The sequence below is a fragment of the Nelumbo lutea genome, chromosome 8 (genome assembly GCF_056320005.1).
Source record: "Nelumbo lutea isolate HS-2025 chromosome 8, American lotus-T2T, whole genome shotgun sequence".
Classification (NCBI taxonomy): Eukaryota; Viridiplantae; Streptophyta; class Magnoliopsida; order Proteales; family Nelumbonaceae; genus Nelumbo; species Nelumbo lutea.
The window spans coordinates 41,087,781-41,148,728 of record NC_142691.1 but is presented as its reverse complement, the minus strand read 5'-3'; the positions used below and the strand labels follow the sequence as shown (position 1 = coordinate 41,148,728).

General features: G+C 38.9%; 1 protein-coding gene across 2 annotated transcripts; it reads right to left on the bottom strand.

Moving 5' to 3' along the window:
• Window positions 1-1,852: 1,852 nt before the first annotated feature.
• LOC148843899 (putative protein phosphatase 2C 59) lies at window positions 1,853-27,960 on the bottom strand. Of its 2 annotated transcripts, XM_088957162.1 has the most exons (9): window positions 27,783-27,960; window positions 18,608-18,875; window positions 6,321-6,448; window positions 5,953-6,051; window positions 5,692-5,850; window positions 3,770-3,856; window positions 3,588-3,679; window positions 2,592-2,666; window positions 1,853-2,170 (listed from the first exon to the last, which is right to left on the bottom strand). In XM_088957162.1, exons 2-9 carry the CDS (start codon window positions 18,682-18,684, stop codon window positions 2,012-2,014), a joined length of 876 nt encoding a protein of 291 aa, XP_088813288.1. In that variant the 5' UTR covers window positions 18,685-18,875; window positions 27,783-27,960; the 3' UTR covers window positions 1,853-2,011. The 2 variants fall into 2 exon arrangements, with proteins under 2 accessions (XP_088813288.1, XP_088813287.1); XM_088957161.1 differs by having other exon boundaries at window positions 5,692-6,051; window positions 27,783-27,959.
• Window positions 27,961-60,948: the final 32,988 nt, after the last annotated feature.

Genomic DNA, 60,948 nt, shown 5'->3' with positions numbered 1-60,948 from the left:
ATGTCCCAACTGAGTACTGCAGCCACAAATTAGAAAATATGTTCATGAATGAGAAGGGAGATGTTCCCAATGTACAGCTGCAATGGCCAGTTGGGATACTGTTGGGAGCATTTTTGATAGCAGATCCCTGCCCAGTTTAGCCTGATCCAATTGCATTTTTTCGGAAGCTATATGATGCAATAGCTGAGATGGTCGCTTGGCATCCCAAAAATATGGCGAGAAAACTTTAGCTGTTAAGAGCCAACAGCTTAGCTGTTAGGATTTGGGAAGTTCTTGGGCACGAAGGTTTAAAGTATCGAAATGCACAATGTGCACGAACAGGTGTATCAGGTATTTTAGTACTTGATAACTTTCAAATTTTTAGATTTTTTTTTTCCAAAAATGTTTCAAGGATCGGTTTTAGGCTTGCCTACCCTTAAAACAACCCAAATTTCAAAATATCCCTTATTTGGGGTTCCAGGAAACTACCAATATGATGAGATTACATCTCCGCCCCACAAGGAGTTGCCCCACAATGCCCCACTGCACATCCCTGCCGTGTGTTGGAAACATCTCCCGATGATGAAATCACCAGGACTGGTACTATCATCGGGAGATGTTCTCCAATGCATGATGGGAATGTGCTGTGGGGCAGCTCCTTGTCGGGTGAGATGTGAACTCCAATACGATACCGTAACGAAATTTTGAACCTTAACCATGACACGTTAACTATTCAGTCCCTTGTTTGTCTTTTTCTTGTCCAAAAGAAAATAGACTGCAATTACTCTCTTACCCCGCACCGATGGTAACGTGTCACGCCCAAGAACGTTCCCAGGTTTTTCAACATAGAGGCACGGGATCAAACCCCAATAACACTTGACACACGTTTGAAACAATAAGATATTGTGTTCCAATGTTTTTCGCCTAAACAGAAAAGAACTCCCTGTTGTTCCTATATAGGCAAATAGCTTAAAACAGTACCATTCAGGCTGAAACTCCTGAGCTTCAAACACCATCCTAGGAGCTTCTGTGGGCTGACACCCCAATCCCACTTCCGCTCCGGTCTGTCCCCATTCCACACTCTGATTACTTGGCTAAGGACAATATGAGAAATAAGGTCCGATCACCCATGTAGCCCACCTAAGAGAGTGCCTCATTACATATAACAAATGTACATGATAACCATGTATCATACTGTATGAATTTGAAGCTGAAAAAGTGCTCCTTTAGGCTGTGTCTGGTTTGAAAGAAAGGATAGGGAAAGGAACCGATCACCCGTGCAGCCAACCTAAGAGAATGCCTCATTACATATTACAAATGTACATGATAACCATGTATCCTACTGTATGAATTTGAAGCAGAAAAATGTTCCTTCAGGCTGTCTGGTTTGAAAGAGAAGGTAGGGATATCTCTTTGGTAGTCCCTTAACATGGCACAACAGTACTGCTTCATGGGTTTGTAGCCCCTGTAGATCAGATAGCTAATAGGCCATTACTCAATTTTGGTCCCAGTATCTGAGATGTTGGGAGGGGTTTTTGACTGGAGACCAACCTAACCTCTGGGCTCTGGCATTTTTCTTTTTCACAAAGTAGCCACTCTCAAACCACCTGCTCACACTTGTCAGCCCAAGATTTTATCATTATACCAAGTGATGGCCCCTATACAACTGACTGCTCCCTTTCCCAGAAATTAGTCTCAGTTAATAGCAACAAACTATCGTCAAGTACAAGGTGGAAAATGGAAACTGTGTTTAGTCATTAAGGATTTATACAATACCATGCTAGCTACATCCCACAACCTGGTAAAGAAGGGTTAGCCTAAATTCATACAGCTCAATACCAGTGGCTGAAAATATGAATGCAACTGCACAGCCTGAAACAAGGTTCCTTTCTGTTTTATTTCTAGCAATTGGACTCCAATTCTACAACGGTGTTCCTTTTACATAATTTTAAGAGGAATTTTATTCCAATCCATATACATAAGGTACACAAATCACACTGCAACACCAAATTGCTAAGCTAATAAGAACTGCTTACCCAGAGCTGCTGTGAGCAGGGCCCCCTTGATTGGCCAAGAAACGAACAACCACACAAGTAATATTATCTGCACTCCCTCTTTGGTATGCTTCCTGCATCAACCTCTTAGCTGCCTGCTCTGAATCCTCTATTGATTTAATCATGGAAACAGCCTCCTGAAAGTGTTCAGAAATTAAGAAAATTAAGTTGTTTTTCAATGTGACATGGGCCACAGAAAGCTGTGTCCCTGATGCTATCTTATATTTGTGGCACATCATGGCCTCAGAAAGCTGGGTCATTCAATGGTGCACCACCTCTTGGATGGACCATAGCAGAAATCATATCAATCAACCACGGTAACCAAGCACAGGAAAATAAGCAAAAACTTGAATAGCTACAGGAAAAGAAAAGTTGGAGAAATTTGAGGAATAATAGTATCGAAGCTTTTAGCTAATTTTCCATCCAAAAGGTGAGACATCCATTTCAGTCCAATCCAAACAGCCCATGGATGAAGTGCGTGTAGCATGAAGGAACAACTAGTGTCTTCAATTGGAAATTGAACATAAAGAAATTTAGAGATGAAAAATATTAAGAAACCTCATTTGAGACAACATCCCACAACCCATCACTAGCAAGAATAAGAAATTCCAATGAACTGTCAATCACTTCTTCCTGCAATTTAAACAGCAAAGCAATCAGCACACACAGAAGCAGACAAGAGAGGGAAGGCAGGTAGACCTGTAGACCTTTTAGCCTCTTACAATGACCACCATAACAACAATGGCTAACAAATTACAAAATATAAATAATGAGCATATTAGTATGCAATAACCATAGCTTAATAATGGTTGATGCCCTAATACTATTTCCCTCTATATTTATTTTTGTCACATTGAAGGAACCTGACTGTCCATCAAGCAGGGACTACCAGATTGGCCATGTATTCCAGTCTGTATCACCACCATACCAAATTTGCCTGGTGAATAACAGACATAAATACTTCTAATTTTTTCTTAAATATAAAAATCCATAAAAGAGGGTTTTTTGAACCCTTGGCAATATCTTATGGGATGCAATTTTTACCAATGAGTAAAGGATGTGCAAGGAATATGGGGATTCCTTCGAGTTCAAAATTAAGTTTCAATGCAGAAGATTTTGATGACCCGACTAGCAAACCAATTTTGATCTATACGTTCTGTTCATTCAGATAGTGTGGCATGCCAGGTTTGATGGGACTCAAATTACAAAATGTCACATCTCACATGTCAATCACAACTTGAGAAGATGGCTAATAACCATCAGTTTTATGGCTATGGGCATGTTATGGATCATTATACAGTTATCATCTAATAGATAACCTATCTTTATAATTATCCAAAAGAATATAGTAGATAGATCAGATGGCATATATCCATAATACTTTTTGACATCGATTATCGAAAAAAATGCCACTTTCTGATACAAGAAATCTCAGGTTGGACCAATATCCCTTGCATTGAAGATTTGAACTGTGAAATCCTAGCAATGAATTTATCATCTGCCAAATTTTAGAGATAGGAAGAGGTAGACCATATAATATCCATGCATTCAGACCTGAATTTCAGGATCTGCAACAACAAACTGCTTTAAAAGCCTGTCACCAAATGCACGAGAAACAGCAAGAACACCACCAACCCTCCAAGTGCCTACAGCAACATTTTCTGGTCAACTTATGGTTTAACATGGTACATAGATAATTAAAACCCTGCAAAATCTAAATTAGATGATTTCCTCACCAGCCCACATCACAAAACCTCCAGCATCTTCAATCCGTTGTCGCTCATCAGTTTGGTCTGGCTTGTGATCTCGTGAAACTGCTATAGCTGCAAAAGTTGCTTTCTTAGGTGATGGCTAAATGAAGCAAATGGACAACATAACAAGAACATTTAATGAATATAAGTGTCCTTACATCTGTCTTACAACATCTCCTTCACTCTGGTTTGCATGCATTAATTTGCATTCTAAGGGAAAACCTTCTCTTTTGTCTATCCAACTACAATTCTATAACTAACATCATCCTCAATCTCTCTTTTTGTCAATTATCAAAACTAGACTATATAAATGGAAATTCTGGGTATACCATTTGGTCATTACTCTTAATTGATGCCTTTGACAAGTTGTTGCAAGACTGACCAACTGATGGTGGCTCAGTTGGTAAGTTCTCTTGCTAGTTGGAGTGGAGATGTTGGGGTCAAACCCCATTGCCACCAGGGGGGTGGGGGGTTATGGGTATGGGGGACGGGTTACCACCCATTGTATACCTCCATAAAGGTAAAAAAAGGAAAAGAAAAAAAGAAAAAGTTGATGCAAGGCTGAAATCTGAGAAAATTGTTGTCATAGATGATTATCACCTGTAGGCCTGTTATATGTTTTGTTTCTTTCTTCTTATTACTGTTAGTAGTTATTGGGATTTCGTCCTTGGTCCCAATAATGTTCTTAAGTCATTACTCAACTAGTGTTACTAATCAGGGGCATTATTGTACATTTATGTATTTTTAATGAAAGTCTTAATGAAAACAATTAGGGTTGGCCAGAGAGTGATTCTGCCACCCATTCTTTTCAATTTTCTCTTTTCTTCTCCAAAAACTTTTCAAGTCTGAGAACATGGTATCAGAGTGGTGAAGATTAGGGCTGTCAATGGACTGGATATTGGTCCAACCCGACCTATTCCAATATGAGTCCATTACAGATGGACCAGGTCCAATCCAATCAATGAATACTTTGGACCATTCTGCACTGGTCCAATTCAATTTCTGGACCATCCAATCTGTTCAAATTGGTTTTAATTTAGATAGGGCTTGAAATGGATCGGGTTGGATTCAGTAAAGGGTATATCAGATAAGAAATCTGACTGATCCAAATCTGATAAAAATCCAGTGGATTTTCAAGAGTATGGTTCGAATTTGAATATCTTATCGGATATCCGATTTGATTAGAATTGTAATAAAAGATTATGATATAATATAAATAATATATAGAATATACATATATAATATATAATATATAATATAGGTGACACATTTAATGATTGGATTTCTCCATAAATGATAAAGGTAAAATTCAAATTTGATGGGTGGTTACCTATCAGGATCATTTGGAATTTGAAGATGCATTCAGGACATGAGGGAGTCATACTGCTGAGTCTTTCAGAACCAATAAAACAAGGGATTTCATTAAAAGCAGAATTGCTTGCATTTCTCCAAGGGCTAATTTTGCTTATTCCTCTACATGGAATAATTGATGTCTAGTTGCAATAAAATGATGACTTCAGCTGACACGGCCCCATGGCATTTTGGGCTCATTTTGAGAGAGGTAGAGTCTATAGTTTCTCTTCTTAACAGTTTGTTTTTTTTTTCAGGCAAATTCTAGAACTGGAAATGTTTTGACAAACTTTATGGCAAGGGAAAGTGTAAGTAAACCAAACCTTTAGTGGGGAATTCCAGGTACAGGGGCACATTATCAAAAGTAAGCTTGTTTAATTGGCTAAAGGGATGCCTTCGTAGCTGTTTTTTCAGTTATGTAACAGTTCCAATGATGGTGGCTAGTTTTGTGTGTGATCAAGCTATCTTCTTTGGATAGAAAGGTTTTTCTTTTATGAAATCTCCTATTGAGTTACTGATGGAAAAATATCAGAGCAGTTTAGCATGCCATTACTTACCATTCCCACCCCTGCAAATAACAGCCCTGGAATCCCCAACATTTGCAACTAGCAAGCGATCACCAACAAGTATAGCAGTGGAAGCTGTTGAGCCAGCATCTCTGTTCTGGGTATTTTCTGATTTGAGAAATTCAGAATCTGTATGGCTGTATGCATCAGCTGCAAAACAGGTATAATTGGGGCAAACCCAGAAAAGCAATTGTAAGATTACATAAAATAGAGATGAAGCTTTTATATTGATATCAGTACAAGGACATGCACCTATAGCTGATTTGGTATCAGATATGAACTTCGGATGCCTGATCAAATTACTAAACAGATTTTGTTTCACATATTCTGCAGCTCGAGCACCCCCATGACCTGAAACAATCACAAGACTTGTAAATATGCAACAGTTTATCTATTAAATTTTCAAAACATCTTGAAGTTACATATTTCATATTTTACAATTAGTAGGATTCCAAATCTGTCAGTAGTTTTTGAGCAAAGATAGAGTTACAGGAGAATGAACAGCACCCAGTATTTTGTGGGTAAGAAATATTTCACCTGTAATATTGCCATGCATTATGATCATGCAGATTTCGAATTATTGTGAAATTAACAATATAGCATTATATATACAGACTTACCATCAAAGACTCCGAAAAGACCAACGATCTCCCCATCAACACCATCAATTCTAGTCTCATAGAAATCTTCCATTGAAGACCTTTTCCCTGGAGAGCTTGCATATCCATAGCTAAATTTCCCATTTTGACTGTTGAGGGAAAAACATGTCAGGTTAGTATTACAAGCATCCTATTAGATAGTATACAACTTTCAGACACATTTCTCGATAGTCCCATAATAATCATACAGGAACATAAGTAACTAACTTGATGTTATTTGTTATTTTATTAAACAAATTTCTTAATATTCAAATAAAAACGTGGGCCCCATATACTCTGTTTAAAAATTTTTTAGACATAAAACCGAGATTCCTGATTCAAACAAAAAAGGCTTAAACAACCAAAGAATTTTCTCAAACCTAAATTGGATCTCTTGGGATCAAGAGCTGCTTAATGTTTCCACATGAAGTCTTGTGGGTCCAGTTAGAAGTTAAACCTCCTCAAAAACTATGTTTCTCCCAGATAGCCCTAGCTTAGGCTTTTCATTGATAACAAGAGAACTTTGACCAAACAATAAAAAACAGGTTTTCCCCTAATATTCGGTGAGAAACATTATTTTAGGTGCTGATATTTTTTTCCTGGAATTTTGGATCTTTTATCTGGGTATTTTGATCAGCCTTCTGACGGTTTTTAGAAATTAAGTTTTTTTTTTTTTTTTTTGTTTCAACCATTGATTTGAATGGTACTTCAAAGTTATTTTCTTTTGACAAATCAAGTAGATTTTTTTTTTTTTTTTTTGTATCAGACTGTACAAAGTAGGACAGTATTTGGAATATCTTCCACCTTATCACTGTACATCATATGTATTTTAACACAATTCTTTTAACCTTTGTATGTGCAATAAGGGTACTGCTGTAATTTCTCAGCCATTTGATACAAAGTATATTCTTTTCTCTTGGGTTAGTCAAATGGGACAGACTGCCCCCTCTATTGTGTCTCTTCTTTTTTCTCTGTTGTATTTGTACCATATAGCTGCAGGGGTATTTTTTTTCTTTTATATACTGTTTGGTTACCCTAATAAATTAATAATAAAGGGTGCTGCCAGCCTTGAATTTTGGACCTGTGAAGAGTTTTTTCTTATTTATGGTTGAAGAAATATTGAGTTGATAGGGCTGTTTCTGATTTGTGGGTTTTCATTGTGGTTGGACTGCTTATTGGACCTGCTGGGTAGTTAATGCACCTTATGATTCTGATCTGTTATAATTTCTTCTAGTCACCATTAGGTATCTCAAGGCGTATTCTGATGTATATGTATCTATTTGTGCATCCCCACTGGAGTTTCACTTGCAGCTTGTACAGTGTTTTAAAAGTGCAAGGCATGAAAAAAGCGCAAGGGCCATTTTGTGCTGAAGGTGCAAGGCGCAAGGCGAGGCATGTGCCTTTTTGAAGCAAGACGCAAAAATGATAAAAAATTCAAAGAAAAAGCAAAAACATGCAAAATATTAAACAATATTAATTAAACATATAAACTTAAGTTATAAAATAAATGTTTTAAAAAAAATCTATTATCTCAAATTAAAATACATAAACATAACATGTAAAACATATTTAAAATGAAAATTTAAAAATAAAATCAAAGCATAACATATAAAACATATTCAAGCATGCAAACTCTTGATCTCTTAATTTTCTTTTGCCAATTGTATTACTTCAAATAGCTAATGTGATGTTAAACATTATGCATTCCTGATTCTACAAGCTGCCTTTGTACCAAGCCCCTCGAGGTAAGCCCAAACAAGTCCATATCAGGGTCTTAAACTTTCAATCTCTGCACAAGAAAAAAGGTTTTGTAACTTGAAGTGTCTTTTAAAAATATCTTTTATTAGGATGAATGAATGAGAAACATTGGCAAATATGTACATTTTCAAAAAATGCACATTTTCAAGCATAAAAAACAAAAAAAATAAATAAAAAATAAACATTTTCAAAAGGTGCGCACCTAGGCTGAAGTGCAAGGCACATCAGGTGCACCTTCTAAATCACTGAGCCTGTGTGTTTTTGTTGTTGATAAGGGCAGTGGAGGGGTTACCTGAAGTGTTCTACACACTGCTTTATATGCCAACCAAGGATTCAGGAGATTCTGGAGTTACCTCATCTCAACCTATGCTTAATAACAGCATGAATAGCATTAACTTTCTCATTGACATCACTCCCTTTGATGGCTGGAAATACTTGGAGTGGTCAAAGAATGTAAGATTGTTCATAGCTGGAAAGGGGAGGCCAGGTATATTAAAATAACCAAGAATAGGGCAGCGTCAGTTGAAAAAGAATTTTATGTGGGCTGATACTGCATATGAAATTTGGGAGTAGGTCAAAGCCACCTATGCTAAATAGAGACACTATTTCAGTGTATCAATTATTAACAGAATCTTCAGCATGCCAGCAAGGCAACAGAAGCCTTTCCACAGTGGAAAGAATTGGATCACTATCAGTCCATTGATTGGAAAGATGAGAGTGATGCTAAGGCTCACTAGAAACTTGTGTCAAAACAGAGGGATTTTGCTTTCTTGGTGGGTTTTAACCCAATATATCCCTTAAGAGTGCAGATTTTAGGAAGCAAGGAGTACCTTCAGTTCGAGAAGTATATGCTCTTGTGCAGTCAAAAGAAAGTAGGAGAAATGCCATAGATCCTCTTGAAGGAGAGTAGATTGCTTTAGTAGCAAAGGGTAGCACTGCCAGCATCCTAGGCACACTAATGAAAAAAGGTAACACAAGTAAGAAGCCAAAGGGTGATGAGGACAAATTGTGGTGTATTCACTGCTAACATCCTAGGCACACTAATGAGACATGTTGGAATTTGGTTGTAAGGCCAAAGAATCCCACAAAGAAGCAGGTATCAAGAAGTTTAACTTAGCTAATGTTGCATCTCAAGATTCTCAAAGTGGTGCTACTACTATCAGTTCATCTCAGAAGCACTGTATTAGTTCTGCTACTAAGGAGGATCTTTTTAGTGCCATGAGGGATCAAGTTGAGCAGTAAGCTAGAGCCTTGCACCATTTGGAGAGAGCACCTTGTACTCTGTCCACCTCATTCGCATCTACAAAAGGTAACTGCTTTCCATATGTCCTCTCTTACTTCCAAGTCTCAAATTATTGACCAAGGATTAAAGTATCGGTGTCAGGTATTGTATTGGACAACTTATACAAATATGGATAGGGGTATGCTTTGGAAAAGGTAATCATGGTACTGCCTTCCATATGTCCCCTCTTCCTTCCAAGTCTCAGATTATTGACCAAGGATTAAAGTATTGGTATCAGGAATTGTACCGGACAACTTGGATATCCAAATACGGATAGGGGTATGCTTTGGAAACACATGGACACGCATGGATACACTAGGGAAATATATACAAATTTCAAAAATACATTAACAATACTAAATTGAAGACTAAAATAGTCACAAATAGTATATAAATACATAAAAATGTATCTTTTAATGGTATATATGAAGAAATATATTACAATTAATATACTAAGATGCATAGATATCGTATATTTTTATTTATAATGCATCAACCAAGAGTCCAAGACGCTAAATATATGCACCTATAATATTTTAATTATTATATCAATTATTTTTGTTTTTATTTTTTAATTTTTTTTAGTTTTTTAATTTTTTAATATTAACAAAAAATCAAATAAATATTAAATTCTCAAATGTAAATTAAAATATCAAATTTGTTAAAATTTCTAAGATACATATGATATACAAATTTATAATTTTTAATTACTAAAATAATAATTCCATTATTAATATTTTTAGTTCTATAAATTATATGAAATAAAAAAATCATTTTTTGAAATAAATGTAGATTAGTGGATTTGATAGATTCAATTTAATATTATATTTTTCAATTTTGTAAACAATACTTTTATTTTTTGTGAATAATAAATATGCTATTATTACTTATTAATGTAAATTAACATATTAGTTAATAATTTTTAAAATGCATGAAAATTTTAAGATGCATATCATGTGCAAATTTATAAATTTTAAGTATTAAAATAATTATTCTATTATTAATATTTTATTTGTATGAATTTCTTGATATTAAAAATCATCCTTTTATATAAATATGGATTTCATAGATTATTTGCTCTATTAGTTTATAAAATACTATTTTGCATGTGTTTTTTTGTTAAATATAAACATGTGACAATAAAATTTATTTTATTTCATTTACTACCACAAAATGAATTGTGGTTCGATGGTTCAAAAACGCGCCAAATGGTTAACATGTTTAAGGTGACTTGGGTTCGAGTCACCATATGACATTTTTTGTTGAGAAAGATATGCGGTGTATCGCACAGATCGACCCGTATTAGTGCACATTGGCTGATACAATGCTATACCGGACGATACATATCTGTATCAGTTCGATAAGCATGATTTATAGGATACACTTCTATTCGTAGTGTATCCCATAATGTTACAAACCAATACCGATACGGTATGCCCTGTATCGGATATATCATATCGATATTTAAATCCTTGTTATTGACTTAAGGGCCTCTAACTACATTATTGGTAAGTCCAACCTCTTTACCTCATACAATCTTCTTTCCAGAAGAGATAAAATGAACTTATCAAATTGTTCCCCCTCAACCATTGCTGGTCAATGATCTGCATCTCTTCCTCATGGCATTCTCTTTTTTTTTTGTGTTTTACATGTTCCCAAGTTATCTATTAATCTTTTGTCCATTAAAAGACTATCGAACCATTGAATTATCGTGCAACTTCCTTTCCAAATTCCTGTGTATTTTAGAATTTGACTTCAGGGAAGATAATTTGTAGAGAATATCATGGTTGATGGTCTCTACATGCTAGCAAATAAAGTTGATTTGGAGGCAGCCCAGTTTATTAGTCCCATTAATCGGTGTAATAAGAGCAAAGGTTACTTGTGGCACAGTTGCCCTAATTATTTATCTTTTGATCGATGAGAATTGTTGTTCTTGAAGTTGTTTAAGTCTGTTTCTACTTCTTCCTTACAGTGCTAAACATGGAAGTTAAATAAACATTATAGAACCTCCAAGTCCATTCTTCATTCTGATGTTTGGGGCCCTACATTTGTGACTTCAGAAGGTGGTTATAAATGTTTTATCAATTTTATTGATCTTAAGGTAGAGATACAAAATTTTCAATTTGACAACACTGAGGAGTACCTCAAAAGTGGTTTGAATGAGTTATTTGTTGTATGTAGTTCTATTCATTGAAGTTCCTATCCAAGACACCCCAACAGAATGGTGTTGCAGAGAGAAAAAAAAATCATCATTAACTTGAGTTGGCTCGTGATTTGATGCTACATATGAATGTCTAAATGATTTTGGATTGATGTTGTTCTCACTGCTGCCCACTTGATTAATAGGATGTGCTCTTGTATGTTGTAATACAAGGTCCCACATCAGCTTTTGTTTCCCTAGTCTCCATTATTTTCTGTTGCAAAACATAGAGGGAGAAAAGAAGAAGATTTTCTTTATTGTTGATAAAAACATATTGAGCATACACCTTAAATAAGAAAAGATAGGAAAGACAAAACCCCTAGAATTTCTCTCAATCAGGGATTGATTAAATCTTTCCCTTAAGCTAAGCATGGATGTCAATCATGTTTAGCTTGCCAAGTAAGTCCACGAATTTCACTGTAGCTAGCCCTTTAGTCAGAACATCTGCAAAGTTCTCCTGAGACAATTCTTTCTCTAACAAAGTGACGGCCTATCTTAATATGTTTTGTTCTATCATGTTGCACTGGGTTATTTGCAATGTTGATGGCTGCCTTGTTGTCACAGTACAACCTGAGAGGGCACTCAATCTTTATTCCAAGTTCACCAAGTAGGATCTTCAGCCATAAGAGTTCAGCAACACCATGAGCCATAGCTCGGTACTCAGCCTCTACACTAGATCTAGCAACCACATTCTGTTTTTTACTCCTCCATGTAACTAAATTTCCTCCAATAAAGGTACAATACCTAGAAGTAGACTTCCTGTCCCCAACAGAGCCAGCCCAATCTGCATCAGTATATCCTTCAACTTCAATTTTACTGTTTTTCCTGAACAAAATCCCTTTCCCTGGGCAAGACTTCAAATATTTGAGGATCCTTTCCACAACTTTCATGTGAGGGATTTTAGGAGTGTGCATGAACTGACTGACAACATGTACAGCATAAGCAATGTCAGGGCGAGTAAGGGACAGGTAAATCAACTTCCCCACCAACTTTTGGTATCTTTCCTTATCAAGGTAGTCCTCTCCTACTGACACCTGTAGACCATGATTCTGTTCTATTGGAGTATCGGCTAGCCTACACCCCATCATGCCTATCTCTTGAAGAAGATCAAGGATGTATTTCCGCTGACATATATAGATGCCCTCTTTGGATCTTGCAACTTCAATCCCAAGAAAGTATCTCAGTTGGCCCAGATCTTTGATATCAAATTTAGCAACCAAAAACTCCTTTAGTCTTTTAATCTCTTCCTGATCATCCCCTGTAATTACCATATCATCCACATAGACAATAAGTGTCGTAAGTTTGCCATTTCTCTTCCTTATGAATAGGGTATGATCTGCTCCACTTCGAGTGTAACCCGCTTTCTTCATGACTCCACATAGCTTCTCAAACCAAGCTCGAGGGGACTGCTTAAGGCCGTATAGGGCCTTTCTCAGTCTACATACCTTATTGCCAAAAACATAACCTGGTGGAGGATCCATGAACACCTCTTCATGTAGGTCGCCATTCAAGAAAGCATTCTTCACCTGAGGAGTCATGGAGGCCAACAACCAAGACATGACTGTGGCATTCTCCTTGCGCCACACGACATGCTCAGGACTGCCAACTTCAGGTTCTTTCTTGTCTCCATCCAGATAGCCTGTGAGATCACGAGAAGTAATGAACAGCCTTGCTGAGACGGACCACTCTCTGAAGTTATATTCATCCAGCAACACGTTTGTAATCTTTAAACTGTGCAGATTAGGGTTTTCCAGGTTAGAGAACCTTGCGGCAGGTCTGTTATCTCTAGAGGAAACTTCTCCGGATAGAGAGGACATGCTGACTTCAGTCTTTGAGTAGGTTTAGAGCTTGCCTAAGTGTTCACAGTGCTGGACAATCTGGAGCTGGCAGCTCCCTAGGTAATCTTCACTTGAGCTGAAGCAGTTCGGGTACAGCAGTGGTGGGAGGTTCCGGAATGATAGCCAACCTGAACTTGGAGCTGTTTACCACTGTGCTATGCTGGTTTTGCTGGGGCTTCGAAGTTGCAGTTGTGGAGAAGCTCTCCCCCTTTCGGCTAGGGCTAGGACTGCTGAAATCAGTCCTCAACTAGGTCTGTCCTATACAGACCTCTCTTAGTAGCCAAATAGCTACTATTTGCTGAAAAAGGAACCTAGTAGGACATCCACTTCTGGGCCTTACCTCCCTTGAGCCCTACAACCAAGGGAAACCCTAGGTTTGAATCTGCTTTGTTCTCTTACAACCCTAGTTTTTTAGCAACCCAGAAAAGAAGAAAGAAGATGGAAAGAACAGCAAGAGAAGAGAGAGTAGAAGCTAGTGCGTCGGCTGAAACCAAAGAGAAGCTAGTGCTCTGATACCATGTGAGCTTGAGAGCTGTACTCGAAGTAGAGGAGAGGAGAAGAACACCACTGGTATGCTGTGAATGTCGACCCAGTCGACCATGCTATTATTTATATTTGAATGTAGTACAATGATACAAGTAATTACTGGAATGCCCCTGATTAGTGATGGGACACCCAGTTAACTTAAAACATTAAACAAGCTTAGGCCCAGTTACAGGATAACTTAAACTTAAGTATGGGCTAAATAAGAACTCTTATCAGCCGAACACTCATACAAAGAGATTTCATTCTAACATTCTAACACACATGATGGATCTCTCATCCCTTCAACTGAGACCTGAAAATGAAATTATTTGGTCCAATATTTTGAGTAGGGGTACAATACCAGATTTAGATTTTGTGATGGGAGAATTGCTGGGAGAGGAGACTAGACTTATGACTGCTGCAAATCTGGAAGGGAAGCAATTTGAATCTAGGGCTGAGACAGTTTTTATTGCACAAGGGAGTAAGAAATCTGGTGGAAAGGATATGTCTAAAACCCAATGTTATGAATGCAAAGGTTTTTGACATATTGCTTCACACTGCAAGAAGAAGAATGTTTGCACATATTGTAATCAACATGGTCATATCATTCCAAATTGCCCTGTTCATCACTCTAAAGGTATTATAAAGAAGAATCAACCATGGGCTTACCAGGTATTTGAAGGACAGACGATTGATGTTCCCAGTGTCAAAGGTGAATCTTCTGCTCCCATGAATAGGAAAGAGATACGAGAACCGGCATAGTCTGCTATCTAATCTGCATTTTCTGTTATTGGCTTATGTGGTGAGTTCTCTGGTTATTGTTCCTCTTCCTCTCATGTTTGGATAATTGATTTTGGGGCTACCAATTATATGATTGGAGCCTACCCCAAACCATCAAATAAATCTTCAGAGATCCATTGTAAGCATATTGTTGCTACTAATGGCAAGAAATTGAATATCATTGGGAGTAATTATTTGTGTTTAAAGCTCTCACCCTCGGCTTCCCTTTCCCTTACCAAAACTTTCTTTGTTCCCAAGCTTACCACTAACTTTGTTTTAGTTGGTCAATTGGTTAATGAAGGTTACATTCTAACTTTTTCTTCTGATGGTTTTTCCATTCAGGACCAGTGCACTGGAAAGGTGAAAGGGAAGGGGCGTAGACTGGGCCCCTTGTTTGCACCAGAATTCGAGGGATCTCAATCAGCGCAATCATTTGCTTATTTTAGTTTTTCTTCATTGATGAATTCCAGTTTGGGTTAAAGAAATGACACTTGGGATTTATGGCATAAAGTTTGGGTTACCCAAACTCTGAAAAACTTAAATTTTTGTTTGACTCTGGTTTCATTAGAAATAAAATTCCCTCCTTGCAAACTTTTGATGCATCTTGTGTTACTTATTGTTTGAGTATAATGATGGTGAATTTTTGTCCTACATGAGAAATCTTAGAATACAAGTTCAACCATCTTGTATTACTTGTTGTTTGAGTAAGAGATACCTTGCCATTTCCTCACAAAGCTGAACATGCTATTTCACCTTTTGAAATTATACATAGTGACATGTGGACTTCCTCTGTTGTTTCACGATTGGAATGCAAGTATTTTGTACTGTTCATTGATGACTACATTAGGTACACTTGGATCTACTTGCTTAAACACAAGTTAGAAGTTTTTCCAACCTTTTGATTGTTTCATGCTATGGTCCGAGTTCGGTTTCAATCAAGTGTTTGTATCCTATGCTCAGACTCAAGGGGGGAATATAATGATGGTGAATTTTTGTCCTACATGAGAAATCTTAGAATACAAGTTCAATGGAGCTCTCCAAACACTCCTCAGCAAAATGGTGTGGTAGAACACAAGAATGGACACATCCTTAGCGTTTTGAGAACTCTTCTTCAAGAGTCACATGCACTGCTTTTATTTTGGGTGGAGGCAGCTAGTACAGTTGTGTATCTAATTAATTGTGTTCCTTCATCTGTTTTGGCTAACTTGTCTCCTCATCAAAACCTATTTGGTTGTCCCCCAATCTCTCCAACCATCATGTTTTTGAATGCTTATGTTTTGTACAGCTTCCTCTTAGGAACGTTCTAAACTCTCAGCTCAGTTAGTTATATGAGCCTTTGTGTGGGGTATAGTCCCAACCACAAAGGATTTCTTTGCTATGATCCTTTTGCCCGTCACATCCGTATTTCTTGGAATGTCATTTTTCTTGAGCATATTTCCTTTTTTTTCAGGAGTAGCCAAGTTATTTGCAACTTTTGCTTCTATTTTGTATGACTTTGATTCATAGGTTGCTCCGTCTTCAACAATTATGAAGGATCTTATTTTTTCCCGTCGCATCCATACTTCGTGGAGTGTCATTTTTCTTGAGCATATTTCCTTTTTTTTAAGTAGTCAAGTTATCTACACCTTTTATTTCTGTTTTGTATGACTTTGATTGACAGGATGCTTTGTCTTCAATGGTTGTGAAGGATCTTCTTGTCTTCACTCACAAGCGAGTTAGCGGCCCAACACCTATGCCTACGACCCTCCTTCCTCCCGGTCTAGATCTTCAGCCTGCCACCAATAACCCCATAAGTGATACCTCTATTTCAGATTCTTCTACTGTTCCATTTGTTCCTTTGAGACGTTCTACTCGCCTTTCTAGACCCCCTGATCATTATGGTTTCCCTTCAAACCATAGTTCCTTTTCTGCAATCTTGTCTTCCACAGATATTCCTCATTCTTACTAGTAGGCCATTAGCAGTCCTCACTAGAGAGATGCCATGGATGCAGAGATTCAAGCCTTGCATAAGAATGACACTTGGGACCTTGTCCCAACTCCTTCTAATGACTTTCTTACTGGGAGCAAATGGGTTTATTCTATCAAGTTGAAATCTGATGGTTCCTCGGATCGATACAAAGCCTATCTTGTGGCTCGAGGTTATACACAAGAGTATGGCATTGATTATGAGGAGACATTTGCTTCGGTGACCAAGACCACTATAGTTCGTGTTCTTTTAGCCCTCTCTGTTGTGCACTTCTGGTCTATCTATCAATTGAATGTGAAAAATGCCTTTCTACATGGACATTTAAAGGAAACGATATACATGAAACCCCCTCCGAGGTACTGTAGTGATCCATCTCTTGTTTGTCGCTTGGAGAAATCTCTCTATGGGCTGAAGCAGGCCCCTCGGGCATGGTTTGAGAAATTCAAAGATGTTGTTGTGGATGTTAGGTATAGTCAGAGTGATTCTATTCATTCTCTCTTTGTTTAGAAAAGGCCTTAGGGTATTACAATTCTCCTCTTGCATGTGGATGACATGTTATTGATTGGAGATGATATAGAAGGAATTCAAGACCTCAAGTCTCTTCTTCACATATCCTTTCACATGAAGGACTTGGGTTAAAGACTTGAAGTCCAAAGAAATCATCAGGGATATTTTATTTCCCGACACAAATATGCTTTGGTTTTGTTTGGTTGGCCGGCCTTACAGATAATAAGCAAGTTGATACTCCCTTGGAGATGAATATTAAATTGTCCAAGTCAAAAGGTCCCTTACTCATTGATGCCTCCATCTATCATCAACTAGTGGGTATCCCTTATATATCTCACTATGACTCGACTTGACATCTCTCACGCAGTTCAGGTTGTCAGCCAGTTTGTCTCTGCTCCACGTCAACCCCATTTGACTGACGTACACTGAATTATCTGCTATGTTTGTGGCACTTTATCACAAGGACTATTATTCTCCCCATCCTCTCCTATCCATTTGAAGGCCTATGCTGATGTTGATTGGGAAGGTTGTCTTGACGCTCATCGCTCCACTACTGGGTGGTTTATGGGTGATTCTCTTATCTCATGGAAATGGAAGGAACATAAACTATCTCCAAGTCCTCCACAAAAGTTGAATACAGAGCAATGTCGTTGGTGTGCAATGAAATTGTTTAGCTTAAATTGCTACTTAAAGACCTTGGTCATCCTATCCCTCTGCATGCAAACAACACTAGTGCTATAAATATTGCTTCTAAGCCTGTCCTTCATGAAAGGATGAAGCACATTGAGGTGGATTGCCACTTTATTCGAGACTTGTTTCTTGTTGGATCTATCTTTCTTCCTCGTGTGGCATCTAACATGCAGATTCTTGACATCTTCACCAAGGCCAAGACGAGATCCAAACATCTATTTCTTATGGGAAAACTGATGCTAATGCACTCGCATCAGTTGAGGGGGAGTGTGAAGAATCGTGATGCTGTACCTTATTACTATAGTCCTTGTTGTACAGTATCATGTTATTTCTTTTTCTTTTATTTTCTCTTCTTTGCCCCATAAGGGTCTTTCTGTAAATACACATTTCACCTCTCTGTCTCTCTCTCTCTATATATTCTGACTCTCTAGGATGGGGTCGTTTGATTCTGTTTTCACCCTAAACTTGTGTTGAGCTCTTTTGTACAAACTGAATGTGTGACATTAATCACATGCAAAACAAGAATTACTACCATATATACAGGATATTAAACATAAAAATAAGCATTACATGCAAAGAAAGACAGCAGTCATTTCTTACATTCAAGCTAAGAATTATTACCATATATAATTCAAACAGAACAAAATAATTACTGCAAACCCAAATAACCATGAATAAACAGTTATAAATCCAGCCAAGAAGGCATATAAGAAAAGACTATACCTTAGCCCTCCACCACTAGCAGGGGAATCATCAACTTGGGTTCCACTTGTAGACAATACAGAATTCAGATAGCCCATAATATACAATAATAACTTTCCAAACTACTCAACTTGTTTCTTTCTTAGATGAAAAGGAGACAATCGATAAAAGAAACACAGATTTGAAAGAAAACCAATAACAAAGAAAATGTCTATTAATAAGCTAAATTGAAACCCAAAGATCTCATTAATTGCCACATCATCTCCATTCACGATGTTTTAACCCTAATCTGCATGAGAAGAAAGAATTTCCAAATTAGAAGTCACACAAAAGAAAGATTTACTTGAATCAAATCTCAAAATTTAACAAATTACACCCAAATTAAAAGAACAAATATTCAAATTTAGAAATAAAGTTCATAAAAAGACAAAAGTACAGATGAACCAATCAAACTTTAATGATTACAACTAAATTCTGCTTTTTGCAGTGGAGACCTGAGATCAAATCCCACTGCCACTAGGGTTTGGGGGATGGGCTATCCCTCGTTGTGTAACCCAATGAAGCAAAAGAAAAAAGAAGAATTCATTGAAGAAATTCCAAATGAAATTGATCAAAAAAGAAAAAAAAACTCCACATGAAGAGAGAAATTTAAATGGGTATGTGAGGAAAAAATGCAAAACATGATATGATGCATTGACGATTTGGGTTTGACAAGAGGAATTAAATAGGTGATGCAATTTTAGAATTTGCAATAGCTTATAACATGGGAATAGTAAACACACATTTTGAAAAGAAGGATGGACATTTAGGTTCAGTTTGGAAGGAGTACAAATACAAATTTGTAGAGTACAAAACCTTGTATGTTGTATTATTTTGTATGTATTTGCACTGTACATATTTGTATTTGTACTCCTTCCGAATTGAGCATTAATAACATTTAAAAATGTACCTGGTGCAAGTGAAACAGACTTTTGTCCTTATTAGGAGAGTAGAATGAATTATGTGTAAGGATTACAAAATTATTCCAAGGGAAAACTTAACCACAAAACATAGATTAATAGTTGTAGACGTGTACACTAACAAATGGAAGAGGAATAGGAAATAAAATAGGTGTTAAAGAATTAGGTGGGCAAACCTAAAAGGAGAAAAACTAGTACAATTTAGAAATAGGCTAATAGCAAAAGGAAAACAGAATTCAGATGGAAAGACTAATGATATGTGGCTTGAAATGGCTTATTGTATAAAGAAAGTAGTAAAAGGACATTTTAGGATAATTTAAAGGGAAATGACAAAGTGCTAAAGAAACTAAAAATGTAGAGGAATGAAGATGTTTATTGTTAGTGTCGACTGTATAGGGGTATTTTAGTCTTTATATTTATGTTTAAAGCTGATGTGTAATGTTATGTTAAGTGATGTGCCCCATACTTAAGTAGGGATATAATAGTCTTTTGTTAATTGGATAAAAACATATAAATATAATCTGGCTGACTAGAGGCAGTGTCGATTCTCTCTAGTTCAAACCAGAATTCTCTTCTCTTCTTCTCCTTCTTCTAGTCTCTCTAATACTTCTTCAACTCTAATACTAACAGAATTCTAGTGCAGATCAGATTTATATCATTTATAATATTATCAAAGTAAAGCAAATATATTATCAAGATTGTAAAAGACTAAAAATGTAGAAAATTTGGAAAAATATGAAGCTATAAGAAAGGAAGTTAGAAAGAAAGTAAGTGAAGTTAAACTTAACTTCCGTAGAGGGTTGAGGGATGAGGAATCCTTATCAGCTTCTGAGCTTTTATTGTTACTTGATTCTGTTTGCTTGGACCCACTCAATTCTGATAGGAGGATTTGGACTTTGACTCCGAAAGGGTCGTTTACTTGTGCATCTTTCTTTAGATTCCATTGCTCCAGTTCCTTTCCTCGGGCTTTCCCAGTTAAGGAAGTTTGGTATAGACCTATTCCCCCAAAAATAGCTGTTTTTTGTTGGGAAGTTTACTACGGTAAAATCAATACGATGAATAACCTGCAGAAGAAAAGACCTTTCTTGTGTTTATCCCCTAACTGGTGTATTTTGGGCAAACCGCAGAATGTGGACTATTACCACTTATTGATTTCTTGTCCTTTTTCTGCAACCATTTGGAATTGGGTATTTGATTTGTTTGAGTGCAGGTGGAACTTGCCAGCTGAGGTAAATTTGTTGTTTTCCCCATCTACCTTTGTGTAGACCACAAGAAGAGGGAGAATTATGTTGAAGTGTATAAGAGCAGCTCTCCTTTGGACTATTTGGTAAGAGAGAAATTCCAGAATTTTTCAGGAGAAGAAAAGAAGCATTCTTGAGGTCAAAGAGTGTATTTTTACAAGGACCATATTGTGGCTGAAATCCTTAAAGTTCTTTGAAGATTACTCCTTTGAGGATTTATTGAGGAATTGGTCTGCAGTTGTCCTCACTTCCTCTAGGAAGCCTAGAATTCAAGTAACTTGGACTCCGCCGATGGAGGGTTTTGTTAAGCTAAACTTTGACAGAGGTAGTCAGGGTAACCCAGGACCGTTTGGGATTGGTGGTGTACTGAGAGATGAGAACAACAACATCATTGCCCTTTTTTTCAGGATTGGTGGGAATAGGAGACTCTGTGAGGACTGAACTCCTAGCTGCGGCACAGGGAGTACAGATTGCTTATCAACTTGGAGTGCAGAATTTAATAATTGAGGGAGATTCCAAGGTGGTAGTAGGATGGTTGGCTGACCTGGGTACTGTCACTTGGGACTTTAAGGATATTTTGAAAAAGGTCAAATGGCTATTGAGGGACATGACAGATAGATTTCAGTGGATGGGTAGATCGGCTAATGCCTTGGCTGATTATCTTGCTAAACAAGGGTCTACTCGGGTTTCTTTGTATTGGGCTTCTCTGTAATTTTCTTTATCCTTTGTTATGCTTATTAACTAAAGGGTTGATGGTTTCCTCCATCTCCCCGCCTTAAAAGGGGAGGTAGCATCTCGTGCCTCTCCCTAATTTGTACTATTGGCTATGATTTAATAAATCTTACATTTCACTGATAAAACAAAAAAAAAAAGTTAAACTTAAGGCGTGTAATGGACTCTATCATAAATTAGGTACCAAAGAGAATATTGAATTTATAAACAAGCAAGGATGAGAGAGAAAGTAAAGGTAGAGATTTAAGGTTTTAAATTGTGTTAGTTACATCAAAGAGTCTTGATAAAAGATGAAGAAGTCAAGAAAAGATCTAAAAATTATTTTTGAAAAATTATTAAATAAAAAACATGTAGAGGGTACCAATGGAGGAGAGGTTAGTAACTCAAGTTGTATAAAAATTGGCATGTACCTTCACAAAATTAGAATTATTGAAGTGAAGAAGACACTAAATAAGACAAAGGAAAAGGTGAACCTAATGGTGTGGAAAGGTATGGGAAAGCCATAAAGGTTGTTGTTGAATTTAAAAAATGTGAGACTGGTATGGCAGATTGGAGATGGTGGTTAGGGTGGTCGATGGTGTTCCTAGAGTCATTGTGAAAGGATGGAGCTCTTGAAAGAGAGGCTTGATACAAAAGATGCTTGATACGCGAGTAAGTGGAGTGCTGTCTTGGAGCAGAAGACTTGGGTCTATTGGTCAAAGCCAACCATTCAAGCCCTCTCCTGTTGCCTTATGTTCTCCTCGTATTCAGAAGTCATTGCAGTCCAGCTATTGGTGGCTATCCCTTTCAATTCAACAGGTGTCATGTTTCCCTGCTCTGATGGTCACCCTACATTGAGAAACTCTCAGTTTTGAGTAGAGAACGGAAATGGACTTGGGTGTTTGGTCTATTGTTGCAAGTGTAGTGTATGGAAACTTTCAGAGAACTTCAAAATGCTTTGGGAGGGTTTGTCAGAGTGGGAAATTCGAACCTAGAATGGAAAGACAACTTTTCTGCATTTTCTAGTCTGGGCAAAGTCACCCTATGTGCTACCAAGACATTGGTGGTGGAGCTTCAGGGGGAGGTTTCTGTAGTAAGAATATTGGTAGAGGGCCTTGCCTCTATTATGGTGCAGAGGAAGGCTAGTAGACACAATACAAGGGTAAAAACAAACTAGGTTTCATTCCAACAGTATGTGGCAAAGGTCATTGAGGAGCAGGTTGTTGAGCAAGGTCAAAGCAGGGCCACTAACCGTGGAGGAGAGAAACCCATTGTCCAAGAGGCTGAGCAAATGGGAGTGAAGACTTGGGTTCCTATGGTGCACTCTGGGAGACACCGTTGCTGGGAATCCAGGGATGTTGATAGATGGAGGCAATAGTTTGGCACCTGTTAAATTTTCAAGTCTTCAAAATTTGAATCCCCCCACCCCTTCAGTTGAGGATGCGGGTGGAGAAGATGGTTTGGAATGTAGAATCAAGCATGGGTCAACTCTTGAGTTCAAATCTTGCCCAAAGCAATTTGAACTGGTGGCCCAAATATGGGCCTTTAGCTTAAGTTTTGTTTTGCATTCCATTTGTGAATATTTGAAAGTGACTTTGCTCTTTGAAAATTCAAGCTCATATTTGCCAAAATTTGAAGGTTGTGGGCTGGCCTAAAGGGGCTTCCAAGAAATCTGGATTTATGTTTTGTTGTAGGCAAACATCTATTAAAGATCTATAGTCACACTTGAAAAGGTATTGAATGGCAGCTTTTCTATGGTTTTCCTCAGAGGGTGACCTCCTGTTGAGCGAACATGGAATCTGGAGTAAATGGTGATATTTGTGTTTCACGTGAGGGAAGGTCGCCTGCTTTTTGAACACTTTTGGTATAAGTCTTCCCAAAGTTCTTTGTTAATGTTTTCATCTAAACCCACTTGAGGAGAATAAGCACTAATTATTAATGATGTTATAATTTGTAGAGGAGATGGTTTGAATGGCCCATAGACTGTTATTTCATGTTATGTTTATGTTTCCCTCTGTAATGGGCCTTATTCTGGGCCCATACTCTATAATGTTCTGTTTTTTATAATTTCTTGCCCACTCAAGGGCCTCTCTGTAATATTTCAAAGATTAACTTAATAAAATGTTTAGAGTGTTAGAGGGAGGTTTAGTTCGAACCTCTCACTCTCTAACTCTCATTGCCACCAGCTCTCTCTCTCTCTCTCAACTTCTTAATCTTCTCTTGTTCATTTTTCTGGTTTTGCATCTAATCTCAAGCAGTCCTATACTTCAAGAGGACTGTTTTCAACTTGGTATCAAAGCGGGCCAGAGCTTGGCGTGACCCTCATGTGGTTCTAGTCCAACCAACTGCATGAAGATGTTCTAGGGCTGGAAGTTTAAAGTCATTAACCTAGTTCTTGGAGGTCATTGGAGGGTGCCCAAGTCTCTACACACTTGGAGAATAGTTCGGTGACCAGGAAGAATTAGAGAGCAAGGTGTTCGGCCTGATTTGAAATCAAAGAGAAAGGTGTTCGGCCTGGTTTGAAGTTCAAATCAGAGATTCACTTATGTAAGTTGTCTCAGTTATTGCTAGGTTATTTTCGTTGCTTGGGAGGACTGTTAAAGTATTCGAAACCCTCCTCCATTCTGCCCTACTGTTCGGCTGTTGTTGGACTGATTCAACTCAGAGATTTCTGGGTTGTTTTGGAGTGCAGTTCGACTGTTGTTGGACTGTCAAGTTGCTGAAACTGATTTGGACTCAATGGTACTAGTCCAAAAATTCTGTCCAGCCTTTGTTTTGAACCTATACAAAACATTATTGAAGTGGTTCCCACTAGTTAACAGTAAGGTGTTAACTACTGCACACAGAGTGTTTGTCAAAAGGCCTCTTAAGGACTGTGGACTGTTATTTCTTCTCTTTGGGACAATGGTTGTTGGGGACCTAAAATACTGTGTTTGGAGGTCTGTTGGTTGTCCCTTGAAGGCTGAAATAGTATTTCTTACTCTACAAAGTGCTGTCACCGAGTTGGACTGTCACGGTTATCAAGACTGAACTATTTTTTGTGAGCTGGTTGTTGTTGCCGATTCAACTCAAACTAAGTTCATCAAGATTCCCTGTACCTTGGAAAACTTATTAAAACCCTAATTGGAGTCTTTGCATGATGGATTCCTCGGACCTTGAAAGCAAGAATGTTGCTGAATATGGATAGACTTTGGGAACCCCAGCCGATTCTATGTTGGTTGTAACTACAGTTAAACTTGATGGGACCAACTACTTGGCATGGTCACAATTAGTGAAAATCCATATTTGTAGCAGAGGAAAATGGGGGTTTATTTATGGGAGCAAGAAAGCCCCCCCAAAGAATGATCTATCTTATGAGAGATGGATGCAAGACAACTACACAGTAATTGGGTGGCTTGTGAATCAATGCAGCCACAGATTAGTCAACACTATCTTTGGATGAACTCGGCTAAGGAAATCGGGGATAGTGTTGCAGAAACCTACTCCAAAAAATTGAATGTTGTCAGAGCCTATAAACTGAGGAGTGATGTGAAGAATCCAAGGAAGGGGGAGAAATCACTTGCAGCACTCAACCCTAAAATCTCTATGGCAAGAGATTGATCTGATAGAGGCTGTGACATGGGATACCCCCAATGATGCTGAAACATATAGGAAATTAGTTGAAAGGAACAGGGTCTTTGAGTTCCTAACAGTGCTGAATCCTAAATATGACATAAAAAAGCAGAACATTACAGAGTATGGGCCCAAAATAAGGCCCATTACAGAAGAAAACATAAACATAACATGAAATAACAGTCTACGGGCCATTCGGCCCATCTCCTCTACATAATTGAAAACAAGTCTAATTAAATCATTAACTCAACCAGAGCTGAGATTCAAGCTGTTTTGCTAGGGGTTACAATTGGCTAAGGAGAGATTACTCTTTGAGGGGGACTCAAAGTTGGTTATTAGTTGGCTAAGGTTTCTGGAATCTATTGTTTGGGCCTACAGGGAAGAAGAGGTGAAGAGGTTTAAATGGATGACTTCTAACATGACAGTGAGGATTCAATGGGAAAGGAGATTGGCAAATGGGCTAGCTGACTGTCTAGATAAGCAAGGGTGCATAGGGATCCCTTTTCTGGGCTAAAATGTGATTTTTTTGGTATATTGAGGGTGCGCCTCATGCCTTTGTGTGGGAATCTTATTCCATCACTTGTTTTTGATACACTTCAATAAAATTTCTTCTTTACTTATCAAAAAAATTATTTTATTTCCAATTTTTTAACATTTAAATTTTCATTTTTTGAATCCTTAACTACTATTATTGCTACTCCATTTCTATTATTTACCTCTTTGGTATACGTTAATTTGCAACAATCAATCTCTTTATCCTTTTCTCCTTCAATTTAATTTCTTGTAAACATGCAATATTAATCCTTCTCGTCTTCATTGTCTACTAATTCTATAGTCTTTTTTATTAATATTCTTACATTCCAAATGGCTAATCAAATCTGTATTTCTTGGATAAATATCTTTAGCCACCCTCATCCAAAAGGATGCTAGAACCCTTGCCCATTTTTCATTGCAACCATTCATAGTTGTAACTTGTTGCTTCCAAGGAACGCTCTAGCATATCAATTCCAAGGAACCCCCAATATGAGCACAAAAAGATAATTAAGGATCAATGACTACAAGAGTTAGGCAAAAGATTTAATGTCATCTGCCAACCTAACACAACCCTCCTTTATCCAAGCTTGGAACCTAACACAACCAGAGATTCTTGTGTAAGCCCGGTGGTGAGGATGAGGATGGTCTAGCTCCGAAAGTCCAGAGGAAGATGGTGGTGGTTCAGGGAGGAGAGAGAAAATGTGGATCTCTTCCCCCCTTAATGGGTTTAATCAATATCATGTTAATGGGTCCCCATACGGATACAGGGCCCTATTTATACTGTTTTGGACTACATCTTCCAGAATCTTCTTATGTTTTCTTTCTGCCCATTTTCCCCTTAATGAATGTGCATGTACTTAATTGTTATTCAGAGTGTTTTTAAAGGCTATCATTTTAGAAGATTCTAGCTTTTGATTTGTTTGTGAATAATTAGTAAATAATCGGTCCTGTCTGACCCAGATTATGCCAGGTTGGCTGGGTTAATGTGCTTATATAAATCTATTGTCTCACACCAAATGGTGCAAGACAAGCACACACTAGAAAAATAATCATCTTCAACAGACCATATCACCTTTAATATGTTTCAAAAAAAGATGTGACTTTACCATTTGTCTGATTTTTGAACTATATCGCCAAAGAGGTCCCCCCCCCCTTTCATTTCTTTTTCATTTTGATATGTGAGGATCAATGGAGGAATATTATATTAATAAAACACTGTGTAAATTTAATAGGAATAGGGTTTTGAAAGGGAACATTCAGCCATAGTAGCGTTTCCAATCAAAGGGATCATGTTGCAGTATAAGGTCACAAAGTACAAAGCAAAAAGGGTAATATGACTGAAATGGGCAAAATATATTCTTCGAATGGATAATCCTGAAGGTTGCATGTTGAATGAATGAACTAAGTTGGTCACCTTGCTGAGGGGTGAACCTCACAATTTCTACCACAGTACCACTTTGTCATGAGAACCTCTTCTTTTACTATTTAATATAATATTCTACAGAGTTTACCTACTAAAATATCTCTACATAGATTAAAGGATTAACAGATTCATGGGTTGCAAACCCAGACATAAGATCTGGCACTGTAATGAGGTAGTGAAACTGAATGGAGTAATCCACAATTCAATTGATAGAGAAGATTAGGAACTGATAGGAAATGAAGAAAAAACGTATCTTGAAACAAATTAAGCAAAAACGGTAATAAATAAAAAAAAAAAAAAAAATGAGAGAAACCCAATTACTAATGTTTTTGCTGCCCAAGCCAAAAATAGGATGCAAGAATCGTCATCTTTGTAGAACAAAACAGATAATATCGACATTCAAAATTTTGCGTAACACAAAATTTATTGGAAACAAACATCCCAAAACTAGCATCGCTTGTAAGAAATCATAGCACGCGAAACCAAATTTTCTGAACAGAGCAGTATAACCCATAGGAACCAAATAAAACGAAACCCAACGAACTTTTTAAAATTTAGAAATATTAAGACAGATCCGCCATGCAATGAAGTTAAAGAATAGAGGTTTGCAGAGAAGAACATAGCAGGGGAATTGTTCGCTTGACTAAGAAGAAGGGACTAAAGGAGGAAGAGTCCCCCGTTTATTTTGTAGAGAAAAAGAAGAAAGAAGACTTAACCGATATCGATTCGCCTCGTGTCGTAGTCTCCAAGTTCTAATCCCTCTTCTCCGTCTCCAATCTCGGGCAACGCCTGAACAGACTATTTTTAGCCTGCTTTTGCCGTTTGGGGGCTTTTTTGGCTGGTGCGTATGGACTTTGGACTTCCATTAATTTTACGACACGTCTACAATTTCTGACATCAGTGCAACTGGTAACAGAAAAAGATAAACGAATCCGTTTGGGTTCGAATCTTCCCCCCCACCGATTTGCCCCCCAAAATCGTCCCACACTGAAGAGGCCGCGTGTCCTCTCACACGCATGCATCTCAGTCTCGTGCAGAGTTAAATGGGACGGCCGTTAGTTCCCATTTCGCCCAAAAAAGTGAGTTTTTCTCTTTCAAGTTCCAATCTCGGTCTCTCACTCCTATTGGCCTGCCCTCTGAAACCAGACCACCCTATCTCATCCCTCGTCGGATCTTGCCGAGAAATCCAACGATCGTTTCGGTAGATACATCGGAGGTACGTACTTCCCATCCCTCTCATCTCAGATATTCTCAAATATGTTTTTCTCTTTTTTTTTTTAATTTCTTCTTTTTTGCGACTGAAAAAACACTGAAGGAAAGAATCGCGATAGATACAGGTGCTGGCTCTGGTTAAAATAAAGGCTTGAAACAATGACAATAATGTCTTTTTATATTATCCCCAGAAAGCTGTTTGTTTTGATTATGCGACTTTTAAGTTCCACAAACCGACTGCTTTCTATCTTTAAATCATCAGCAACAAGGACGACTATAGGAAAAGGATTCATCATTTTCCTTGATGGAAGTCAAACTGGATTAATTTATGCAACTCAACCTCCAACTACTCTTGATTTCCCTTTAAAGTACAGAAACACATTATGGCTCAAAATCAAGTTCTGAACTTGTTTATGAGGTCTTCAACTTCAACCCTCTAATCTTTTTTTTTCTTTTTTTGAGAGAACCAACCTCTGGTCACGAAAACGATTGTGCTCTGTCTAACCCACACAATTATTATAGTTTTAAATTAACGCCATCTTCATTCCTTAAATAACCATGAAATTTGCTCTTATCTTTGCACTGCGTATCACCTAGCCGGAGGCATTCCATGGTTAAACTCAAATCAGTGAATTTAGAGTGGAGTATTGCAGGAGGAAGAGAGAACATATTAGAGAATATATTCCGGCGATTCTTCCCTTCTGCGTTCTTCTATCGTATAAAAAAGTTAAAAAACTGAAAAAAAATATTTGATAATATCTGAAATGAGAGGGATGGAGAGTTCTGGTGTATCTGTCGGAATGATCATTGGCGTCGGACGGCAGGGGAGGAGATGGGACGATCTGAGTTTCTAAGGGCAGGTCGATAGGCGTGAAAGACTGAATTCAAACTTGAAAAAGGGTAACTTATATATTTTTGAGTGAAATGGGAGCTAACGGCCGTCCCATTGCTCCGCACGAGGTTGAGGCGCATGCGTGTGGAAGGACACGAGGCGTCTTTTAATGGTGTGGGACTTTTTGGGGCGCAAGTCAGTGGGGGGCAGATTCGAACCCAATCCGTTTCCCGTTCAATCGTTCATTCTACTTTGGACTTTTTCATCTTCTTGCAAGTTGCAAGATCAGTTGAACAACCTCGAAGAAATTAACTATTTGACAATTACTTAAAATACCCCGAAAGTTTCATAAACTATTTCAAGTATCCCTGAACTTTCAGAAACCTTCCCTTGGTTTTCCATCACATTCGTTTGCCTGTGCATCATGTGACACTTTCATCTTTTATTTCTAATCTTCTCCACATGCAGGGTGCAGAAAATTTTCTACACCTATAAATAGGAAATTGTCATGTAATATTGGTTTTTGAAACTCAAAATTAAATGAGGTGCAAGCCGGGCGGGCTGTGGGTTGGGTTTAAGCTCAACCCATACCCAAACCTTAAGAATTGAACACAAGGTTCAAGCTTGATTGCAATGCAAATGTAAATATATACATTATATATTTACCCATTTTTTGGTTTATGAATGTAAACATGGTTCATATTTTAAACCATTTTTGCATTCATCTTTTTTGATTGAAACCAATACAAAGTGTGGATCCATCATTAAATGCTCTAACTATCATATACTCAAATGCCTTAACTTTGGTCAAAAAGTTAAATACAAATTATATACAAAAAATAGGTATATAATGCTCTATTCTCAGAGTACAAAAGTGTTAGAAAATATATTTTTGCTTTGATAATCATTACTTTTTTACCTATCAAATAAACGCTCGCAAACGTGAATTGATGTACATAAATACCCTGGTTCGGCGTTTGTATCGCAAACAAACGGAGCCTAAATTATTTAATTTAAACGGTCTGAACTGAAATATGATGCACTCAGTTTGGGTTTGGGCTTGGGTTGGTCAATCAACCCATATTAAAATTTAATATAAAGATGTGTGTATACATATATATATATATGTGTGGTGTGTGTGTGTATACATATATGGATATTATGTGTGGTTTATAAAAGAATGCATATATTATGTACATAGGTAGGTCAAGCTTGGGTTAGGATAAGGTAGGGTCAAGCTCAGACCGGTTTTGGGTTATTTAAGGGTTAAGCCCGGGCTTGTCCCAAAAAAAAAAAAAAAAAAAAACTGAACTTTTGGGCCTAGGCCCAACCCAAGGGCCTAAAATCCAAGCCAAACTCATGTAAAATTGTGTTGGGTCGATTTGGGCTCGGGTTCGATCCACCCAAGTTGCACCCCTAAAATTTAACAGATCTGGACTCAAAAATTAACTTTTTTTAACAGAATGCTAGAAAGGGAAAAATTTGTATTAAATCAAATGAAAACAGAATTGTTAAAAATGACAGCATTGACAACTAATCATCTCAATATTGTTCAAAGTTTGAACTAACTATGCATAATGGGATCTCCAAAACCTACCAAAAATAAGTGAAATTTCACAATCCTAACTCCTCAATCAAATAAACTGAAGCCCATATCGTCATTTGACTATTTCTTCTCTTCAACATTCTCTTCCTTCTTTGACTCAGCCACAACAGGTACAGTGGTTGCTCCGGCACCAACGCCACTATCAATAGAAATAGTAACAGTGACACCATTGCCGGAAGGAACCGAGGCAAGCTTCTCCCTACCAGAGGTGATGAATTCAGTGATGCCTTTCCCCTTGATTTTAGTAAAAATGAGTTTTATTCTATTATCTTCTGCTTCTGCCTGACTGAACCCAAGAGGGTTTTAAGGTCATCAAGGGCAAGTACGTAGTGATGACCTTCATCTCAGCTTCTGGGAGACCAAAGAGAAGAGAGGCGAGCACCCGCTTTCTAGTCTCTCTCTCTCTCTCTCTCTCTGTCTCTCTCTCTCTCTTAGTGCAATGCCCGCATTCTCTTTGCTAGTTAAAAAGTTACTAAAGTAGTCTCTCAATTAGTCTCGGGAATTCTAGGTAAAACTTGTAGACAACTTCAACCTAAAAATCCAAATTTGTTCTAGTAATGAACACCAAGGGCTAATCTGAGTGTTATAGGTCACAAACGTTTGAAGAAGCACTAAGGAGTCATCCATTATTAAGGATTAACAATTTGTGTTTTGAAGATTGTTCATGTGTATTTTGTAGTTTGTTTTATCAAGGTTTAAAGTATCAGAAATGCAAGGTGTATTGGAAAGACCATTTTAAGAGATATACTGGGGCACGCTTTGGATACAAATGGATATGGACAAATGAATTAAGTTATGCAAAAATATGCTAGGAAACTTAAATAAATCCTAAAAAACATATTAATAACAATAATCATAAGTTTTATATGATTGCAAATAAGTTATTTAAATGTAAAAAAAAAATACTTTAATGGTTTATATAAAGTGTGAGACATCATGACACAATTAGTAACTGTTGAAAATGAAGAACTAAAATGTGTATGTATATATTAATGTTCAAAAAATCAATATATAATTTGTCTCCACTAAGGAAGGAGAAAGTTTACTTAAAAATACAAATGCATATGACCATAACAAACAAATAGAGGGTCACTAATGGTGAACTTATGGTCGTTAAAACCTAATGACCATTAATGAAAGCTAAAATCTTGCTATTGCTAAAGTTTATAGTTTTTATACTAACAATTACAAGAGCTAAAATCAATGACTTGTATAATTAAGGAATAGCAAACAAGGTTAACAAGAGAGAGAATTCGAATTAAGCGCTAGAATTTAAATTTGAAGAATATGCCTCAAATATAGGAGTAATTAACTAATTAATGAGAGAGAAAAGTGGACTTAAATATAAGAGTAACTAACAAAATTAATGAGAGAATTCAGCATTAAATATAGATTAATGAAAATAATGAGAGAGAGGGGGAACCCGAAATGAACTAAGTGTATTGGGATGTATTCAACTGTTTTGGGCCCATATCAGTTTGATGCACATGAAACGGAATGCAATACATGATTTGCACATGTTCTGTGTATCCAACTTTTGTTGGAACAAAATACGTATCATAGATACAACCCAATACTTGTAAAATTTTGAACCATAGTTTGCATTGTATAACTTGTTCATATTCTATCCATGAAATCCAATAAGAGAGAATTTTACATGCCCCACATGTGAAGGGGAAAACAACATTATCACTGAAGAGCATAAGACATAAATAGACTTATTTTACTAAATTAGTTTTGCATAAAATAAAATGGATCCCTTTCCCCATGGTGGTGGAAGTGTTATGGTTTAGTTGGCATTAGATGCCCGGGACTAGTTTCCTAGGAAAAACAAGCAAGAATGGTTACCTAGGGCTTTTGTCATCCAAGAATATAATGGTTACCCAAGAAAATAAGTGGTGCTTGAGACTGATTTCCCAGGCTTGTACCGTCTACGATGTACTTGGTGCTTGGGACTAGTTACCCAACACATTATCTATTGTGATGTGAGCACTAAGATTTATAGAATTTTTAGCTATTTGCAACAAAGAAATATGCAATGCGACTAAAGGTATCCTAAGAGGTATTAGAACAATAATCACAAGCACATAATGCGCTAGAAACAATAGTCAGTGTATTTTACTGATATACAATGAAGAAAAAATGTCACTAGTATACAGCTTGATATGCAATGCGAAGAAAAAGAACAAAACAATACTTCATTAATAAGTATGGATATGAAGGGATGAAAGATCCATCGTATGGATGGCCGAACTCTGCAGGAAGGTAGGGCAAAATTTCAAAAATTTCTCTCTCCCATGTGGGAATCGCATTCTCTGTTTTAGAAAAACTGCATTTTTCAATGATCAATCTTGAACCAAGAATCGAAGCAGATCTGAACCAAAACTGTAGGAGAGGAATATACCTGATACGAAGATGCAATATCCCCAAACGAAGGTGTTCATGCCTAAAGAAAGACTCCAAAGACTGCTCCCACTAAAGATGACACAGTGAATGGTGGAGCAGAATCAACAGGCCCCGTCCAACGAACTGAATTCTTCAGCAAGAATTTGATGGAGGCAGTGAGCACGACTTCTGATCAGCCTTTATCCAAAGACTGATATCAAGGCACTTCTTGATTGCTCCTATAAAGGATGGAGATCGAACTGTTTGTGGTGGCAACTGGAGGAAATCGCAGGGAGAAGATGGCACAATCACACTATTGTTGTCTTCTCTCTAGGTGCTCTGAGATTTGATCTCTTAGATTTCTGGATGCTTGGGATGGTTATAATGGTTCACCCCCTCCTCCTTTTATAGCCTTAAAGAGAGCTCCTAATCTCATTAGGAGTTTCCTAATCCAAATTTATATTTGGATAAGGAGTTATCTTTAAGAGATAAGGATAAGCCCTTATCTTATCTGCAGATTAGATCAACTCTCTCATAATCTCATTAGGATGTTTCCAGATCTGGACTCTCTGAGTGGATAGGGTAAGACCCTATCCTATCTGCTGATTAATCCCAGATTCCCCCCTTTATTTAACTAATCAAATTAGGCCAGTTTGAAATGAGCTTTAGGCCCAATAAGTCTAAGTGCTCAAACTACTTCCAACCTGTTGCCCAGTTGGGCTTCTTTATATGGCGTGCGACCCAAACATTGATCTACACATCAGTCACATGGGTTCAGCCCAGCCTCTGTTACAAGGCCTATTCAAATTCATTGAAAAGACAGTGAACCCCCTGATGCCCATCACATGGACTCCTAATGGGCCCAACACTTACACTAAGTGGTCCCTGGGCCAAGCCACCTTATAAAAACTAAGGGACTGTGGGCAGATGCAAGATTAGCCCATTAGGTATTTCCTTCAATGGTCTTACACTTAAACTCTCAGCCCATAATGATCAAACACTACCCGACAAGAGAGGACCTCTCCCTTGACTGCAAGGAACAGTGTTGCACTCTCTACTCACATGGATCGCAGGAATTAAAACCTTTTGCAAACAATTTGAAACCATAATATATATATATATATATATATCCGTATATAAAATATATTTTGCAAAATAAATTTCAACAATTGAAATAATCTACCGGCAGTTTTGGTTTCCATCAGAGAGAGTGAATCCCTAATCATTACCTTTGTCCGACAAATGGCTAATCCTATCACTATGATCACCCACTCAGATGAATTCTCGGACTGTCCCAACATACCCAAGTTTTGACCCCTGCTAAGGATTTCACTGATTGGCATATCAAAAGCAGCCTAATCCAACACGTAGTGCAGTATCATAATCGAGTCTAGGGGTCAAGTGTAACTTTCCAGTTTTGCCCACTAATCACCAAGGTCCAGGGCAATACTGGAAGTCTGGTCCGGTTCAAGGTTTCAAGTAAACCTACATTGCATGTACCTCGGGTCTCACCCTGGCAGTTGAGATAGGCCACCCCAACACTTGGCGGCACATCAGTATTAGCCTTAGTAGGATAAATCTCCCCAGACTTATCCAACGACTGTGAACATTCTAAACTAACATGAGTCTCATAAGTGTCCAATTTAAGGGTATTACACAGAAACACACCATTATAACATGAATTCAAATATGTACTTTATTCATTTACAATAAATGTCATAATGTACATCAATCTGATTGGAGCTAAGGGCATATACTGTCTAACAGCTCCCACTTGCATTTAGCCGGAGTCCCAAACTTTCCACGTGTTTCTCAAACACTTTCTATGTGAGTGACTTAGTCAATGAGTCTACTACATTCTCCGCTGACGCTACCTTCTGAATCAGGACGTCCCCTCTACTAATAATCTCTCGCAGTACGTGGTACTTCCTCTCGATGTGCGTTGACTTCAAGTGGGCTCGTGGCTCCTTAGCCTGAGCGATAGCTCCATTGTTGTCACACAACAATGGGATGAGTGATGTGCTAGATAGAACTACTCCCAATTCGTGAATGAACTTTTTCATCCCCACGGCTTCCTTGGCAGCTTCACTTGCGGCTATGTATTTGGCTTCGGTTGTAGAGTCTGTTGTGGACTCCTGTTTGCTGCTTTTTCAGCAAACAACACACGATCCTATTGTGAAAATATACATAGACGTAGACTTTCTATCATTTGGATCCGATTGGAAATCGGCATCAATGTACCCCTAGATCTGAATTGAGCTACCATCGAATACCAGACAAAACTCTTTTGTCTTTCGAAGGTACTTAAGTATATTTTTTACAGCAGTCCAGTGCTCCTGCCCTGGATTGGCTTGGAATCTACTCACCACACTCACTGCCTGAGCAATGTTAGGATGAGTACACAACATGACATACATGATGCTCCCTACGGCTGAGGCATAGGGAACGTCCTTCATGCCCTCAATCTCCACAGAAGTCTTGGGAGACATTTTCTTGGAGAGAGTAACTCCGTGCCTGAAAAGAACATTCAGCCCATATACTTAGATAGTGTAATTGTTAACATTATAAACTTTTAATGGGCTTATTAATAGGCTTTACAACGATTGATTGATTGGATCAATTCTTCCATTGCATGTGATGTATGGATGTATGATGTGCTGCGACCATGGGTCATAAGCACTTGGCCCGTGATGATTCGATAGGGTTTCTTGCGCACACCATGGCTGAACGCACATCATTGCCATGGTGTCCCTTACGGTCATTGGATGACCCCTCCCTTCGCGGTGCGCTCCATAACCCTGAAAAGGGATGCATGCGGAAACCCTAGCCAATTTTGGGCCACCAGAAATCTGCATTCATCAAAGTCAATGGGAGCCCCTTTGGTTTGACCTAAATTAAGTAGGTATAAATTTTGTTCCCTCCAGCAATATGAGTGCATGTGATAGGGAAATTCATGTGATGAACTCTCTAAAGGCCTTCCGTCATTAGCACGATGATGGGTCCTTTAGTAATGAGGAAATACACCATAAAATTGGGTTATCAATTTGCTGTTGGATTTGTCAGAGTGTTTCATAAGATGATAGGGGCATCATAGACCGATGTGGGAAAGGCTTCACCAGAAAATGGGAACTCTTTCACGGTACCTTGGCATAACCTAAATATGATGGGTGAGCACTCACTGGACAGAAAGGTTTACCCTAAACTGGATATGAACCTTGTCTGATAGAGGCCAAAGGGAAAACTCATACGACGAGTGGATGTGACCCTTCATAGAAAGGTGGTGGGGTTATGCAGCTGAAACAATTGGCTCCATGCACCCTATGTGATTTTCTACATTTTCAGAGACATTTTGCCGTTTGTATCACTGAGATAGGAGGGAAATCTTAGAGATGAATAAATGGAAATGGAATACCTGATGGGCTAATCTTGCATTTGCCCACAGTCCCTGGGTGTTACAAGGTGGATTGGCCTATAGACCACTTAATGTAAGTGTTGGGCCCATAGATTCCATGTGATGGGCTCAAGGAGTTCATTGGGCTTTCTAGTGAATTCGGCTAGACCTTATAACAAAGGTTGGGATGAACCTTATGGCTGATGTGTAGATCAATGCTTGGGTCCCACGCCATATAAGGAAGCCCAACTAGGCAACAGTTTGGAAGGCTAAGTGAGCACATACTATTAATGGGCCTAAACTCCGTTTCGAACTGGGCTGATTTGATCAGTTATAGAAGGGGCAAATCTGAGATTAGATTAGCAGATAGGATAGGGTCTTACCCTATCCACTTAGAGAGTCAAAATCTGAATACAGATTCAGATCTGGAAACCTTCTAATCAAATTAGGAGAGGGTTGATCTAATATGCAGATAGGATAAGGGTATATCCTTATCTCTTAAAGGGAATTCAGATCCAAATATGATTTGGATCAACAACTCCTAATGGGATGAGGAGCTGATCCCTTTAAGGTTATAAAAGGAGAAGGGGGTGGCAGCTTTAGAAGATCATCACATTCAAAATTCAGAGAGAGAACACAACACCCAGTAAGACTGAGTTATTTTCTCCTTGCCGCCTCCTTCTTGCTGCCGCCATTACTACCAGTTCAATTTCCTCCTTCTAGCAAGAACAATCAAGATTGGATCTTGATATCAGTCTTTGGGGAAAGGCTGATCTAAAGTTGTGCTCACAGCCTCTAGCGATTTCTTGTGAAGGATTCGATTCATTGGACGAACATTGTTGATTCCTCTCCATCCTACACTGCACCATCTTCAGTAGAAGCAGATTTTGGTTCCTACCTTGGGTGTGAACACCTCCATTGGGAGATACTGTTTCTTCGTATCAGGTATATCCCTTTCCTACTTCTAGTTTCAGATTTGGTTCAGTTTATGGTTCAACATTGATCATTGAAAATGCAGATTTTCTAAAATAGGGAATGTGATTCCTAGATGAGGGGAGAGGAAATTTTTGAAATTTCGCCTAACCTACCTGCAGGGTTCGGCCATCCATATGATGGATCTCTAATCCCTTCAGTGGTATCAGAGCCATGGTTCAAGTCTTGAACCGAATTAATGCAGATCTGAACCTGTGCAAATGGGCAAAAGATGATGTACCCAATTTGTGCAGATTAGGGTTTTATCTGGAAAATAGTTTCCCAGATAGAGGGTGATTGATCTGAAATTAAATTTTATAAATCTGAATTTTATTTAGAACTATTCTTTATAATTTTCTTGATTTTTGGGCTGTTCGTACAACTGGAGATCGAGATCTTGATTGGCGCAGAAAACAACGATTTTGTAGTTTCTTGATTTATTTGTTACATTTGGTCTATAAAATATATTTTTTTTATTTTTTTTATTTTTAGACTGAATGTATAGGATTCGATCTGGTGTAATATTAATAGAAATTTTAGGGTTTCTATTTTTATTATTTTTGGATCGAAGAAGGCGATGCAAATCCGTTTGTTTAATTAAAACAAAGCATTGTGACGGTCCCTGCGGATGCTAACGCAATGTGATTTATGCCCAGTTGTGCAATGCACTCGGCAGATGTCTAGTGTGTGTTCTCTTGGATGCGGAAGATGCCAAGGGTAGGGGCCTTAGGTCCCTTGTTACCACCCTGTTATATGTCATGATATGTGATCGACAATTGCAACCGTGTAGAGCGTTCGAGGTTTTCGGATGGTCTCATGCGGGTTGTGATGTTGATATGGAATGCTACCTAGTTGATCCTGCCAGTAGACATATGCTTGTCTCAAAGATTGTGTAGGAAGGAGATTTCGTAGATGGGGATATCACAATTTGTGATTTGCATTTTATGAAAATGTATTATGTGATCTAACCTTTGTTTTGCAGGATGTGATGTGCGAGCATCCCTCTTTGACTGATTCCTGCTTTTCTTTGATCAGTATTTAATTTTGGATCATTTTCTTGGATTAAATCTTTAATTAAAGATCAAACCCTAGACCCATTCAAACTAGATTGGTCCAAACTGGTTGAACCGAATCTAGGTTTTGATGGAGACTGATTGTCAGCCCTAATTTCCCACTAATAGGCCTAAGGATTGATAATTAATTAAGAATTTAATTCGGCCCAACATGTAAAGCTCAGTTTTAAAACTACTAAAAGCCCCCTTTTGTAGGAAAGCTATATGGCCTGAACTGCTAAACCCTAATTCGGCCCATATACCTACATAATGTTACTTGTTAATGTTATGGATTAAAGTGGGCTTTAATTATGGGCTTTACAAATATTTAATTGATTGGATCAATTTATCCCTGCATGTGATGTATGGATGTGTGATGTGCAACGTACATGGGCCATAAGTGCTTGGACCATGCAGATATGACAGTGGCTCTTGCACACACCATGGTTGAATGCACATCATTGCCATGGTGTCCCTAAAGATCATTGGATGATCTCCCTCTGTGGTGGGCCCCACACCTTCTGAAGATGATACGTGCGAAACCCTAGCTGATTAGGGCCCACCTGAATCTAGCTTTATGAAAGTCAATGGGAGCCACTCAGGTTTGACCTAAATTAAGCTAGGGCGTAATTCTTGTTCCCTCCAACAATATAAGTGCATGTGATTAGGAGATTCATATGATGAACTCTCTAAAGGATGTATGGGACAGTCTCAAGACAATGTATGAAGAGCAGAACCGTTCTACTTGGCAGAAGGTCTTGAAATAGTTCATGACTGCGCAGATGTCCAAGGGCCAACAGGTTCACGACCATTGTCTTCGGATGATGGGTTATATCAATGAACTGGAGGCTCTTGGATCCGGGCTGGATTTGGTAACCCATATCGATGCTATTCTCAACTCTTTGTCTTAGCTGAATGTCAGTTTGTAGGAACTCAACAATATGTTGTAGAGGGCTGATGAATTGATTAAGAAGGATGAGCCCATTGCCATGCTTGTTGAAGCAGACAAATCAGGCAAGAAGAGGAGGGCGAAGAGAAATCCCGAGAAGAAGGCCAAACCCAAGAAGCAGAGGAAAGACAAGGCATCAGATGCCTATCACTATTGCAAGCAGACCGGCCACTGGAAGAGGAATTGTCCTAAATACCTGGAATCTAAGAATGGTAATTTGGAATCTTGTGTCATAGAAAGCAATTTGTTGGTTGCTTCTGTGTCCTAGTGTATTAACTCTGGGGCTTCAACTCATGTGTGTAACTCACTGTAGGGGTTCAAGGTAAGCAGAAGGCTGAGTGAAGGAGAAGTAACACTTTACTTGGGGATTTCTGCAAGTGTTGCAGTAGTGGCGATTGGAACTGTAGAGTTAATTTTTAGAGAATGAACTATTGTACTTAAAGATTGTCTTTATGTATAGAATTTAAGAAGAAATTTGATTTCTGTCTCAAAGCTATACACTGATGGTTATTCTGTCTTCTTTAGTAATATGACTACTATTAAAAGAAACAACAGATTAATCGCATATGGGGAACTGGAGAACAGTCTCACGTGATACTGAAACTTCATCAACTGATATCCCCAAGAAAAGGATCCATGATACAGTTAATCCCACGTGCCTGTGGCATTACCGACTTGGCCATATCGGTGTTAATCGTATCACAAGGCTGGTAAAGGATTGTCCTTTGGATTTTCTAACTATAGAAGATCTTCCCACTTGTGAGCCCTGCCTTCAAGGTAAGATGACAAAACGGCCATTTAATGGTAAGCCTAAAAAATGTAATGGCACGCTTGACCTTATACATAGTGATGTATGTGGTCCCCTGAGTGTTAGGACCCATAATCAACATGTGTATTTCATTACATTTACCGATGACTATTCTCGTTATGGTTATGTGTACCTAATGAGACATAAGTCCAAATCCTTTGAAAAGTTTAAGGAGTTCAGACAAGAGGTCAAGAAACAGTTAAGGAGAGAAATTAAAGCCCTTTGATTGGATCGAGGTGGCGAGTATCTCTCTGACGAATTCAGGGACTACTTGAAGGTCAATGGGATAGTATCATAGATAGATCCTTCTGCTACACTACAGCTTAACGGTGTTTCAGAGAGGAGGAATAGGACCTTATTGGATATGGTCTAGTCACTTCTCGTACACTTAGAATTACCCACATCCTTTTGGGGTTACGCATTAGAGATTGCGATAAAAGTGCTGAATCGGGTTCCAACCAAATCGGTTCTGAATACTCCATACGAACTTTGGACCAGAAAGAAACCAAGTGTCAAACACTTGAAGATTTGGGGTTGTCCTGCGCACATTAAAATAACGAGTGTAGACAAGTTGGAAACCAAGACCAGCCATTGCCTATTCATAGGCTACCCAAAAGGATCTATGGGTTACCTATTCTATGACCCAAGTGAGCAGAAAGTGTTCTACAACCGAAATGTATAGTTCTTGGAAACTGATTATATCTTGGACTCACACTGTCAGGAAATAGTTCTTGATGAGGAGAGCTCAGGGTCAGTGGGAGGTGTCCCATAGGTTCCAGGTATTGACCAACCTAGAAGGTCTACTCGGGTGTCCAAGCCACCAGTCCATTTTGGCTATGATCAAGATAGTTACCTAGTGGAAGCCTTGACTAGTGAAAAGGATCCCGTGAGTTATGCGGAAGTTGTGTTGGGTAGATTCCTTGAAGTGGGTAGATGCCATAAGAGCTGAGATGGACTCAATGGGGACCAATGGAGTCTGGACTCTAGTAGATCCGCCCCCAGGGTAAAAGCAATTGGTTGCAAAGGGATCTATAAGAGAAAGAAGGGCCCTGATGGTAGGGTTGAGACCTATAAAGCTCATCTTGTGGCGAAAGGGTACACTCAAAAAGAGGGCATCGATTATGGGGAAACATTTTTGCTCGTGACCATACTTAAATCCATTCGGATCTTACTAGCTGTAGCAGCACACCATGACTATGAGATTTGGCAAATGGATGTCAAAACTGCGTTCCTGAATGTAGATCTTACTGAAGATATTTATATGAAGCAACCGCAAGGTTTCATAGATACGGGTCAGGAACACATGGTATGTAAGTTAAAAAGATCCATATATGGACTTAAGCAAGCTTCTAGGAGTTGGAACATCCAGTTTGACTCTACTGTCAAAAAGTTTGACATTGAGCAGAATCCGGATGAGCCCTATATTTACAGAAAGTTTAGTGGAGATAAGGTTACGTTCCTGGTTCTGTATGTAGACAACATTCTACTCATTGGAAATGACGTAAGAATGTTGACTACGAAAGTATGACTTTCACAGCAATTCTCCATGAAAGATCTTGGAGAAGCCTCCTATATACTGGGTTTTCGACTCTATAGAGATAGATCGAAGTAGATAATAGGATTATCCCAATTTTCTTACATTGACAAAATAGTCAAAAGATACAACATGGAAAACTCAAAGAAAGGAAATGTTTCTTTCAGGCATGGAGTCGCTCTCTCCAAGAAGATGTCTCCCAAGACATCTGAGGAGATTGAGGGCATGAAGGACATTCCCTATGCCTCATCCGTAAGGAGCATCATGTATGCCATGCTGTGCACTCGTCCTGACATTGCTCAGGCAATGGGTGTGGTAAGTAGATTCCAAGCCAACCAGAGCAGGAGCATTGGACCGTTGTGAAAAATATACTTAAGTACCTTCAAAGGACAAAAGAGTTTTGTCTGGTATTCGATGGTAGCTCACTACAGATCCAAGGGTATACTGATGCCGATTTCCAATCAGATCCAGATGATAGAAAGTCTACATCTGGGTATGTTTTAACGGTAGGATCGTATGCTGTTTATTGGAAAAACAACAAGCAGGGGTCCATGGCAGACTCTACAACTGAAGCCAAATACATTGCCGCAAGTGAACTTGCCATGGAAGCCGTGTGCATGAAAAAGTTCATTCACGAATTGGGAGTAGTTTTGTCCAGCACATCACCCATCCCGTTATTGTATGACAACAATGGAGCTATGTACTGCGGGAGATTGTTGGTAGAGTGGGCATCCTGATTCAGAGAGTGGCATCAGCGGAGAATGTAGCAGACCCATTGACTAAGCCACTCACACAGAAAGTGTTTGAGAAATATGTCGAAAGTATAGGACTCCGGCTTATACTAGATTGCACCTAAGTGCAAGTGGGAGTAGTTAGACAGTTGTATGCCCTTAGCTCCAATCAAATTGATGTACTTGTGAAATTTATTGTAAATAAATAAAGTGCATATTTGATCCATGTGAGTAGAGAGTGTAGCATTGTTCCTTGCAGCCGAGGGAGGGGTCCACTCTTGTCGGACAGTGTATGATCATTATGGGCAGAGAGGTTAAGTTTAGGACCATTGAGGGTAATACCAGATGGGCTAATTTTGCATCTGCCCATAGTCCCTAGGTGTTACAAGGTGGCTTAGCCTAGGGACCACTTAGTGTAAGTGTTGGGCTCATAGTGTCCATGTGATGGGCTCAGGGGGTTCTCTGTGCTTTCTAGTGAATTCGGCTTGGCCTTGTAACAAAGGCTGGGCTGAACCCTTGTGGCTGATGTATAGATCAATGCTTGGGTCCCATGCCATACAAGGAAGCCCAACTGGGCAGTAGTTTGGAAGGTTAAGTGAGCACATACTATTTATCGGCCTAAATCCCATTTCAAACTGGGCTGATTTGATTAGTTAAACAAGGGGCAAATATGAGATTAGATTAGCAGATAGGATAGGGTCTTACCCTATCCACTTAGAGGGTCCAAATCTGAATGCAAATTCAGATATGGAAACCTCCTAATCAGATTAGGAGAGGGTTGATCTAATCCGCAGATAAGATAAGGGTCTGTCCTTATCTCTTAAATGGAATTCAGATCCAAATATGATTTGGATTAGCAACTCCTAATGGGATTAGGAGTTGATACTTTTAAGGTTATAAAAGTAGAAGGGGGCGGTAGCTTTAGAAGATCATCACATTCGGAATTCAGAGAGAGAACACAACACCCAGTAAGACTAAGTTGTTTTCTCCTTGCCGCCTCCTTCCTGCCACCGTCATTACTGCCAGTTCGATTTCCTTCTTCTAGCAGGAACAATCATGATTGGATCTTCATTCAATCTTTGGTGAAAGGCTGATCTAAAGTTGTGCACGCAGCTTCCAGCGAATTCTTGTGAAGGATTTGGTTCGTTGGACGAACATTGTGAGATATTGTTTCTCACTGCGCCATATTCAGTGGGAGCATATTTTGTTCGTACCTTGGGCGTTGAACACCTCCATTAGGAGATATTGTTTCTCCGTATCAGGTATATCCCTCTATTGCTTTTGGTTTCAGATCTGGTTCAGTTTATGGTTTGAGATTGATCTTTGAAAATGCAGATTTTCTAAAACTAGGAATGTGCTTCCCAAATGAGGGGAGAGGAAATTTTTGAAATTTAACCTAACCGACCTGCAGGGTTTGGCCATCCATATGATGGATCTCTAATCCCTTGAGAGATCGAATTGGGTAGGGGCGGCAAGAACATGGGAGAACTCTGTAAACCGTTGTAATGTCTGTTGTGTGTATTTCATGTCCGCCCTGTTCTCTTATTTATAGCCTTAAAGAGACAACCTCATAATCTGTTTAGGAGTTTCCTAATTCAAATCTTTATCTAGATCTGGAGTCTTTAAGTGATAAGGATAATCACTTATCTTATCTGTAGTTTAAGATAAAGCTTGATCCTAATCAAATTAGGAGTTTCCTGATCCAAATCTTTATTTGGATTTGGACTCTTTAAGTGGATAAGACTTATCCTCTTATCCTTATCTACTGATCCAAACCCAAATTTGCCCCTATTTAATTAATCTAATTAACCTAGTTCGAATTGGGATTTAGGCCCATTAAGTTTATTTGATCACTTAACAACTTAACCTGGTGCCAGTTGTCTCTCATTGTATGGCATGGGACCCAAATATTGATCTACACATCAGCCACATGGGTATAGCCTAGTCTTTGATACAAGGCCTGACCAAAATCACTGTAGGAGATAGTGAGCCTCGGACTCCATCACCATGGGCTCTTAATGGGCCCTACATTTACACTAAATGGTCCTTGGTTCCAATCACCTTATGAAAACCCAAGAAATGTGGGCAGATACTGAAGGGATAGGAAATCCATCACATGGACGCCCAAGAATGCGAAATAAAGGGGGCGAATTTCAAAAATTTTTCTTTCCCTTCAACTGGGAATCCAATTTCCTATTTAGAAAATCATATTTTCAAGGATCATTCTTGAACCATAAACTGAACTAGATCTGAACCAAAAGGATGAGAGAGAGATAATACCTGATATAGAGAAATAATATCTCTCAATGGAGGTGGTCACGCCCAAGGTAGAAACCAAAATCTGCTCCCACTGAAGATGGCGCAGTGCAAGGTGGAGCAGAATCAACAGTGTCTTTCCTAAGAACTTGATTCTTCCCAAGAATCACCTGGATGGCTTGTGAATACAACTCCTAGCAATATTTTCTCCAAAAAATTGGAATCAAGATCCAATCTTGATTTCTCCCAAGCAATGGAGATCGAACTGTTATAGGTGGCGGCTGCAGGAAGGAGGCGGCTAGAGAGTATTTGCAGGGTGCATAAATCTCTCTTCTGTGATCTCAGCTCTGAAGACAAGACTGTTGCTGGTGAGTCTGTTGGATGTCTAAAGGCTGCCTTCCCCTCTTCCTTTTATAGACTTAAAGGGATCAGCTCCTAATCCCATTAGAAGTTGCTAACCCAAATCATATATGGATTAGAAGTCCCTTTAAGATAAGGGATAATCCTTATCTTATATGTGGATTAGATCAGCTAGCTCCTAATATAATTAGGAAGTTTCCAAATCTAAATCTCATTTAGATCTTGGACTCTCTGAGTGGATAGGGTGTGGGCCCAATCCTATCAGCTGATCTTATCTCAGAATTCGCCCCTTAATGACTAATCAAATTAGCCCAGTTCGAAATGGGCTTAAGGCCTATTTAGGGTTATGTATTCATTAAGCCTTCCAAACTGCAGCCCAGTTGGGCTTCCTTGTATGGCGTGGGATCCAAACATTGATCTACACATCAGCCACATGGGTTCAGCCCAGCCTTTGTTACAAGGCCTGGCCGAATACACTATTATGGACAGTGCACCCCCTGAAACCCATAATGATCATACACTGCCCGATAAGAGAGGACCTCTCCCTCGGCTGCAAAGAACAGTGTTGCACACTCTCATATATGGATCCCGGATATTAAATCCTATTTGCAAACATTTCGAAACCATAATATATATATATACTTTTATATCTCATATAAAATATATTTTACAAAACAAATCTCAACGATTGAAATCGGCTGCCGACAGTTTTGGTTTCCATCAGTGAGAATGCATACCCGATCATTACCTTTGTCCGACAAAGGGGCTGATCCTATCACTATGGTCACCCATTCAGATGAATTCTCAGACTGTCCCAAGATACCCAGGTTTTGACCCCTGCTAAGGATTTCACTGATTGGTACATCAAAGGCAGCCCAATCCGACACCTAGTGCAGTATCATAATCAAGTGTAGGGGTCGGGTGTAATTTTCCAGTTTTGCCCATCAATCTCCAAGGTCCAGGGCAATACTGAAAATCTGGTCCAGTTCAAAGATTCAATTAATCCCACACTATATGTGCCTAGGATGTCACCCTGGTAGCTGAGACAAGCCATCCCAACCGACATGGTGGCACCATAGTGTCAGCTTTGTCAGGTAGGATAGGTCTCCCAGACCGACCCACTGGTTGTGAACATTCTAAACTAACACGAGTATCATTAAGTGTCCAGTTTAAGGGTATCACACAAAAACATACCAAGGGAACATGAATCAAATATGCACTTTTATTCATTTACAATAAATTCATAAAGTACATCATTTTGATTGAAGCTAAGGGCATACAAAACTGTCTAATAGATGCAACATTAGCCCATCAAGTATTACCCTCATTGGTCTTACACTTAACCTCTTAGTGAAGGGATGAGAGATCCATCATATGGATGGATGAACTTTATAGGAAGGAAGGGAGAAATTTCAAAAATTTCTCTCTCTCCCATCTGGGAATCACATTCCATGTTTTAGAAAAACTACATTTTTCAAAGATCAATCTTGAACCAAGAACCGAACCAGATCTGAACCAAAATAGTAGGAGAGGGATATACCTGATACGAACAAATAATATATTGCAATGAAGGTGTTTATGCCCAAGGAAGGATCCAAAGACTGCTCCTACTGAAGATGACAAAGTGCAGGATGGAGCAGAATCAACAGTGTTATTCCAAAGAACCAAATCCTTTACCAAGAATTCACTGAAGGGTAGGTGAGCACCACTCCCAATCAATTTTTCACCAAAAACTGATATCAAGAATGCTTCTTGATCGCTCCTACAACAATGGAAGTCGAATTGGCTATGGCGGCAACTGGAGGAGAACACAGGGAGAAGATGACACAGTCTCATTGTTGTTGTCTTCTCTTTGAGTGATCTGAGATCTGATGTGTGTTGGGAATAAATTGAATGGTTCGTCCCCTCCTCCTTTTATAGGTTTAAAGAGATAAGCTCATAATCTCATTAGGAGCTTCCTGATTCAAATCCTTATTTGAATCTAGACTATCTTTAAGTGATAAGAATAAATCCGTATCTTATCTGCAGATTGGATCAGTTCTCTCCTAATCTCATTAGGAGGTTTGTTGATCTAAATCTGTATTCATATCTATACTCTCTGAGTGGATAGGGTAAGACCCTATTCTATCTGTTGATCCAATCCCAGATCCACCATTCTCTATAATTTGTCCAACTAAACCAGTTTGGAATGGGCTTTAGGCCCAATAATTCTATGTGGTCATTAACCTTCCAAACTGGTGCCTAGTTGGGCTTCTTTGTTAAATAGTTGTATGCCCTTAGCTCCAATCAGAATGATATACATTATGAATTTATTGTAAATGAATAAAGTACATATTTGATTCATGTTCTTGTAGTGTGTTTTTGTGTGATACCCTTAAAATGGACACTTATGAGACTTGTGTTAGTTTAGAATGTTCACAGCCATTGGATAACACGAGTCTCTATAAGTGTCCAGTTTTAGGGTCTTAGACAGAATTATACCAAACAACGTGAATCAAACATGCACTTTATTTATTTACACTAAATAACAAAAGTACATCAAATCGGATTGAAGCTAAGGGCATACAAAACTGTCTAACATTTCTAACTGTTTTTTGACTTTTTGTCTGAATTTTTTAAACTTTTCAAAAGATTCAGACTTATATCTCATTAGGTACACGTAACCATACCGTGAGTAATCATCAATAAATGTTATAAAATAAACATGCTGGTTATATGTCTTAATATTCAGGGGACCCCATACATCAGTATGTATAAGGTTTAAATGTGCCTGTATATCTTTCAGGCTTTCCCGTAAATGGCTGTTTCATAATCTTATCCTGAAGGCAATGTTCACAGGTTGGAACATCTTCTATGGTTAGAAAATCCAAAGGACCATCCTTTACCAACCTTGTGATACGATCTATGTTAATGTGGTTAAGTTGGTAATGCCACAGGCATGTAGGACTAACTGTATCACGAGTCCTCTACTTGGGGATTATTTCTGACATTGTTTCAGTAATGTTTGTTTCCGAAGAAGGATGGAGAACATAGAGACCGTTCTCAATTTCTCCATATGCGAGGAAGTTGTTATTTCGTTTAATAGTAATCACATTACTGAACAAGATATAATAATCATCCATGCACAATTTTGAGATAGAAATCAATTTTTTTCTTAAATTAGGTACAAAAAGACAATCTTTAAGTACAATTGTTGATTCTCTAAAAACTAGTTCTACAGTTCCTATGGCTGTACCTGCAACTATTGTAGAAGTCTCCAAGTAAAGCGTCACTTTTCTGTCACTCAGTTTTTTGCTTATCTTGAACCCCTGCAGTGAGTTACACACATGAGTTGAAGCCCTAGAGTCAATACACCAGGAAGCAAAAGTGACCAACAAATTGGTCTCTATGATAAAAGATTCGAAATTACCTTACTTCTTAGTCTCCAGATATTGAAGACAATTCCTCTACCAGTGGTCGATCTATTTGCAGAAGTGACAGGCATCTGATGCCCTATCTTTCTTCTGCTTTTTAGTATTGCTTCCCTTCTTCTTAGCCATCCTTTTAGCGTTCCGCTTTTTTTGCCCAATTTTCCACTTACAACAAGCAAGGCTATTGCCTTATCCTTCTTAATCAGTTCTTCAGCCCTCTGCAACATATTGTTGAGTCCTGAAGGCTAACGTTTAGCTTATTCATATTGTAATTCATGCTAAACTGATTGAAGGACGAATGTAAGGAATTGAGGACAACATCAATTTTGGTGTCATTGATGTAACCCATCGTCTTTAGACAATGGTCATTGATATAACCCATCATCTTTAGACAATGGTCATGAACCTATTGGTTCTTGGTCAACTGTGCGGTCATAAACAATTTTAAGACCTTTTGTCGACTAGAATGGTTCTACTCTTCATACAGAGTCTTTAGACTATCCAATATATCATTGGACACTTCGATTTTATCAAATTGTCATCGTATCGGATTGTCCAAAGAGGATATAGTATAACATTGGGCAAGAGAGCTTTTCTCTTTCCATTCTTGATACTCTCTTATTCGGGCCTCAGAAGCCCTACCACCCAGACGATCCGAAGCAGGGTTATTAGCAATTTAATCCAATTTCTCGGACGTCAAACCAGCATAATGTTCATGAATGCCAAGGCACCAAGAGAGAGTCTTCCATTTTAGGATAGGTCCTTCCCACATCAGTCTATGACGCTCCTATCATCTCATGAAACAATGCAGCCAACTGCATTAGCAGATGGATAGCCCAATTTTATGGTGCATCCCCACCCATCAATATCTGTTAGACAGTTTTGTATCCCCTTAGCTTCAATCCATTTTGATGTACTTTTGACATTTAGTGTAAATAAATAAAGTAAATGTTTGATTCATGTTGTTTGGTATAATTCTGTGTAAGACCCTAAAACTGGACACTTATAGAAATTTGTGTTAGTTTTAAATGTTCACAGCCATTGGATAAGTCTGGGGAGATTTATCCTACCAAGGCTGATACTGATGAGCCACCAAGTGTTGGGATGGTTTGCTTCGGTCATCAGGGTAAGACCCAAGGCACATGCAGTATGGGATTACTTGAACCCTTGAACCGGACTAGATTTCCAGTATTGCCCTAGACCTTGGAGACAGATGGACAAAACAGGAAAGTTACACTTGACCCCTAGACTCGATTATGACACATCACTAGGTGTCGGATCGAGCTGTCTTTGATGTGTTAATCAGTGAGATCCTTAGTTGGGGCAGTATGAGAATTCATCTGAATGAGTGATCATAGTGATGGAATCAACCCCTTTGTCAGACAATGGTAATGATCGGGAATGCACTCTCTCTGATGGAAACCAAACTGCCGGCAGTTGATTTCAATCGTTGGAATTCTGTTTTTGCAAAATTAATATATATATATATATATATATATATATATATATATATATATATATATATATATGTGTGTGTGTGTATATATATATATATATATGTATATGTACGGTTTCAAAAGATTTGCAAAAGGTTTTAATTCCCAGGATCCATGTGAGTAGAGAGTGCGACACTGTTCCTTGCAGCCGAGGAAGAAGTCTTCTCTTGTCGGGCAGTGCTTGATCATTAGGGGCTGAGAGGTTAAGTGTAAGACCATTTAGGATAATACCTGATGGGATAATTTTGCACTTTCCCATAGTCCCTGGGTTTTTATAAGATGGCTTGGCCCAGGGACCACTTAATGTAAGTGTTGGGCCCATAGGGTCCATGTGATGGGCTCAAGGGGGTCACTGACTCTTTCAGTGAATTCGGCTGGGCCAGCTAATAAAGGCTGGGCCGAACCCATGTGGCTGGTGTGTAAATCAATGCTTGGGTCACACGCCATACAAAGAAGCCCAATTGGGCAGCAGATTGGAAACTAGTTAAACACTGAACACTTAATGGGCCAAAAGTCCATTTCGAACTGGGTTGATATGATCACCTATTCATGGGGCGAATATGAGATTAATGTTAGTAAAAGGATTGAGTCTTTAACCTTATGCATTATAAGAGACCAAATTCAAATTAGATTTGAATCTGATAACCTCCTGATAAGATCAGGAGTCAGCTAACTTAATCTGCAGATAGGATTAAGATTATCCACTATCCAAATACTGATTTGGATTGGGATAACTCCAAAAAATTTGGGAGGTTTCTTAATCAAGAAGAAAGAGGAGAAAACCCTATCAGAAATATCAGATTTCAAACTTGGGTTTGTATGCAAAAGATACCTCCTGCGAATTGAGATTTGATCTCTCACAGACTCCAGAGAGAAGAGACACAGTTCAGCCCTCTTCGTCCCTGGATTTCTCCTCCTCCAGCAGCCGCCATTCCCTGTTGCAAGATTGGATCTTTGCAGCATTAGGAAGTCGAGAAATCAGTTCTTGACAACATTCTTGCAAGAAAGACCAAAAAGGTTCGGTGTTCAAGGTTTTCAGAGGATTCTTGCGAAGAATCCAGTGTGTAGGATGCACTCTGCTGGTTCCGTTCCATCCACAGCTATGTCATCTTCCGCAGGAGCGGATCTTGGTTTCTTTTTTGGGCGTGAACACCAACTTTGGGAGATATTGTTTCTTCGGATCAGGTATAATCCTTCCTGTTTCCTTTTGGTTTAGATCTGGTTTGATTATGGTTCAAGTAGAATCCTTGAATATTATATTCTAAATTTAGGGAATATGATTCCCAGTTGGAAGAAGGTAGGAATTTTTTTTTTTGAAATTCGCCCACCCATTCCGCACCCTTCATTGCGTCCATTAGATGGATCCTACCATTCTTTCAATATCATCAACCTTCATACTAATTATGCAAGGCCTTTAAAGAATTCATCATATGAAATTACCTATTATATGCACTTATGTTTATTGGAGGGATAAAAAAACTTCGTAGATCTGATTTAGGTCAAACCAAAGTGGCTCCCACTAGCTTTAATAAAGCCAGATTTAGATGGGCCCTAAACGGCTAGGGTTCCATACAGTTCCTCTTAGGGAGGAAGCTGGAGCAGGGCCCACCATGTAGGGAGATCATCCAATGATCTTAAGGACACCATGGCCATGATGCACATCACACATCCATACATCACATGCATGAAATCCATAATTGACCCAATCAATTAAATAGCTGTAAAACCCATATATAAAACCCACATATAAAACCCACTTAATTTCATAATATTACCAATTAATATTATCAAGGTATATGGGTTGAATTGCAACAAGCAGTTCGGCCCATATAGCATTTATGCTGAATTGGGCTAAAGTAGTTTTAACAGATTAAAACTGGGTTTTACAGATGTGGGCCGAATTGCATCTTGCAATTGACCATCAATCCCTCTGATGGAAATAAAAAGTATCATATTTTTATCCCCAAATATTCATTCTTTTACATTAAATTAGCACTTAATTGGACTCATTACTCTTGTATTTCGATTCAGGGCAAGCAAGAAGGCAACAGGAGGAAAACAAGGCTAATCGGACGATTTTGCGCAGTTTCGGCACCGTTCAGTAATATAGGCATAACTCTCACATCCAGACTCTGATTGGAATGATTCAAGATGAATTGGAAAGATAAGGAAGAAATCTAAACTTTTTTGTTTTGGGTTTTGATAGATTCAGTCTGAATCGAGGTCAAAATCGGGCCCAAAGTCAAAACAAATTTGTAGAGAAGCCCAACTCACAACTGAAGCCCAATTCGCAGAAAAGCCTTGTAGCGGCCCAAATTATTAAAGAAGCCCAACTCGAATTCAAGAATAAAGAGTCCTATCACATTTAAATTTCAATTGTAATCCTAGAAAGATAAAGAAGATTGAGATTACTAGATAATAGATAAGACAGGATTAGATCAAAACTGATAAGGACTTTCTATTTTTGAGGATAATCTCCTAAGAGGAGTTGGAGAGATTCCCTCCTCCTAAAGCTATATAAGTGGGGGGGGGGGATCAGCTTTAGGCATCATTCAATCAACTTAGAAGAAATCAAGCAATCAATTCAGAAGATCAGTCCATCCATCTAGGAAGCAAAGCAAGAAGGTGATGGCGACCATGAGCGGTTGAGCTTTTCTTTTCTGATTCAATTGTGTCTTCGTGAGGTTATGTGTTTAATTTAAGTTCTTGCTTTTAATTCAAGTATTCGTTGATTCTTACACATATTGTTTTTATGAAAGTTAATATTGATTAGTCTAACAAATTAATTAGTATTACTCTTTATACTGCTATCCATGATTCGATGATCCGTAATTGTCACGAATAGTGGTACAAGTAGCACTTTGGTTATTATCCTACATGGGTCAATTGTTCGTGAAAGCCTTTGACCATTGTATGGGTATGTTTTAACCTAAGGGGAATCAATGGAATAAGATTTGATAATTTCAGCTATCTCAATTATTGTTATTTTGGTTTAATTGTTTTCACTAAGGTTATTGCTATCATTAATTGATATGGAACGCTATCGTACCCAATCGGTTAATGATAAGTGTTGATCGAATACTGGGTTTGGTCAACTAATTTAGGAAAACATGAGGTTTATTATGGCTATCCTAATAAATCTTTAGGTTAAATACTTGAATTGCAAGACTACTGAAATTTACCTATGATCGATGACCAATTGACTCAATTCGAACCCTTGAATCAGAGTTGGTAAGACTTAATATTCCTTGTTAGTTGTTATTTTCTCTTTTGTTATTTTAGAATTTTAATTATTTTCGAATTAGAGTTGGTAAGACTTAATATTCCTTGAATTAGAGTTGGTAAGACTTAATTATTTTCGAACCAAGTTTTTCCAGTGGAGAAGAAAGTCTTCTGCGTACAGAGAACAGATCTCACAAAACTCCAGAGAGAAGAAAAGCTGTTCAGCAATCTTCATCCCAAGAGTTCTCCTCCAGCCGCCGCCTACTCCTCTTGCAAGATTTGATCTTTGCAGAATAAAGAAGTCAAGAAATCAGTTCTTGATATCAGTCTTGCAGAAAAATTAAAAAGGATTCGGTGTTCGGAGTTTCCAATGGGTTCTTGCGAATGATCCAGTGTGTAGGATGCACCCTGCTGGTTCCGTTCCATCCACAGCTGTGTCATCTTCATTTGGAGCGGATCTTGATGTCTTCTTTGGGCATGAACACCAACTTTGGGAGATACTGTTTCTCCAGATCAGGTATAATCCTCCCTATTTCCTTTTGGTTCAGATCTGGTTTGATTATGGTTCAAGTAGAATCCTTGAATGTTGTATTCTAAATTTAGGGAATATGATTCCTAGTTGGGAGAAGGTAGGAAAATTTTTGAAATTCTCCCACCCATTCCGCACCCTTCTTGGCATCCATCAGATGGATCCTACCATTCTTTCAGTGGTATCACAGCCACAGGTTCGAATGTTGAACCAAAAGAAAATCAGATCTGAACCTGCACAGATGGACAGAAGATGTTCTGCCAAGATCAGCAGATTGTTTTCTGTATTTCAAGAAATTGTTTCTTGTTAAGGGCGACTGATCTGAAATTAATTTCTGCTAAATCCAAAATTTATTTAGAATTGTTCTTTATTTATTTTGATTTAATGGACTGTTCAAACATGGAGATCATAGTGCAGATTTGGCGCAGATGGTCTGCGCACCCCTTTTTTCCCTTTTTTTTATTCAATTTGGTCTGTAAATAATTTTTTTTTTCTAGACTGAATGTATAGGATTTAATCAAGAATGTAATTAATTAATAGAAATAGGATTTCTGTTTTTTATTTTATTTTTTGATTAAAGAAGAAGGAAGAAGAAGGCGACGGCTGGAGATTTGCAGATGGAGAAATCGTTCTCTACGATTTGCAGTTTGTGAAACTGCAACCCTAGTGATTATCCTCTATTTTTTAGGTGGTGCGAGCAGTCCATATTGAAAATCAGTATCATACCATTTCAGACTAGATTGGACTAAAACTATTTGGACCAAATCTAAGGGTTCGAAAGGGACTATTTTTCAGTCCATTTTTCTCACACTTTCGTTCCAAATCTGATGTTCAATTACATGGATTAATTCGGCCCACCTGTAAAGCCCAGTTTTAAAAGGTTAAAACTGAACAAGCCCACACTTGTGAGAAAAGCTGTATGGGCCGAACTGCTAACTGCGATTCAGCCCATACACCTAGTAAACATTAATTGTTAATGTTATGGATTTCATATGGGTCGTTTAATGGCCTTTACAGCAGTTGATTGATTGGATCAATTCCTCCTTTTTCATGTGATGATTGGATGTTTGATGTGCTGCGACCATGGGCCATAAGCACTTGGCCCATGATGATTTGTTAGTGGCTCTTGCGCACATCATGGCTGAATGAACATCATTGCCATTGTGTTCCTTAAGGTCATTGGATGACCCTTCCTTTTTTGGTGGGACCCACAACCTTGAAAAGGGATGCGTACGGTTCCCTTAGCCGATTAAGGCCCACTAGAAATCTGACTTTATGAAAGTCAGTGGGAGCCACTTTGGTTTGACCTAAATTAGAACTAGGGCATAATTTTGTTCCCTCCAGCAAATATGAATGCATGTGATAGGGAGATCCATATGATGGACTCTCTAAAGGCCTTCTGTCATTAGCACAATGATGGGTCCATCAGTAATGAGGAAATACACCATAAAATTGGGCTATCCATTTGCTGTTGGATCTGTTAGATTGTTTCATAAGATGATAGGGGCGTCATAGACCGATGTGGGAGGGGCTTTACCAGAAAATGGGAACTCTCTCACGGTACCTTGGCGTAACCTGAATATGATGGGTGAGCACTCACTGGATAGAAAGGTTTACCTGAAAATGACTTTGAACCTTATTTGACAGAGGCCAAAGGGAAACTCATCTGATGAGTGGATATGATCCGTCACAGAAAGGTGGTGGAATTATGCAGCTGAAACAGTTGGCTTCACGCACCCCATGTGATTTCCCACATTTCCATAGACATTTCATCATCTCCGTCACTGAGAAAGGAGGGAAATCTCAGAGATGAATAAATGGTAATGGAACATAGATTAAAAGCCATATCTATGTAGGTAACTTGAATCAAACTAAGGTTGTGGACTAATGATTTTGCTATTTTATCAGAAAATGGTAAACGGTCAATTCGTAAAGCTTCTAGATGATAACAAGCTTAAGGGCTCAAACTATGCCAACTGGTACAAAAATCTTATGCTGTTCTGAAAAGTTAGATAAGGTGGTGAAAAATCCTGCCCCGGAGCGTCCGGGTGATAGGGGTTCTAAGGCCCGTAAGAGGGACTACCGAGATTGGGAGGATAAGAACTCCCTAGCCCGCTGTTTTGTCATTGCCTCACTAGACAACTCAATACATAGGCAGTTCGAACAGATCGAACTAGCCAAGGACATATTGGACAGTCTAAAGACAATGTATGAAGAGCAGAACCGTTCTACTTGACAAAAGGTCCTGAAACTGTTCATGACGGCACTGATGTCCAAGGGGTAGAAAGTTCATGACCATTGTCTTCGGATGATGGGTTACATTAACGAACTCGAATCCCTTGGATCCGGGCTAGATCTTGGCACGCGAGTGGATGCCATCCTGAATTCTTTGTCCTCTTCCTTCAATGCATTCACAATGAACTACAACATGAATAAGCTGAATGTCAGCGTCCAGGAACTCAGCAATATGCTGTAGAGGTCTGAGGATCTACTCAAGAAGGATGAGCCTGTGGTTATGCTTGCTGAAGCTAACAAATCAGGTCAGAAAAAGAGAAAGGCAAAGAAGGCCCAAAAGTAAGCTGCAAACCTAAGAAGCAGAAGAAGAACAAGGCATCTGATGTCTGTCACTTTTGCAAGCAGACCGGCCACTGGAAGAGGAACTGTCCTGTCTACCTGGAATTTAAGAAAGGCCTCAAAACTTGGGTCATAGAAACTAATATGTTAGTTACTTATGTGTCCTGGTGTGTTGAATCTGGGGCTTCAACTCATGCATGTAACTCACTGCAGGGGTTCAAAGTTAGCAGAAGATTGAGTGAAGGCGAAGTGACACTATTCTTGGGAATGACTGCAAGTGTTGTAGCTGCGGCAATAGGAACCATAGAATTAGTATTTAGAGAAGGAGTGCTTGTACTTAACGTACCCAGACTTATCCAACTGCTGTGAACATTCTAAACCAACACAAGTCTCATAAGTGTCCGATTTAAGGATATTTCATAGAAACACACCACAGTAACATGAATCAAATATGTATTTTATTCATTTACGATAAATGTCATAAGTACATCAAACTGATTGGAGCTAAGGGCATACAAAACTGTCTAACACTACTGGACTACCATCAAGACCGCGATCGGCAAGACACCCTTCAACGTTACATACGGGATGGATGCTGTGATCCCACCAGAGATTGAAGTACCGGCGTTGTGGCTCAAAGCTTAAAACAAAGAGACAAACGACGACGAGCTCAGAACTAACTTGGACCTCGTCGAGGAGGTAAACAATCTGGCCCACATTTGAACTGTAGCTTACCAGCTGCGAGTAGCTTGGTATTATAACACCCAGGTCAAGAAGCGATTATTCCGAATTGGCAACTTGGTCCTCCGTAAGGTAATGGTACCTGAGCCCGGTGTGGGTAAGCTCAGTCTGAATTGGGAAGGACCATATCGGGTGAGACAAGTGTTCGGATAAGGAACCTATGAGCTCGAGACCATGGAAGGGAAACAGGAACCTCGAGCTTGGAATGTTAACAACCTAAGGAGATACTATCTGTAAACCTCAATGCAAACAACAACAACTAAGGCCATAGAATCACCGAGTTGATCTTATGGACGATGAACTGGAGAGAGGACATTAAGTCACTCCCAGAAGCCTTAGGGCTATGGTGTCAAGCTGACGAGAGATCTCGGCATGATATAAGACTCAGTCACCTCTACGACATGAGCTCATTTAAAACCTAGTCGCTTTGGCATGGGCAAGGCGAAGAAGCACTAGCACAGACAGGTCGGGTATGTACCCTACAGTGTCTGCTTACCCTAGCGTACAATAACGATTAGATTATTTCTATTTGAGTCAAGCCCGCTAGCTTGGGATCCAAGAACCATTTAGTGTAAATGTTGGGCCCATCAAGAGCCCATGGTGATGGACTCGGGGGTTCACTGTGACATACAGTGAATTCGGCTAGGCCTTGTAATAAAGGCTGGGTTAAACCCATGTGGTTGATGTGGAGATCAATGTTAAGGTCCCATGCTATACAAAGAGAGTTAATTGGGTGGCGGATTAAAGAGTAAGTGAGAACATAACCTTAATGGGCCTAAGGCCCAATTTGAACTAGGGTTAAGTTAGTTAATTAAAAGGGGGCGAATTCAGTTTTAAACTGATTAGGATTACGTGAAGGAAAAGATAAGTCTTATCCATTTAAGAGTCCAGATACAAATACAAGATTTTGATTAGGAAACTCTCTCCTAATTAGGTTAGGAGGCTGTTCCAGAGAAGACTATAAATTGGGGTCGAATTCTTCAGATTTTACACACAATAGCAAATTGCAGAATTCTTCCCCAGTTATTGCCTCCCCTACCCAATTCAATCTTCACTTGTGGATCTGATCAAGAAGTGTTCTTGATATTGCTTCTTGGTAGAAGAAGCAATATGAAAATGTGTTCACCAGCCCTTACCCAATTCTTGCTGAAGAATTCAAGTTCTTGTTGAAAAACCATCTTGCTACTCCTGCTTCACTACACATTGTGTCATTTGAAAGGATGAGAGATCCATCCCATGGACGCCCAAAGATTGCGGAATAAGGGGCGAATTTCAAAAATTTTTTTCTCCCTTCAACTGGGAATCACATTCCCTATTTAGAAAATAATATTTTCAAGGATCAATTTTGAACCTTAAACTGAACCAGATCTGAACCAAAAGGAATGGGAGAGAATAATACCTGATAGGGAGAAATAATATCTCCCAACGAAGGTGTTCACACCCAAGGAAGGATCCAAAGACTGCTCCCACTAAAAATGGCGCAATGCAGGATGGAGCAGAATCAGTAGTGTTCTTCCCCAAGAACTCTGTCCTTCGCAAGAAACAATGGGATGGAACGTGAGCACAACTTCCTTTTCAATCCTTTCTCAAAGAACTGATGTCAAGATCCAATCTTGACTTCTCCCACAGCTGGAGATCGAACTAGCAAAAGGGCAGCAAGAGAGTATTCGTAGGGTGCAGAATTCTCTCTTCTTGATTTCAGCACTAAAGAGGATCTGATGTGTTTCTTGGTCTCTCTCAAGGCTGCCGCTCCCTCCTTCTTTTTTGTTAACTTAAAAGATTAGCTCCTAATCCCATTAGGAGGTGCTTATCCAAATCATATTTGGATCAGCCTTCTATTCTAGTGATAAGGATAAACCCTTATCTTATCTGCAGATTAGATTAGCTTTATCCTAATCCCATTAGGAGGTTTCTAGATCTGAATCACATTCAGATTTGGACTCTCTGAGTGGATAGGATTAAGACCCTATCCTATCTGCTAATCCATCTCAGAATTCGCCCCTTTAATTAACTAAATAAATAGCCCAGTTCGAAATGGGATTTAGGCCCATTAAGTTTATGTGCTCACTCAACCTTCCTAACTGTTGCCCAGTTGGGCTTCCTTGTATGGCGTGGGACCCAAGCATTGATCTACACATCAGCCACATGGGTTCGGCCCAGCCTTTGTTACAAGGCCTGGTTGAATACACTGTTAAAGACAGTGCACCCCCTGAAACCCATCAAATGGGCTCTATGGGCCCAACAATTACCCAAAGTGGTCCCTGGGCCAAGCCACCTTGTAACACCCAGGGACTGTGGGCAGATGCAAGATTAGCCCATCAGGTATTATCCTCAATGGTCTTACACTTAACCTCTCAGCCCTTAATGATCATACACTGCCCGACAAGAGAGGACCTCTCCCTCGGCTGCAAGGAACAGTGTTGCACTCTCCACTTATATGGATCCCGGGAATTAAAACCTTTTTGCAAACATTTTAGAAACCATAATGTATATACTTTTATATCTCATATAAAATATACTTTGCAAAACAAATTTCAACGGTTGAAATCAGCTGCCGGCAGTCTTGGTTTCCAACAGTGAGAGTGCATCCCCGACCATTACCTTTGTCCGACAAAGGGGATGATTCTGTCACTATGATCACCCACTCAGGTGAATTCTCGGATTGTCCCAACATACCCAGGTTTTGACCCCCGCTAAGGATCTCACTGATTGGTACATCAAAGACAGCCCGATCCGACACCTAGTGCAGTATCATAATCGAGTCTAGGGGTCGGGTGTAACTTTCCAGTTTTGCCCATCAATCTCCAAGGTCCAGGGCAATACTGAAAATCTGGTCCAGTTCAAAGATTCAATTAATCCCACACTGTATGTGCCTAGGGTCTCACCCCGGTAGCTGAGACAAGCCACTCCAACCGGCTTGGTGGCACCACAGTGTCATCCTTGTCAGGATAGGTCTCCGCAGACCGACCCACTGGCTGTGAACATTCTAAACTAACACGAGTCTCAATAAGTGTCCAGTTTAAGGGTGTTACACAGAAACATACCATAGGAACATGAATCAAATATGCACTTTTATTCATTTACAATAAACTCATAAAGTACATCAATTTTGATTGAAGCTAAGGGCATACAAAACTGTCTAACATCATTTTCAGTGAAAGCGGGTTTTGGTCTTTTCTTTGGGCATGAACACCTGCGTTGAGAGTTATTGCTACTTCGTATTAGGTATATCCCTCACTTCCTATTGGTTTCAAATTTGGTCCGGTTTTGGATTCAAGAACGAACCTTGAAAATGCAGTTTTATAAATTAGGGAATACGATTCCCGGAAGGAAGTAAAAGAAATTTTTGAAATTTCTCCTAACCTTCCTGCAGGGTTCGGCCATCCATATGATTGATCTCCCATCCCTTCACCTTGCTTTTGAGGAGGCCGAACGTCAGAGTTGGTGGTCTCGATATGGAGGCGAGCCTTCTTGGAGGCCCTCTTCTTCTTTTTCCCCTTCTACATGCTCTCGAGGAGCTCGTACAAAAAGATGATGAACCGAGTTTGATGCAACATCAAAGTAAAACAAAACAAAGAAAACAAGTACAACAGTTGGTGACCTACCTAGAGGACTTAGACCCACTTGTACGAGCCTCTCCTCGGTCACAAAGATTTTGAACTTCAGGCCGAGCTACACCCAAGATCAGACCTCTTCCCATGTCTTTGGGTCCAATCTGACGTCGATGTCCTAGATAGCTGCCCTCCAGTGAGTCAGGAATGGCCACCCCTCTGTGTTATGGACCACGAAATAATGTCTCTTCTAGGCCAGGACTTTGTTTGG

Bases quoted from the DNA above. Each gene is read 5' to 3' on its own strand.
- LOC148843899 (XM_088957161.1), bottom strand. From the start codon at position 18,684: ATGGGCTATCTGAATTCTGTATTGTCTACAAGTGGAACCCAAGTTGAT. The intron at 2,667-3,587 runs GTCTGAATGCAT...TTTAAATTGCAG, and splicing joins TTGCAGATCCTGAAATTCAG to GAAGAAGTGATTGACAGTTC. The intron at 2,171-2,591 runs GTTTCTTAATAT...GAACACTTTCAG, and splicing joins GGGATGTTGTCTCAAATGAG to GAGGCTGTTTCCATGATTAA.